Genomic DNA, 72,089 nt, shown 5'->3' on the forward strand with positions numbered 1-72,089 from the left:
TCACTTATTTCAGGGTGACACAGACAAATGAGGTGAGTATGATTCAATTGGGAACCACAATCTAGGCTGTCTAAGGCAAACCAATGGGTCAGAAAGAAGAGGGCAGAGGGACAACGCTTTCCTCCCCTTCCTGGGCAGCATCCGAATATACCAGATACTTCACAAGGTGGCCTCTGTCTTTGGAAAGACCTGGGAAATGGCCCCTGGGGACAGGGTGGGAAGCTGCAGAGGATTTCTGTGCATTTTTCCATCTTTGGGGAATGAGTTGGCAGTTTCTATACCTTCAGAATTTGCGGGGGAAGGGAGCAAAGATGGCCATTTCTCTTGCAGTTATGCTTCAACGCTGGGAATAGGTTTGACCTCTTGGTGGAGGTCACACTTTTACTTAGAAACCAGATAAATTCTGGGGGGAAATCAGCCTCCAGGGTGTCAGCTCAAATCCAGGCCCAGAAGGTGACGCTGTCAGTTGATGCGGAAGCAGCAGTTTTCAAACGTGGGTGCACAGGAGTCTCCTGCAGCTTTTATTAAAATTGCAGTTTCCCGAATCTCACCTGGTAACATTTTGGTTTATGAGGTTGCACGTGTAGTGCCTAGAAATCTGCATTTTAACTAGTACCAGGTGATTCTGTTGCACATGCTCTTCACATCACACTTTTACAGAACTCCAGCTCAGTCTTTCCCAGAAGCCACTTCATAAATTTTTTCAACTAGTAAAAGTGCTTAAGGATTTATGAGTATGTCCTCAAAGCATGGACTTCAGCACTGCTTCGACAGACAGGCTTATTATTGTGAATTTAAGACAATAGAATTATAAATTATTCATCCATGGTTGAAAAAAGGAACTTGACTCAACATCTGGGAGTTGAATGCAGCGTGGTTCAGATCACTTATGCTATTTCTATAAAAATAAAATTGTTTCAATCGAGGCGCCTGTACGACTTCTTTTTCCCTTACCTTGCAGGTTGCTCTGCTCTCTGAGTGCCTGCAGAGGGGCTGTTATATAGGGGGAGACTGGCAATCGACGTTCCCATCGGCTTCTTCATTGTTCCTACTTTCCCTGTCCAGGGGCCCCAGATCATGGATTCCCAAATGCTGAAATGCAAGCAATCCCCTGGGGAACCTGTTAAAAAAACCTGCAGATTCCTGAAAAGTACCACCAAAAATTCTAGTTCATGAGGTGTAGGATGAAGCCTGAGAATCTGCTTTTTTTTTTTTGAGGCGGAGTCTCGCTCTGTTGCCCGGACTGGAGTGCAGTGGCCAGATCTCAGCTCACTGCAAGCTCCGCCTCCCGGGTTTATGCCATTCTCCTGCCTCAGCCTCCCGAGTAGCTGGGACTACAGGCGCACGCCACCACGCCCGGCTAGTTTTTGTATTTTTAGTAGAGACGGGGTTTCACCGTGTTAGCCAGGATGGTCTCGATCTCCTGACCTCGTGATCCGCCCATCTCGGCCTCCCAAAGTGCTGGGATTACAGGCTTGAGCCACCGCGCCTGGCCGAGAATCTGCATTTTAATCAGCATCCCTGGTAGGCACTGTTTTACACATCTCTAAGGGCCCTCTTGGGGCACCTAGTAACTAATCTAGGCACTCTAGGCAGAGTATCTGGGGCCTACAAGCTTTTCTGGGGCTGACAGAAGTATTTGAGACCTGAAAAATTGTGTTGCCTCCAAACTAGGAATAGACAACTGCAAAATCAAAACCATCTACAAAATATAACATGCCAGTTCTATCCATTATTAAATTTAGTATTCATAAAGCTTTCCTCACATTTGAAAACAATTTGTAGGCTAGATTCTTTTTGCACTTCACGAAAGTTTCTGAATATGTATGATAATCATTAGAAAACCATAATCAATTGTACCCACATTTCAAAGACAAAGTTATAAAGCTGTGCTTCAAGATATTTTTACAGTGAATACTTATTTATATTCACATGTACATTTGTATCTATTATGGGATGTAACTATGATTTAATATGTTTGATGCCACGTTGGGGTAGGTGTTTGGGCCTTATGAAATGAAGGTGTTTGGGACTTATGAGGGATTTAAAATGCCCCTCAGGGAACGTTTAAGATTTTCTTGGTCCTTGGTCAATGAGTTCATAGTACTCCATTTACCTGTGAAGTAGAGAGTGTTGTAACTCCTATTTTATAGAGGAGGAAGCTGAGTAGTTTATTGATTTCCCCAAGAAACAGCAGCCAGTAAATAACAGAGTCAGAATTCAAACTCAGTTCTTAGTACTTGAAATGTGTTATATCCTGTACTTCTGTGTCAGGAACCGTACCAACAAAGACCACATGACCCATACCTTGGGTGGGCCAGCTCTTTGTAATAGCCATGGATCACTCATATTAGTATGAGGAAATTTGAAGATTTTTGATCAGAGTGGAAATACTTTTCATATTTTGGGTCAAAAAGCAACATATTGACAACAATCATCATGTGAAGATAAAGCCAGCTAGCAAAGAGTGGGCTTCTGGGTCTGGGAAGACAGTACAGCTATTTTAGCTGAAGATATGGAGGGCAGGGAGTGGACTAGTGCTTGATCTATCTCTAGATCTGCTTCTCCAGCACATTAAAATCCCAGCGATAGTGAGGGGTTATTCCAATAAAGCCTAAGCAAGATATTAATAGTATATGGGCCTTGACACAAAGGCAGACCCGTGCTCAGAGGATACAGGGGTCTGAAAACACAAAAGACCCATCAGGCTGTGTCTGGAGAGCTTTGTTCTTCTGAGCAGACCACAGACTTTACCTGAGAGCCTGGGCTCTTCATGTTCACCCCACGGTGACCTGCCTGCAGCTACTGCTCATGTATGTTCTACTACCACTCCCTCGGGGACGTGAAAACTTTTAAAAAGGGGCTGAGGGAAGAGCTATTGATCAAGTTATTTTTCTCTACCTATGAACAACAAGAAATACATATCCATTGCAGAAAAGTGAGGAAACACAGGTTAGCCAAAGGGGAAAAAAAAATCTCTGAAATTCCCCCACCCAGAATATATGCTATTCATTTCTTCACATGGATGATTCTGATATTTTTTTTTCTAAGTAAAATATCTTAAATGCTCCCTGAGAGGTCATCCTGGCCAGTCCCCTGCCTGGATGCCAGTCCCCTGTACATCCAGTACATTTTCCACTGATTGTTCCCTTACCAGTGCCAGTTTGTGAGATGTGCCAGGTCACACTTCAGGAATAATAAAGAATGAGAACACATCTTACTCCCAAACATACGATGTTAGTGCTGAGATTTTTCTTAAACTTGGTCCAGCAGTGAAGTCTCTGAATTCATTGTACTCTTTGGAACACCATGAAATATACCATTTTGTGATATATTAAGCCTAGTAAGTCAGGTATCTTAAAGTCGTAAAGTGTACCCATGGCTTAAGAAATTTTATGGGAAAAATATCATTAATTGAGAAAAGACCGTACATTAACTTAATCTTACATAACCTGGAAGACTGTCATTTGGTTTTAGTAGAGAAATACCACTACATATACTCATGAAATATTGGTGCCCCATGGGTCCTTAGTTTGAGAAACTCTGATTCCTGGGATCATCTCTGGCAATTTACTTCTTCTTTCTGGGCTCCAGTGTTCTCATCTGTGTCAGGGTGCAGCCTTGATTAAGACTCAGGTCCCTGACTCCCAGTGCAGCACAGCAATGCAGGTGTCAGGTTCCTGAGAGGATCACCAGTCCTTCTCCATTACCCCTTCTCATATGAAAACTCCTATTTCAATCACTTATGTCTTAGCAAAGTCATTTTTATTTTCCTCTAGGATTATAGGATGAACCCTTCCTTGCATAGAACCATATACACAAACAAACACCCAGACTAGTTTTGTGATGTTTTTCTCTTTAAAGCTGAAGGTTCATGACACTTGCATACTTACATGACTCTCTCTTCCTCCTTCCTCCTCTCTCTCCTTTCCTCCCTTTCTCCCTGACTCTCCCCTCCCTCTCATTGTGGGTGGTACATCTTTTGATTAAATGTAGTCTTTTGTTTTTGGAAACTGTCTTCCTTTTGTGATTTTTTTCTCTTGAGTTTTCTTTTTGAATTTTATTTCAGATTCAGGGCATACATGTGCAGGTTTGTTACATGGATATTTTGTGTAATGATGAGGTTTGGGCTTCTAGTGAACCCATTATCCAAATAGTGAACACTGTACCTAATAGATAGTTTTTCAACCCTCATTCCTCTCCCATTCTTCCCTCTTTTGTAGTTCCCAGTATCGATTATTTCCATCTCTATGTCCATGTGTACCCATTGTTTAGCTTTCACTTACAAATGAGAATACACAGTGTTTGATTTTCTGTCTCTGAGTTATTTCAGTTAGAATAATGGTCTCCAGTTCCATGCATGTTGCTGCAAATGACATGATTTCATTAATTTTAGGGTTGCATAGTATTTTATGATACAGTACTTATATATATAATGTGCTATATATATATATCACATTTTCTTTATCCAGTCAACCACTGATAAACATTTGAGTTGATTCCATGACTTTGCTATTGCAAGTAGTGCTGTGATGAACATGAGTGCAGGTGTCTTATGATAAAATGGTTTCTTTTCCTTTGGTTAGATACCTAGTTAGTGGGATTCCTGAGTTTAATTGTAGTTCTAATTTTAGTTCTTTGAGAAATCTCCAAACTGTTTCCTATAGGGGTTGAACATTTACATTGCTGCCAACAGTATATATGCGTTCCCTTTTCTCCACATCCTCACCAACATCTGTTACTTTTTGACTTTTTAATAAAGTTATTCTGACTTGTTTTAGATGGCATCTCATTGTGATTTTAATTTGCATTTCTCTTATGGTTAGCAATATTGCGCACTTTTTCATATGCTTGCTGGCTGTGTGTATGGTTTCTTTTGAGAAGTGTTTATTCAAGTCCGTTTCCCACGTTTTAGTGGGATTATTTTTTTTTCTTGTTGATTTAAGTTCCTTATAGACTTTGGATATTAGTACTTTGTTAGATGCATAGTTTGCAAATATTTCCTCCCATTCCTCAGGTTGTCTGTTTACTCTGTTGTTTCTTTTCCTGTGCGGAAGAAGCTCTTTGGTTTAATTACCATTTGTTGATTTTTGTTTCTATTGTATTTGCTTTTAAGGTCTTAGTCATAAATTCTTTGCCCAGATCAATGTCCAGAAAAGTTTGTCTTAGGTTTTCCTCTATGATTTTTATAGTTTTGGGTCTTACATTTAAGTCTGTAATCTATCTTGAGTTAATTTTTATATGTGGTGATTGATAGGAGTCCAATTTCTTTCTTCTGCATGTGGCTAGCCAGTTTCCCCAGCACCATGTATTGAAAATAGAAACTCCTTTCCCCATTGTCTGTTTGTTGACTTTATTGAATATCAATTAGTTGTAGATACGTGTCTTTATTTCTGGGTTCTCTATTCTGTTTCACTGAGCTATGTGTCTTTTTTTTCTGTATTGATACCATGTTGTTTTGGTTACTATAGTTAAGACTTCTTTTTGGTTTCTACCTCTGTGGGATGAAGACTTATTTATGCCCATTAAATTCCTTGGATTTGGTCCCATATCTCTTCAGATGGGCAATAAACTTTTCATAAACTGTTCAAGGAGTCTTTTCATTCCAACTTCTTCATCTTTGTTGCTGACTGCACATTTGGCAGTAAACACTGTTAGAAGTTTTCAAACATGGTTGCAAATCTTGTGACACCTTTCTGATTGAGAGTCTGTGTCCCTTCTCAAATCTGGGCACGCCTGCTTAGACAATAGAATACACTGTAAGTGAAGCTGTGGTACTTCTGAGGCTAGGTCATAACAGGTTTTAGTTGCTGGGAATACTTGTTCTTGGAGTTTTGAGCTGCCATGGAAAAGGTCCAGCATCCTTGAAACTGTCATGCTGGAGAGGTCACAAGTGGGTTTTCTGTCCCAGTCAAGCCTGCCTTCCATTATTCCAGACTGAGAGCCAATCATTTGAGTGAGAAAGCTCTCTTGGAATTGGATTCTCCAAACCAGCTGTTCTAGCCTTCAGCTTCCTGAGTCATGTGAGTTATCCCAGCTAAGGGCTCAGACGCTGGAGCAAAGAAAATCCAGCCCTGCTGTGCCATTTCCCCATTCCTGACCCACAGTATCCATGAGCATAAAAAACTAGTGTTGTTTGACACCACTAAGTTTTAGGGTGGTTTGTTATGCAACAATTATTGTAACTTAATATGATACCTGGAATTGGAATGTTACCATTACAAAACCTGAAACAAATAGCTCTGGCTTTGGGACTAGATAGTAGGTGGACACAGAAAGCAGTCTTGAGGAGGCTGCTGTGACAGCTTGAAGAGATATGAGGGCAGTGTTGTCAGAAGCTAGAGAAAAGGGGAGTTCTGTTTTGTAGTGGTGAGACATTGGTTAATACTGTGACCTGCTGGGAAATCAAGAATATATTTAATGGAATGAATGATATAACTAAAAATTTCATACACAGTGTGAAATAAGGCATGGCGCTGAAAGGGCCACTTGGCATCTCCATTATGCCCCTGATCAAATGTGAGTAAAGAAACACACATTAAAGAATGTACTGTTTGATTTTTTTTTTTTTTTTTTTTTTTTTTTTTTTTTTTTTTTTTTTTTTTTTTCTGAGACAGAGTTTTCCTCTTGTTGCCCAGGCTGGAGTGCAATGGCGTGATCTCAGCTCACTGCAACCTTCACCTCCCAGGTTCAAGAGATTCTCCTGCTTTAGTCTCCCAGTAGCTGGGATTACTGGTGTGCAGCACCATGTCCAGCAATTTTTTTTGTTGTTGTATTTTTAGTAGAGATGGGATTTCACCATGTTGGTTGAAACTCCTGACCTCAGGTGATCCACCCGCCTCAGCCTCCCAAAATGTTGGAATTACAGGCATGAGCCACCATGCCCGGCCCTGTTTGACTTTTTGAATGGAATTTGGAGCAAACATAAAGATCTCTAGACAGTCATTTACCCATTAAAATATTCTCAAACTAACAAAGAGCCTCAGGGGAAAAATTAAATCGAGCATTGTCAGGAAAAAGTGGTCTCAAGGTAGAGATGAAGGCAGGGATGTGACTGTAACCCTGGCCTCCCTACCCTTTTCTTTGGTAAAACCTCAGAATGGTTTAAGATGATGCCTCATAGACACTTTCAAATAGACAAAAACTAAGAATCCTAAGAATGTGCCTCACAAACCCTAAGAATCTTAATGGTTTTGTCCCATAGTGACCTCATGGGGAGCCCAGGGAAGAGGAAGAGAGGGTTTATATTGAAGAGATTTGTGGGTGTAGCTTCTGTCTGAAGGAATAGGTTTTAAATTGATCATAAGAGGCCCACAGAGTTCTTAAAGAAACTGTAACAGATTGAACAGAATGGGAAGGAGACAGTACAAAATGAAAAGAGTCTTTGAAATCTCCCCACCTCCCCCAGGAGGCAGGTGGAGAAACTACTCAGCTACAGACAGGGGTGCCTTAGTGAAAAGGATGACTCAGAGGGCAGAGCCCAGAGCTCTCTAGAAAATCACTCCCAGAGGGCAAAGATAAGCCTTAAAGAAGAGACTGGCTTGTCCCAGCTGGATTTCAGAACAGCCACAATCCATGACTGCTGCGTGTCTCTGGTTTCCCCAAATTTGAATGAGAATGTCTATATTCATTAACTTAAGCCTGTTCCACCAGTCTAATTTGTGTGTGTGTGTTGCAAGGTGGTGCAGAAAAATAATGTTTTTTTGTTAACAGGTTTTCAAATCAGGAGAAACTGTAGACCGGGTGCTGAACTTGAAGAGCTTCATTTTGCACCTTGCCCTGATTTAGAAGATGATATTCAGAACCTTGTGCCTGAGCCTGATGCTGTAATGGAATGAAACTCTCAGAGAGTCTTGGAAGGGGGCTGAGTGGGAAGGATGTAAATGATTTGTGGCCACAGCAAGGCTGCAGTTGTTTTTAAATGGCCACAAGTTCTTTCACTTTTATCCCTTTCTCTGAATCTGGGTGGACTATGACAGCTTTGACAAATAGAGTACAGCAGAAGTTGTGGCTTCTGAGGTCAGGTCTTAAGTGTCCATGCAGTTTCCTCCTTGTGCTGCTGGGAACACTTGCTCTTGGAGCCATCAGCTTTCACATAAACTTCCAATTACCCTGAGATATCTGACCATGCTGTTAAGGCCACATACGTGTGCTCTGATAACAGTTCAGCTAAGTGAGTCCTTCCACCATGCCAGCCCAGGTTTCAGATGTGTAAATGAAAAAGCCATCATGGAGGGGGATCCTCCTGCTCCAGTTGGTCTAGTCCTGACTGTTCCAGACTCCTCTAGCCAGATGAGTCATCCCGCTCAAATGTTATGGAGCAAGAAGAGCTTTTTTCTCTGTTCCCTTTCTGAATTCCCAACTCACAGAATCTGTGAGAGTCATATAATTATTATTGTCTGCCACTAAACTTTGGTGTGATTTATTATGCAGCAATAGAGAACTGGAACAATGCTGTATCATTTAATTTCTTGCTCCTTATTTCTGAAACATATCAGAGGCGTAAGAGCCCAAGTGTTTTACTTGAAGACGAGATCTGACCACAGAAATTTCTTGGAGGAAGTTAGAGCAGAGTCCTTTGCTTGGCTCATGGATGGATAAAGAGATGTGCCCATCCAGAGGGATTGCAAAGTACCAAAGGAGAGGAGAGAGTCTCTATATTGTGGGCAAAGACCAGTGATATGGTTTGGTTTTGTGCCCCCACCCAAATCTCATCTCCATTTGTAATCCCCACATGTTGAGTGAAGGACCTGGTGGGAGGTGACTGGATCATGAGGGTGGTTTCCCTCGATGCTGTTCTCGTGATAGTGAGTGAGTTTTCATGAGATCTGATGGTTTAACAGTGTGGCATTTTCACCCCACCCTCTGCCACCATGTAAGACATGCCTTGGTTCCTTAGCCCTCCCCAGCTGTGCAGAACTGAGTCAATTAAACCTGTTTTATAAATTACTCAGTCTCAGGTAGTTCTTTATAGCAGTGTGAAAATGGACTAATACTAGCATTGAACCAGGAAAGGCTTAGTGCTACCTTCAACTCCAGATTCAGTGTGATGCTGAGAAGGAGGAGAATGGGTTTTTGGGTGAATGGTGGGCTTAGCAGAGAAATCCTTTAATGTAGGAGTGAGAGGGACAGTTCATGGCAGGTAACCTGGCACTAAGATTTTGTTGGGGCATAAGCAGTGTGGGCAAAGGTTTTGATCCTGAACAGAAAAGAGATGATAAGGACAATAAACCAAAACCTTCCTTATCAGGAACCTGGGACATTTGTTCCTGAACTGGTGGATCCATCACTTTTTATATCTTTAGTTTTTTTCGCAGTGACTTAAATGTCTTTCTTAAGTATAATGACTTCCAGTGTCACTGTTGAAAGTCTACTATTCTCAGATATGAAAGCGTCCTCTTCTGAATTTCTTGGAACACTAAATGGGCATCTCAATATTTTAGGCTTGATGGTATGCAGCCATTCCTGCAGGAGAGCTGGATGTGCTAGGCTTTCCTTGATTGCTGAATGTTCTAGAAATCTTGTGAAACAAATGTATTCTCTCTGAATTTCAGAGTAGGGATTTGTTCTTCAGTTGTTTGATGGGATAGTTTTTCTTTGAACAGACGTTTGATTAGACAAAGGGCATGGGTAAGTTGGTTCTATTACGTTGACTTGGCCAATATTTAATTGAGAAGCTTTTATTCTATGTTAGGCATTGTGCCAGACTCTGCCTTAAAAAAAGAAGTGGTTTGAATCCTAGTTTAACCATTACATCATAGAAATTTTAAAATATTTCTTTAAGCTTTGCTTGCTCATTTGTTTGTAATACCCTTTTATAGATTTGGTGTAAAGATCACTTGAAATCAAAGGAGAATAAATGGCGTGAGATTCATGAAATGCTTTCACATTTCTTAACTCATCAGGGTCAGGGTGATATCTTATTCAGTCATTTATTAATTCAATAAACCTTTATTGCAGCCTACCTTGTACCTAGCACAGAGTAGCTCAGTTGACATTTGCTAAATGAATGAATGAATACAAGAGTAATAATTACTATTATTTACCTGTAAGATTTTACTCCATAGCTTGCAGTCCTAATGGGGTGATATGTTTTGACTCTGTGTCCCTAACCAAATCTTATCTTGTAGCTCCCATAATTCACACGTGTTGTGGGAGGGACCTGGTGGGAGATGATTGAATCATGGGGGTGTGTCTTTCTTGTGCTGTTCTCGTGGTAGTGAATGGTCTCCAATGGTCTTAAAAATGGGAATTTCTCTGCAAAAGCACTCTCTGTTTGCCTGCTGCCATCCAGTTAAGACGTAACTTGCTCTTCTTTGCCTTCCACCATGATTGTGAGGCTTCCCCAGCCAGGTGGAACTGTAAGTCCAATTAAACCACTTTCCTTTGTAAATTGCCTAGTCTCAGGTATGTCTTTGTCAGCAGTGTGAAAACAAAGTAATACGTGGGGTTATCCAATTTCTCAGTTATATCCCTGTTGAGGGTTTTCCAGCTGGAATAGGGGCCAGTTTGAGATTTCCCTGATGTTGCAGTGCTGAGGTGAGTGAAATGATTGGGCACCGTGATGCCTTCATGTATTGTCAGGGTTCTTCAGAGAGATGGAACCAATAGGATATATCTATCTATATCTAGATATAGATACATAGACATATAGAAGTAGATATATAGATATATAGGTGTGTGTGCATACACACCTATATATACATGTATACATACCTGTATACACACCTGTATGCATACCTGTATGCATACCTGTATACATGTGTAATTGCATATACACATATGTATACACGTGTGCATGCACACATGTATGCATGCATGTATACACACATGCACACATGCATGGTTACACACAGGTATGTGCGCACATGCATACATGTATGTATACATGTATGTATATGTACACACAGACATAGATGTAGCTGTATGAGGGGATTTATTAGGGGAGTTGGCTCATGTGATTATGGAGGCTGAGGAGTCTCATGATGGTCTGTCTGCGAGTCGAGGACCCTGAAATACTGATAGCATGGCTCAGTACAAGTCCGAAGGCCTAAGAACCAAGAAAGCCAATGGTATAACTCTCAGTCTAAGGCCAGAGTCCCTGGGAACCCAGTAATGGGGCAGGGGCACTGATGTACGAATAGAAAGGGGACATATATCGGGGAAGGAAAAGAGAAGGTGGGAGTTTTGCTCAAGGGAGTGTGTGATTCAGGTAATCTCGAAGTTGGCTGATGCCCTGGGTCCCTCAGCGATCTGGGTAAACATTGACCCCAAGGTAGCTGAAACCATTCCTTTGGATTTTTGAGAGACTGATATGGTTGGAGTTGTGTCCCCATCCAAATCTCATCTTGAATTGTAATTGCCATAATCCCCATGTGTCAAAGGAGAGACCAGGTGGAGGTAATTGAATCATGAGGGCGGTTTCTCCCATGCTGTTCTCATAATAGTGATTATGTTCTCATGAGATCTGATGGTTTTATAAGGAGCTTATCCTTCCTGCTGCCTTGTGAAGAATGTGCCTTGCTTCCCTTTTGCTTTCTGCCATGTGTAAGTTTCCTGAGGTGTTCCCTGCAATGCTGAACTGTGAGTCAATTAAACCTCTTTCCATTATAAATTACACAGTCTTGGGCAGTTCTTTATAGCAGTGTGAAGACGGACTAATACAGAGCCCCATGCCTTGCTTCTGCAGGCTTCCCTCTGCTGTGCAGCCTCTGTTGCCAAACATACAGACTCATCTTGGTGCCTGCAAATTCCCATTTTTACCACGTACCCCTGGTGGAGGTGCTGGCTTCTGACCTGTTCTGAGCATTCTAGAGCATCACAGGTAGAACATCTCACAGTGTCATGTACCAAGGCCCTGCCACTCCCTGGTTGCGTCCGCCTCTGCATCACTGCTCGATACCCCTTCCAAAGCCCACACTCTGACCAAGTTAACTTCCCTGCTGCTCCCACCTCTGCATGAGGGAGTTAGGCCTCTAACTGAAATTCCTCTCTTGTAGAAAATAGCCTCACAGTCTGCCTTCCCCTAGCTCCCCTTGTGAATCTGGAAAATGTAATCATCTCCAGAACTGGGATTAGTCAAATCAAGAGGGAGATTTGGTGTCATTGAGTACAGCTCTACGCTAGTAATAGCAACTTCTATCTTTCCTTTTTAATCCCTGGAGCATGGTGGGCCCCAGGAAAGCCACTGTACTCCACCCCCAGGCTTCATTGAGCACCTTCTCTGGACCAAGCTCCAGGGACACAGAAGTTAGGACAAAGACACATGTCTCAAGTGAGTTAATATTGCAGACCCCAGAGCGCCATTTCCAGGGGTCCCTGCAAGCCTGAGAAGCTTGCCCCAGAATCTTCTGCCACCTCCTCCCCATGTGGTTGCCCCCTCTTTGCTGGGCAGACATGGCTAAAGAAATCTCCAGCTGGGGCCAGGAGGGCCTCATAGTCATCAAAGGCCTCAAGTTTAGACATTGTTGTTATTGCCACCCTTTCACCCTTTCATGCAGTCCCTGAGCACCTCTGACAAGATTGAAAAAAAATCATCCTACGATATTAAACTGTATCTCTTTATCAGATGACAGTTTGTGAAATTTAAGCATTTAAAATATGTTGTGATTGTATAACAATGATACAGCTTTTCTTCATTTTTCAACATTCTGGGGGCCACAAACAAAACAAAACAAAAAATAGACATGGATTAGTCCTCTCGTCTCTGAAAGACCCTGGTAAGTGGCAGCCTCTGTGTGTTCAGAGGCTTAAGAAGAGCCTAAGAAGGTTTCAGGGCAAGTAATTTGCTTTAAGTTAATCTGCTCAGTGATTGTGCCTACAGCAGCCACAATAGCAAAGGCAGACCTAGTGTATCTGAAATGAAGTTTGTAAGGGCTCATAGGGGTATCAAAAAGGCTGAAACTGCGGGCAAGTAGTGCTTTGATATTATTTTTGGCTATCACCATGGCGGCCCCTTTAGGGACTGCTGGAAATGAAAATCAAGCTGGGAGAATGTGGGGGAGAAGTGGTCAGTTCCTGTTGCCTGGGTCTGGCTTGAGAACAGAGACATGACTGCCCTTTAATGGCCCTTCCACCCAGGCTGTCGTGTTCTTGTAGTCTTGACCAATGGTCCCCTTGTTGTTGTAATTTCTGCTTTAAGAGGCCACTCTGCAACCTTGTTTTTTTGTTCCCTTTCCAAGTTTTGCAAGCTGTACCAACCCACCAGTGCAAAATCATTTACACACTTTGCCTTCTATCTGCAAATAAAAAAAATGCCTGACGGGAAAAGTAGGATGGTAAATGATCTGGTCCTCTCAGTGTGACCAAAAGAGGAATTCATAAAACCCTAAAAGTTTGCATGTTGACAGAGCCAGAGGTGAAACATACCACCAAGCAGAGGCAGCTACATGTTAGTTACCCCATTACTAACGCTCTCCCGTCAGAGAAGTACATCCTACCAACAGTACATCACTTTTAGTGATACCAGGAAGAAACATTGATTTTAAAAAATCATGTCCAAGTTTTTCTAAAGGGAAGAGTGTACAAATGTCTACTGAAATTGCCCTTTCTTCCAATATGTGCTGGCCACTGCTCAAATGGACATGTGCCTTCCCGTTGGAGTTGGCAAAGATGATGCCTCTGCCCCACTCTGCTAGGGGTTCCCTTGGGGCAGTGGCTGCATCTATTTCTTTATATCCACAGTGCCTAGCACAGTTCCTGGAGTTTGGTAAGCACTCGCTTCCATGTTTGTGGATTGGATGAGTGACTAGAAGGAAGACATGAATGCACGCTGTTTAGGGCAAAAGAAAGCATGACCTGCTCCTCATTTCTCCAAAGCTGTCTCCTCATTTTTCCAATGAGGTCATTTAAGTCAAACATTCAGCAGATGCTGCTTGATCAAGTTTTTTGTGGTTGTTGAACAGATGTAGAGCTGTAGTCAATGGCGTCAGTCAGCTTTCCTGGGAGATAATGCAGAACAATGAGCATGTGTGTTTCCTTTGAAGTGTATAACCAATGGCTTCATTAGTCATGGACGTTTGAAGCCTTACCCGGAACAGTCTTGAAAGTTAATTTGTTTCTGCAGAACATTTGAGAGTTTACTACATGTCAAGTGCTCTTCTAAGCATTCTGGCCAGAAATGCTTATTTCATCCTTGTGTTTGTATGAGGTAGAATCTAATGTTATTCTCAGTGGTACCAATGAGGCTAAGTAAGATATTTGTACCAGCTGACAGGTTTTGTAAAAGGCACAGCTGGGATTTGAACCAACTTATGGTGTCTCAAAACCTCAGGCTGTGCTGGAAAGAGCTATTATGCCACGAAATATACTATGACATTCCCATCAAAGATGGCAAGTGAGTGGAATAGAGAGAGGCTTGTCAGTGTGTGGTCCTGGGGGTTCTGAGGTTCTGGGAGGGCTTTGTTCATTCATTGAACTTAGTAAGTAAAGTGCAAATAACGGTGAGCCTTCTGGGATAGACCACATTGTTTGAAAAAGGGGAATTCTAGGGTGAAGCAGACAAAGTGAAAGTTTAAGAGGACTCATCAAATGAAAAAATCAGATCCCAGGAAGAACACTAGATAATATTAAGGTCTGGAAGGGATGCCTGAGATCATCTAGTTTAGTGGTTCCTAGACATTTTGGTTTCATAGGCCAAAGAAATATTTGGGCTGAGTGAGTTGACAACTTTTTGTTTGGTAGGTAAGTATATTTTTACAAAGCAACCTTTGACAAGTACCAGCATTTCTTTTTCTTTTTTGTTTTGTTTTTTTTGTTTGTTTGTTTGTTTGTTTTTTATTATACTTTAAGTTTTAGGGTACATGTGCATAACGTGCAGGTTTGTTACATATGTATACTTGTGCCATGTTGGTGTGCTGCACCCATCAACTCGTCAGCACCCATCAATTCATCATTTATACCATGTATAACTCCCCATTGCAATCCCTCCCCGCTCTCCCCTCCCCATGATAGGCCCTAGTGTGTGATGTTCCCCTTCCCGAGTCCAAGTGATCTCATTGTTCAGTTCCCACCTATGAGTGAGAACATGCGGTGTTTGGTTTTCTCTTCTTGTGACAGTTTGCTAAGAATGATGGTTTCCAGCTGCATCCATGTCCCTACAAAGGACGCAAACTCATCCTTTTTTATGGCTGCATAGTATTCCATGGTGTATATGTGCCACATTTTCTTAATCCAGTCTGTCACAGATGGACATTTGGGTTGATTCCAAGTCTTTGCTATTGTGAATAGTGCTGCAACAAACATACGTGTGCATGTGTCTTTGTAGTAGAATAATTTATAATCCTTTGGGTATATACCCAGTAGTGGGATGGCTGGGTCATATGGTACATCTAGTTCTAGATCCTTGAGGAATTGCCATACTGTTTTCCATAATGGTTGAACTAGTTTACAATCCCACCAACAGTGTAAAAGTGTTCCTATTTCTCCACATCCTCTCCAACAACTGTTGTTTCCTGATTTTTTAATGATTGCCATTCTAACTGGTGTGAGATGGTATCTCATTGTGGTTTTGATTTGCATTTCTCTGATGGCAAGTGATGATGAGCATTTTTTCATGTGTCTGTTGGCTGTATGAATGTCTTCTTTTGAGAAATGTCTGTTCATATCCTTTGCCCACTTTTTGATGGGGTTGTTTGTTTTTTTCTTGTGTATTTGTTTGAGTTCTTTGTAGATTCTGGATATTAGCTCTTTGTCAGATGAGTAGATTGCAAAAATTTTCTCCCATTCTGTAGGTGGCCTGTTCACTCTGATGGTAGTTTCTTTTGCTGTGCAGAAGCTCTTTAGTTTAATTAGATCCCATTTGTCAATTTTGGCTTTTGCTGCTGTTGCTTTTGGTGTTTTAGACATGAAGTCCTTGCCCATGCCTATGTCCTGAATGGTACTACCTAGATTTTCTTCTAGGGTTTTTATGGTATTAGGTCTAACATTTAAGTCTCTAATCCATCTTGAATTAATCTTCGTATAAGGAGTAAGGAAAGGATCCAGTTTCAGCTTTCTACTTATGGCTAGCCAGTTTTCCCAGCACCATTTATTAAATAGGGAATCCTTTCCCCATTTCTTGTTTCTCTCAGGTTTGTCAAAGATCAGATGGCTGTAGATGTGTGGTATTATTTCTGAGGACTCTGTTCTGTTCCATTGGTCTATATCTCTGTTTTGGTACCAGTACCATGCTGTTTTGGTTACTGTAGCCTTGTAGTATAGTTTGAAGTCAGGTAGCGTGAGGCCTCCAGCTTTGTCCTTTTGACTTAGGATTGTCTTGGCAATGCGGGCTCTTTTTTGGTTCCATATGAACTTTAAAGCAGTTTTTTCCAATTCTGTGAAGAAACTCATTGGTAGCTTGATGGGGATGGCATTGAATCTATAAATTACCTTGGGCAGTATGGCCATTTTCACGATATTGATTCTTCCTGTCCATGAGCATGGTATGTTTTTCCATCTGTTTGTGTCCTCTTTGATTTCACTGAGCAGTGGTTTGTAGTTCTCCTTGAAGAGGTCCTTTACATCCCTTGTAAGTTGGATTCCTAGGTATTTTATTCTCTTTGAAGCAATTGTGAATGGAAGTTCATTCCTGATTTGGCTCTCTGCTTGTCTGTTACTGGTGTATAAGAATGCTTGTGATTTTTGCACATTAATTTTGTATCCTGAGACTTTGCTGAAGTTGCTTATCAGCTTAAGGAGATTTTGGGCTGAGACGATGGGGTTTTCTAAATATACAATCATGTCATCTGCAAACAGGGACAATTTGACTTCTTCTTTTCCTAACTGAGTACCCTTGATTTCTTTCTCTTGCCTGATTGCCCTAGCCAGAACTTCCAAGACTATGTTGAATAGGAGTGGTGAGAGAGGGCATCCCTGTCTTGTACCAGTTTTCAAAGGGAATTTTTCCAGTTTTTGCCCATTCAGTATGATATTAGCTGTGGGTTTGTCATAAATAGCTCTTATTATTTTGAGGTATGTTGCATCAATACCGAATTTATTGAGCGTTTTTAGCATGAAGGGCTGTTGAATTTTGTCAAAAGCCTTTTCTGCATCTATTGAGATAATCATGTGGTTCTTGACTTTGGTTCTGTTTATATGCTGGATTATGTTTATTGATTTGCGAATGTTGAACCAGCCTTGCATCCCAGGGATGAAGCCCACTTGATCATGGTGGATAAGCTTTTGGATGTGCTGCTGAATCCGGTTTGCCAGTATTTTATTGAGGATTTTTGCATCGATGTTCATCAGGGATATTGGTCTAAAATTCTCCTTTTTTGTTGTGTCTCTGCCAGGCTTTGGTATCAGGATGATGTTGGCCTCATAAAATGAGTTAGGGAGGATTCCCTCTTTTTCTATTGATTGGAATAGTTTCAGAAGGAATAGTACCAGCTTCTCCTTGTACCTCTGGTAGAATTCGGCTGTGAATCCATCTGGTCCTGGACTTTTTTTGGTGGGTAGGCTATTAATTGTTGCCTCAATTTCAGAGCCTGCTATTGGTCTATTCAGGGATTCAACTTCTTCCTGGTTTAGTCTTGGGAGAGTGTAAGTGTCCAGGAAATTATCCATTTCTTCTAGATTTTCTAGCTGATTTGCATAGAGGTGTTTATAGTATTCTCTGACGGTAGTTTGTATTTCTGTGGGGTCGGTGGTGATATCCCCTTTATCATTTTTTATTGCATCTATTTGATTCCTCTCTCTTTTCTTCTTTATTAGTCTTGCTAGCGGTCTGTCAATTTTGTTGATCTTTTCAAAAAACCAACTCCTGGATTCATGGATTTTTTGGAGGGTTTTTTGTGTCTCTATCTCCTTCAGTTCTGCTCTGATCTTAGTTATTTCTTGCCTTCTGCTAGCTTTTGAATGTGTTTGCTCTTGCCTCTCTAGTTCTTTTAATTGTGATGTTAGAGTGTCAATTTTAGATCTTTCCTGCTTTCTCTTGTGGGCATTTAGTGCTATAAATTTCCCTCTACACACTGCTTTAAATGTGTCCCAGAGATTCTGGTATGTTGTATCTTTGTTCTCATTGGTTTCAAAGAACATCTTTATTTCTGCCTTCATTTCGTTATGTACTCAGTAGTCATTCAGGAGCAGGTTGTTCAGTTTGCATGTAGTTGAGCGGTTTTGATTGTGTTTCTTAGTCCTGAGTTCTAGTTTGATTGCACTGTGGTCTGAGAGACAGTTCGTTATAATTTCTGTTCTTTTACATTTGCTGAGGAGTGCTTTACTTCCAATTATGTGGTCAATTTTGGAATAAGTGCGATGTGGTGCTGCGAAGAATGTATATTCTGTTGATTTGGGGTGGAGAGTTCTATAGATGTCTATTAGGTCCGCTTGGTGCAGAGATGAGTTCAATTCCTGGATATCCTTGTTAACTTTGTCTCGTTGATCTGTCTAATGTTGACAGTGGAGTGTTGAAGTCTCCCATTATTATTGTATGGGAGTCTAAGTCTCTTTGTAAATCTCTAAGGACTTGCTTTATGAATCTGGGTGCTCCTGTATTGGGTGCATATATATTTAGGATAGTTAGCTCTTCCTGTTGAATTGATCCCTTTACCATTATGTAATGGCCTTCTTTGTCTCTTTTGATCTTTGATGGTTTAAAGTCTGTTTTATCAGAGACTAGGATTGCAACCCCTGCTTTTTTTTGTTCTCCATTTGCTTGGTAGATCTTCCTCCATCCCTTTATTTTGAGCCTATGTATGTCTCTGCATGTGAGATGGGTCTCCTGAATACAGCAGACTGATGGGTCTTGACTCTTTATCCAGTTTGCCAGTCTGTGTCTTTTAATTGGAGCATTTAGTCCATTAACATTTAAGGTTAATATTGTTATGTGTGAACTTGATCCTGCCATTATGATATTAACTGGTTATTTTGCTCGTTAGTTGATGCAGTTTCTTCCTAGCCTTGATGGTCTTTACATTTTGGCATGTTTTTGCAATGGCTGGTACCTGTTGTTCCTTTCCATGTTTAGGGCTTTCTTCAGGGTCTCTTGTAAGGCAGGCCTGGTGGTGACAAAATCTCTAAGCATTTGCTTATCTGTAAAGGATTTTATTTCTCCTTTACTTATGAAACTTAGTTTGGCTGGATATGAAATTCTGGGTTTAAAATTCTTTTCTTTAAGAACGTTGAATATTGGCCCCCACTCTCTTCTGGCTTGGAGAGTTTCTGCCGAGAGATCTGCTGTTAGTCTGATGGGCTTCCCTTTGTGGGTAACCCGACCTTTCTCTCTGGCTGCCCTTAAGATTTTTTCCTTCATTTCAACTTTGGTGAATCTGGCAATGATGTGTCTTGGAGTTGCTCTTCTGGAGGAGTATCTTTGTGGCGTTCTCTGTATTTCCTGAATTTGAATGTTGGCCTGCCCTACTAGGTTGGGGAAGTTCTCCTGGATGATATCCTGAAGAGTGTTTTCCAACTTGGTTCCATTTTCCCCCTCACTTTCAGGCACCCCAATCAGACGTAGATTTGGTCTTTTTACGTAATCCCATACTTCTTGTAGGCTTTGTTCATTTCTTTTTCTTCTTTTTTCTTTTGGTTTCTCTTCTCGCTTCATTTCATTCATTTGATCCTCAATCGCTGATACTCTTTCTTCCAGTTGATCGAGTTGGTTACTGAAGCTTGTGCATTTGTCACGTATTTCTCGTGTCATGGTTTTCATCTCTGTCATTTCGTTTATGACCTTCTCTGCATTAATTAGTCTAGCTGTCAATTCTTCCACTCTTTTTTCAAGATTTTTAGTTTCTTTGCGCTGGGTACGTAATTCCTCCTTTAGCTCTGATAAGTTTGATGGACTGAAGCCTTCTTCTCTCATCTCGTCAAAGTCATTCTCTGACCAGCTTTGATCCGTTGCTGGCGATGGGCTGCGCTCCTTTGCAGGGGGAGATGCGCTCTTATTTTTTGAATTTCCAGCTTTTCTGCCCTGCTTTTTCCCCATCTTTGTGGTTTTATCTGTCTCTGGTCTTTGATGATGGTGACGTACTGATGGGGTTTTGGTATAGGTGTCCTTCCTGTTTGATAGTTTTCCTTCTGACAGTCAGGACCCTCAGCTATAGGCCTGTTGGAGATTGCTTGAGGTCCACTCCAGACCCTGTTTGCCTGGGTATCAGCAGCAGAGGTTGCAGAAGATAGAATATTGCTGAACAGCAAGTGTACCTGTCTGATTCTTACTTTGGAAGCTTCCTCTCAGGGGTGTACTCCACCCTGTGAGGTGTGGGGTGTCAGACTGCCCCTAGTGGGGGATGTCTCCCAGTTTGGCTACTCAGGGGTCAGTGACCCACTTGAGCAGGCAGTCTGTCCTTTCTCAGATCTCAGCCTCCGTGCTGGGAGATCCACTGCTCTCTTCAAAGCTGTCAGACAGTGTCGTTCGCGTCTTCTCAGGCCTCTCCTGCTTCCCCTGTTGTTTTTTTAGCTGAGCCCTGTCCCCAGAGGTGGAGTCTATAGAGACAGGCAGGTTTCCTTGAGCTGCTGTGAGCTCCACCCAGTTCGAGCTTCCCAGCGGCTTTGTTTACCTATTTAAGCCTCAGCAATGGTGGGCGCCCCTCCCCCAGCCTCGCTGCTGCCTCGTGGTTAGATCGCCGCAGACTGCTGTGTTAACAATGAGGGAGGCTCCGTGGGCATGGGACCCTCCCGGCCAGGTGAGGGATATATTCTTCTGGTGTGCCCGTTTGCTTAAAGCGCAGTATTGGGGTGGGAGTTACCCGATTTTCCAGGTGTTGTGTGTCTCAGTTCCCCTGGCTAGGAAAAGGGATTCCCTTCCCCCTTGCGCTTTCCAGGTGAGGCGATGCCTCGCCCTGCTTCAGCTCTCGCTGGTCAGGCTGCGGCAGCTGACCAGCACCGATTGTCCGGCACTCCCTAGTGAGATGACCCCAGTACCTCAGTTGAAAATGCAGAAATCACCGGTCTTCTGTGTCGCTCGTGCTGGGAGTTGAAGACTGGAGCTGTTCCTATTCGGCCATCTTGCTCCGCCCCCAAGTACCAGCATTTCTTAAATAGAAATATACTTTAACAATAAAAAAAAAATGGAAAGGGGTAGAGATTCAGAATAAAACAGTCTCTATTTAGAAAAGACAGTTGGAAACTTTACGTTGGCATTTAAAAAGAAATGATACTCAGTATCTCCTCAGTTCTAAGGTGCTCTGTTATAAAGCATATCATCAATTCAAATGACAGTCACCTTAAATCTAGATAGTTGAAGATGCATCTTGATTTTAAAAACATTAAAGTATGTTTTGGCTTTTCTGTATTTGAAAAAAAAATGACATATTTTCTTAATACTTGGAAATTATATGACATGTATTTTCTTGATGTAGGTGTGCTGTGTATGGGGGAGCAGGTGGTGGGTGTTCTGTGTTCATTGATGTCCTGGGAAAGTGGATCTTGAATGCCAACTTATTTAGGTACCTTGTTGAAATCCAGATTCACATAGGAATAGTTTGGAATGTTCTGAGTGATGCGCAGCAGCCACAAGTCTCCCTCCAGTCCGTCTGTCCTTCCCTTGCAGGTGTGTAGAGGGGGTCTCTATGCAGGACTTCTGGACTGTGGGAAAGGTCTGTGGAGGTGGGGACTGTGTTGCTCACAATCCCGCTGGCCAGCACGGCATAATCAGAAATTGATCTTAGATACCATTGCCCAGGGACTTACTTTATTTTAATTGATTAATTAGTGTCTTAATATCCAGAATGGGTAATGGGAGCCACAAATTCAATCTAATCCCCTTTTATCAATACAGAAGCCGAGGCTAGAGAGCCTCGCTGAGGCCTGTGGTGACCCAGGGCATGCTTGGTTGGTCATCTTGGTTCTTTTTAATCATCTCACGCAGTCACTGTACTGAAAATATTTGTATTTCAGGTCCAGGAGTCAACTTTCTGTGGGTGCAGTTTTTTGTTTCCCAGGTGATGGGTACTGCTATACTTTCCACACATACACATCCATAACTGAAGACAGACCCAAATATTCCTGGGAACCAGGCAGGCAGAGAACAGGAGGTGACCAGGTCACACATGTCTATCGAAGCCATCACCTTCTTCTGAGCTCTGGCCTATTGCTGCCAAGAGGAAAACGGGGCCCCTGTGTTCTCAGAACTTCCAATCATTTAAGGGAAGTAGTAAGTCCAGATTTGAAATGAAATTTCTCACTTTTTAGATTTTGGCAATTCAGAAAAATAAAAACACACACACAAAAAACAAAAGCGTTGTGCAAACCAAACTAAACCTGTCTGATTTGATGCCTTAATTTGACGTTTCCTTCCAGTGTGCACCCTCTGTTCTAAAGAATCATTGAGAGCTGTGGTCTTGACCTTCTGAAGTTTGGCTTGTAGAAGGCTTTGGAGGAGTAAATTGCATTTAGCCATACGGCAGAAGATTCTCATGCCATTATTTAAGAACAGTTTACAATGATGAGAAAATAGGTAAGGCATGATTAGTGGATAAAGCAGGATACAGCATTTTTGATATGCCAGTCCCCAGCCGTACAAAACTGTGCCTCAGAGACCTATGACAAGTGGTCAAAAGTTATTATGTAACTCTTTTCCTCCTTCTTCATACTCTAAACTTTCCAAGTTGCCCATAATAAATATGTGTTCCTTTTTAAACAAGAAAGAAAATAAATAAAAACGTTAATTTATAGTTATGCCACTCTTAGGAACGTATCCTAAGATGACTGAATAAATATACAAAGGATTTTATGCACAAAGTTACTCTGGTGATTTTATTTACAATAGCGAAAAATTGGTAGCATGTCCAATAATTGGGCAATATTTGAGTAATATATGGAATAATTATACAATGGTATATTTTGCAATCATTGTTTCTGATATTATTAAGTAATCAAATAGAGTAATGATTATAATATAAAGTGAAAAAATAGGACATAAAATTGCATAAGCACTTGGATTAAAATTGAGCTTAAAACACCTCATGCATAGGAAAAAGGCTAAAGAAAAATGCCAGAATATATGATAATAAGGTTTGTGACTGGCTGTTAGGTTCATGGGTAACATTTTATTTTTGGATTTTTACTTTCTTTGGTCTTTTCCAGATTTTCTTTAGTAAGTGTAATTCTTCCAAAAAAAAAAAAAAAGGGTGCTGCCATTAACTCACCTTAGATATACACTAATATGCTAAATACACAAAAAGTTATCTGTCTGATACAGTTACAGATGTTTTTTCTAATATGATTATATACTTTATTCTCTAGAAATATACTTCAAATCATTACCTTTATGCCTCGACTGCCAGGAAGCTCGGAGTTCAATTTATTGTTTGATCAAAGTAATTATATTTACCATGGGTTTTGATTAATTTGTGTTTCTTCTCTCTTCTGATTTTAAAAGTTATATATAATGATCTAAATATTATTTTTTCTATTTATATGATGCTATTATTTTATTACAAACTACTTCAAATTCTCTTGCAAAGTGGGTTGTCAATTTTAATAAAGAATAAGTCTACAATCTTTTTTCCCCATGATTTTACAGCAGTGAGGGAAGTGTTAAACTGTTAAATCTCTATATAAATACGTATAAATATGTGTATCTGTCTGTATATATCTGTATATATATACATATGTAAGAATTCTTGAATACCTATGAATCTTTGATAATCCAAATGTGTTGACTACTTTTCTTTTTCTACTTTAAAAACATTTTTTAATAGCTTGGGCCCTTAGAAATCATAGACGGTATTAATGAGAGACTTCAACTCTTCAGTATTTAAAATAAGCTTTACAGAAATAGTCTAAAGTCAGTGGATAAATATTCAAACTAAAATTTTTCTTTGCTTTTGACTGAAATCATATCAACTTAGTGTGGTAATAACACTTTTTTTTTTTTTTTTTTGGGACGGAGTCTTGCTCTGTCGCCCAGGTTGAAGGGCAGTGGCGCAATCTCAGCTCACCGCAAGCTCCGCCTCCCAGGTTTACACTATTCTCCTGCTACAGCCTCCCAAGTAGCTGGGACTACAGGTGCCCGCCACCTCGCCCAGCTAGTTTTTTTGTATTTTTTTAGTAGAGACAGGGTTTCACCATGTTAGCCAGGATGGTCTCAATCTCCTGACCTCGTGATCCACCCGTCTTGGCCTCCCAAAGTGCTGGGATTACAGGCTTGAGCCACCGCGCTTGGCCAGCAACACTTTCATCTTACACTGAGTAGATCGTTTACTTTGAATTCAGAAATGATTTTTATGCATGAAATCCCAGAAAATAAATTATTAATTTATAATTACATTATATTCTGAAATTGAAACTCTCAAAGCCTAATGTTTAGGGAGGGAAAAAATGGAAGGGTCTTGTTGCAGCGAAGAGATTGGGCATGTGGGTGTGTGCTCTGCCTCTGGTCATCATGGGGGTAGCTGGTGATATCACAGAATATGTTCCTCCTTAGTGGCTCTTACTGAAGCTGCTTCGATTATCAGTCTAAATTGAAATCACTTTATTTTAAATGCTGCATCAGTTTTGTCCCTTAATCTAATGGAACTCCCCATTTTTGAGATTTATTATTCTGCCTTCCTGCTGTTTTCTTACTCCTCAGTGTTGCCAATGGTGTTGGAGCTATTATTAATACATTAGGCCGATGGATCCCATTCATTAGCATGAGGGCCCAGGGCTGGAGGAGAGCATGATGCTGGCCATGTGCATCAGCCATTGGCTAAGAGACTGCATCAGCTGCCACTCTTCTTCCTGAGGAGCAGCTGTCATTGGACTGAACAACGGCCTCCTCATCCCAGGACTCTCTTTAGGGGGAAGAGCACTGGACATAGATTTGGATAGGTTCAATTTGAGCCCTGGCTTGGCATATAATGACTCTGTGACCTTGGGAAAGACTTGCAACCTCTCAGCCCCAGTTTCCTTATTAGTAAAAGCAGAACAATATTTGATCTTGTAACATCATTGGACCATTGTGAAAATTCAACCAAAATATATACCAACTGTAAAGTGCTGTAGAATGATAGTAGGCATTTATTTGTCCTCCCAGACCCACCCTCCTTGCTTTAGGAATAGCATCACCCTTCTTCTGGGGCAATTGCCTTGCCTTATTCCTCATTTTCACCTGGGCTCAATGGGACCTGACATCTTAGAAGACAATCTTACCCTTTTGGGCACAGTAATTGGTCTAAATTAAATTTTACCTGCATCTGTTTTTACATCTATGCTGTGTGAAAAACCACCCCACAACTTAGTGACTTAAAACAGTAATGATGTTATTTTCATGATTCTTTGGTCACTGGGTGGTTCTTGTGATGCTTTCAGATATGTTCCCTTATGTCGCTGCAGTCAACTGATGGCTTGAGTGGGGCTGGAGCGTCTGGGATGGCCTCACTGACATATTTAGAGCCTTGGTATTGGTCTGGGCCTCTCTTTCCATGTAAGTTCACCCTGGGCTCCTGTCACACAGTGGAAGCACACCATCATAGCAAAAATGGAAGCGCAAGGCCTCTTAGGCTGAGGGGGTTAGATGTCAAAAAACATGACTTCTATTATATTTTAGTTAAAATAAAACACAAGGTCAGCTCAGATTTAAGACAAAGAGGAATATAGTTCACCTCTTGATGGAGGGAGCAGCAAAATCACATTTCAAAAGGTCACATGTATGGACACAGAAGGAATTACTACATTAATATTCACAAATAATCTGCCATATTACTAATGCTGGGAAGCTTTTGGGCGAAGATCCATTAGCAGCCCTTGTTCCAGCCTTGTGGAAGGAGTTGGTGTGCAGTAGAAGATAATGCAACTGACTTCTGGAGAGAATCAGGGACAAGTGCTAGAGAGCTCTGAATCAGCTTTTAAAGCAGCTCTGTGCCTGCTCTTATTGCAGTTTGAATTATGCCAGCAAGTTATCCTGCCCCTTCTCCCATAATCTAGCTTAAGTTTGATTTCTGTCACATGCTCTCCAGGAGTAAGCTCAATATATGCTTATTACTTTTCCCTTTGTTTGACTTTCCTGGAGAATGGACGACAGGATTGGGAGTAGAGATCTATGAGTTTTAAATTAATTATGTAGACTGGCACAGCAGCCCTGTCTTTCTCCATCTCATCCTCAGCCAGCTCAAAACTGAATAGGCTGGCAACTTTCTTGCTATCATTATTCACTCTTATTCTGAGGGTAAAAATGACTATGAGCTCCCAGTATGCAGCATCTTGTGAAAGATCAGAACTTGAATGACAGCATCAGAAGAACATGAGAGTATGCACGTGCAAGTTCCTTCATTTCTTCTCAAGAATGATTTTAAAGTTTGCACCGGGAGAAACTCCTGAAACATCTGTCAGCAGTTTGGTAGAATCTACAGTCTTGTTACCATCTTAGATTAATTTATTATAGCAATGAATACATCAGACTTGATCTCCAAGGGCTCTCTGTAAATCAGTTCTAAACCCTCATTCTCTGGGATCATCTTTTTGGGATAAATGGGATCAAGAGAGGTTGTTAGTCTTTTGAGACTGTAGACTTTAAAATCTCGAAATTCAGTGCTTCAGAAATAAAAAGCAAACTCTAAAATCTTTAATAATCAAAAGAGGAGATGATAATCATTTTCTGCATTTAGCCACTCAGGCTGTCACCCATGCCTTTTATCTTTAGATTTCTCTAGTTTTATGTAGAACGTCATTATGCAATTATCTTAGAAAACTTCTTCCCAAGAATTTGACTTTTTCAGTATTCTGTCATTTAATTCTCTAATTGCATTACTTTCCCAAAGCATTTCTTTAGTCCAACTCACAAACAATAAATATTTCTAAGGGTAGGTCCTACACGCACCCTTGGAATGTGCTCCTTTCGTTGGAAGAAAAGAGAGAATTTGGCCTGGATTAAGGTCACCAAAGATCCAGTGTAGTGGAGATGAGGCTGATGCTGAGGCCACCTCTTGGGTTGGCCTTTGGGAAGCCCTTTTCGGGGCCCTTCTCTTAGGAAGACAGAGGAAAATGGTCACGTAGGATGTTTTATATTCCCATTTATGAGCCTTTTCTTGTAAACACTTCTTTTCTATGCTACTTCCTGCTGGATTAGTAGAGACAAAAGGTGGTTGGGGAAGACATGTAGTGGCTAAGTTTAATCTCTGAAATCAGACAGACTCAAGTTTGAATTCTAATCTTGTCTTTTACTGTTCATACAACAATGAGCAAGTTGCTTAGCTTCTCGGATCCAATTTCTTCATCTGTAAAGTGGGGATAATACCTCCTAGGCTTGTTGTAAGAATTAAATGACAAAATATTAAGTATCCAGCACTGTGCCTGGAACATAGTAAGTGTTCAGTAAATGTTATCTTTTATTATTACAGTATTTGTGTAACTTAACTAACTGCAATTTAATTTATCTAAGGGAGTTGGAATGCTGTTGTCCTAGTCAATGTGGGCTGCTATAACAAAGTACCATAGACTGGGCAGCTTAAAAACAACAGAACTTTATTTCTTACAGCTCTGGAGACTGGAAGTTGAATCAGGATACCAGCATACTCAGGTCCTGGTGAGGGCCCTCTTCTGGGTTGTAGAATGAGGACTCCTTGGATCCTCACATGGTGGGAAGCAGGTAAGAGAGTTCTCTGGGGTCGTTTTTGTAAGTATGATCCGATTACCTTCCAAAGGCCCCTATCCCAGTACCATCACATTGAAGGTTTGGATTTCAACATTTGAATTTTTGGGCATGTAAATGCTTCATGCATTGCAGCAGTCATGGGGCAGAAGAATCACCTTGGATTTTAAGTGTAATTCCTAAATCTTAAGGCAGCCTCTCCTTTCCCAGAGTGGGCTGCAGTGTGACTTTCAGAAGCAATGTATTTGCAGGGCCTTCACATGGAGAAGCTGAAGACAATTGCCCTAATGTTGAGATTTAATCCTGGAGAAAAGTACGTCTAAATATCTTAAAGAGTAAATGGCACTTGAGAAAGGCCCAACCATTTTTTACTTTAAATCAAAATAGACAGGGATATTTATGGGTTCCTGATTAGGTATCTGGAGTCACCTGAATTGGTCTTCATGCTGGCTAAACATCTAGATTCTTAAGATGACTATTTAAGAGCAAATAAAACTTCTGTCTTCTGAAGTAAGTGTCTAAAAGGTTTTTATGGGAAGTATAACAGTGCTTCTGGAGTTTGCAGCTAACTTTGAGAATGTCTCTGGAAAGGAAATACCATGTTCTGTGGAGCCCAGTTGGACCCAACATTATCACATGCCCAAGAGCTGGGTTAGCATATTATCCCAGTTTTCCTGGAATAGTTCTAACCAACATCATTGTCCCAACATCACTATTAATAGTACTTCATTTTACTCAAAAGCATCCTGGTTTAGGTGACAAATTATATGGTCACCCTGTCTAAAACCTCATGTTCTATCTTTATTTTAAAAATTTAAAATATTTAGGGATGGGCATGGTGGCTCACACCTGTAATCCCAGCACTTTGGGAGGGTGGGCAGATCACTTGAGGCCAGGAGTTTGAGATCAGCCTGGCCAACATAGTGAAACCAGATTTCTACTAAAAATACAAAACATTAGCCGGGCGTGGGGGTGCTCACGTGTAATCCTAGCTATTCAGGAGGCTGAAGTAAGAGAATCTCTTGAACCTGGGAGGCGGAGGTTGTAGTGAGCTGAGATTGCACCACTGCACTCCAGCCTGGGCAACAGAGCGAGACTTTGTCTCAAAAAAATAAAATATTTATTTGTAATAGACCAAATTATTATTATCACAATAACATTCTCAGCCCTTAGTGATAGAAAAATGTTCCTCTGTTTCAATGAAGTGGAGTTTGTCCTTTGATGAGACACTGCAGACAATGAGAAATATGTAAGTCATTGGGTTTCCCTTTTTGCTGTGGCTGCCAGGAAGCTCAAGGCTAATTTGGAGCTCAATTACAGGATCATCCATAGCTTCAGATTTCTAAAGCAAATTATTCCCTTACTTGCCATTGTTACTTGGTTTGTGTTTCAATTTTTATTGTGAGATCATTTTTCTAGGGATGATTTCAAATTATTTTTAAAAATAAGTAGAATATAAAAATGGAAAAGGTTGTGAATATTTTAGTTTTAGTATCTAAAGCCAATGAACTGACCAAACACAAGGTATTTCTTGTGGATATCTAGAGATCCCTCTTCTTCATGGTCACACTTGATAATGATGTGATGGTTAATTCTGGTGCTGTGGTAGGCTACATCATTTGGCCCTAATGCCTTATGTCTCCCTCTATTCATGACTTTTGCCAGATAACTTTGTAGTGCCCACCACTGGGTGTGGGACGATTGTCTTGGCTCAGTTATTCTTGGACTGGTTGATTGTTTCTCTGGGCATTGACAAAACTGAATAGTAAAAGCTACAACCTTGGAAATCTTGACTGTGTTTAGCTGTGAGGAAGGGATTTCTCCTCTTTCAGAGAACCACAACAGCCTGTCTGGAATGTCTACCACAGCAAAGGATCTTAGCAGCAGTGGGCAAGTACTGGACTGCATAGGTCTGGTTTCCAACAAGGACTTCTTGTGGCAACAAGAAGCCATGAAAAATAGTGGCTCAAATAGATTTCAGTGGTCGACATTTAGATAAAGACTCTACGAAGATCATCTTAGTGTATAAAGAAGAGCTGGTACCATTCCTACTGAAACTATTTCAAAAAATTCAGAAAAAGGGAATCTTCCCTATTCATTCTATGAGGACAGCATCATCCTTATAGCAAAACCTGGCAGAGACACAGCAAAAAAGAAAACTACAGGGCAATATCCTTGATGAACATAGATGCAAAAATCCTAACAAAATACTAGCAAAATGAATCTAACAGCACATCAAAAAACTAATCCACCATGATCAAGTAAGCTATATGCCTGGTGTTCAAGGTTGGTTCAATGTATGCAGATTGATAAATATGATTCACCACATAAATAGAACTTAAGGACCACATGATCATCTCAATAGATGCAGAAAAGGCTTTTGATAAAATTCAACACCCCTTCATGTTAAAACCTGCAACAAGGTAGGCACTGAAGGAACATACCTCAAAGTAATTAAGAGCCATATGTCAAAAATCCACAGCTGACATCATATTGAATGGGCAAAAGCTAGAGAACCCCTTGAGAAACAGAACAAGACAAAGATGCCCTCTCTTACCACTCTTATTTAACATACTACTGGCAGTCCTAGCCAGAGCAATCAGGCAAGACAAAGAAATGAAAGGCATCCAAATAGGAAGAGAAGAAGTCAAGCTATCTGCTTGCAGATGATATGATTCTATACATAGGAAACCCTGTGGTCTCTGCCCAAAAGCTCCTAGATCTGATAAACAACTTTAGCAAAGTTTCAGGAACAAAATCAGTGTACAAAAATCAGTAGCATTTCTATACACCAACAACATCCACATTGAAAGACAAATCAAGAATGTAATCCCATTCACAATAGCCACAAATTGAATAAAATACCTAGGAATGCAACTAACCAAGGAGATGAAAGACTTCTACAATAAGAATTGCAAAATGATGCTGCTCAAAAAAATCAGAGATGACAAAAACAAATAGTAAAACATTTCATGCTCAGGGATAGAAGAATCAATATTAGTTAAAATGGCCATACTGCCCAAAGCAATTTATAGATTAAATGCTATTCCTATCAAACTACAAATGACATTCTTCACATAATTAGAAAAAAAAGATTATAAAATTCATATGAAACCAGAAAAAGAGCTCGAATAGCCAAGGTAATCCTAAGCAAAAAGAACAAAACTGGAGGCATTACATTACTAGACTTCAAACTATACTGCAGGGCTACAGTAACCACAACAGCATGGCACTTATACAAAAACAGGCACATAGACTAATGGATCAGAATAGAGAGCCCAGAAATAATGCTGTACACTTACAACCATCTGACTTTCAACAAAATTGACAAAAATAAGCAATGGGGAGAGGACTCCTTATTCAATAAATGGTGCTGGGATAACTAGTTAACTATGTATGCAGAAAATAGTAACTGGACTACTTCCTTGCACTACATACAAAAATCAAGTCAAGATGAATTAAAACCTTAAATGTAAAACCTAAAACTATAAAAACCCTGGAAGATAACTTAGAAAATACCATTCTGAGCATATAGGGCTATGCAAAGATTTCATGATGAAGACTTCAAAAGCAATTGCAATAAAAACCAAAAATTGACAAATGGGAGTTAATTAAACTAAGGAGTGTCTACACAGCAAAATAAACTATCAACAGAGTAAACAGACAACTTACAGAATGGGAGAAAATGTTTGCAGGCTATGCATCCGACAAAGGTCTAGTATCCAGAATTTATGAGAAACCTAAACAAATTTACAAGCAAAAACAACCCCATTAAAAAGTGGGCAGAGGACATGAACAGATACTTTTCAAAAGAAAACATATACATGACTAACAAGCATATAAAAAAGTATTCAATATTGCCAATTATTATATAAATGCAGATTGAAACCACAATGAGTTACCATCTCACACCAGTCAGGATGGCTGTTTATTTTTTTCTTTCACCTTTTTGTTTTTTAACTTTTACTTTAGATTCAGGGGTACACACGCAGCGTTGTTATATAGGTAAACTCATGTCATGGGGGTTTGTTGTACAGATTATTTCATCACCCAGGTACTAAACCTAATACCCAGTAGTTATTTTTTCTGCCCCTCTCCCTCCTCCCACCCTTCATCCTCAAGTAGGCCTCAGTGTCTGTTATTCCCTTCTTTGTGTTAATGAGTTCTCATCATTTAGCTTCCATTTGTAAGTGAGAACATGCAGTATTTGGTTTTCTGTTCCTGTGTTAATTTCCTAAGGATAATGGCCTCCAGCTCGATCCATGTTCCTGCCAAAGACATGATCTTGTTGTTTTTTTATGGCTGCATAGTATTCTATGGTGCGTATGTACCACATTTTCTTTATCCAATGTGTCATTGATGAGCATGTAGGTTAATTCTATGCCTTTGCTATTGTGAATAGTGCTGCAATGAACATTTGTGTGCATGTGTCTTTATAGCAGAGCAATTTATATTCCTCTGTAAAATTATAGCATCCGTAATTTTTGGACTTTAATAATAGCTATCATTTTAATAACCATTCTATTATTAAAAAGTCAAAAAATGACAGATGCTGGCGAGGCTGTGAACTAAAGGGACTTCTTATACACTACTGGTGGGAGTGTAAATTCATTCAGCCATTGTGGAAAGCAGTTAGGTGATTTCTCAAAGAACTTAGAACTACCATTAACCAAACAATCCCATTACTGGGTGTATACCCAGAGGAGTATAAATCATCCTGCCATAAAGACATGTCACTGCAGTACTGTTCACAATAACAAAGACATGGAATCAATCTAAATACCATCAACAATAGATTGGATAAAGAAAATGTTTTGTAGTATGTATATACCATGGAATACTATATAGCCATAAAAAGAATGAGATCATGCCCTTTGCAGCAACATGGATGGATCTGGAGGCCGTTATCCTTAGCAAACTAACACAGGAACAGAAAACCAAATACTGCATGTTCTCACTTAGGAGTGGAAGCTAAACTCTGAGTATGCATGGACACCGAGAGGGGTACAATAGACACCCGGGCCTACGTGAGGGTGGACAGTGGAAGGAGGGTGAGGATTGAAAAGCTACTTATCAGGTACTATGCTTATTACCTGAGTGATGAAATAATCTTTACACCAAACCCCCACGAGATGCAATTTACCTATATAACAAACCTGCACATGTACCCCTGAGCCTAAAACAAAGGTTAAAAACAAACAATTTGAGAACTACAAAAAAAAGGAAGATCATCTTTGGGTTGTGTGAACGCCAAGGGGGTACATCTTAATGGAAGAAGACATGCACATCTTATCTCCTATTAATAAGACAGGTAGGGGACCAAAGTATTAATTGTAAAAATGAGAGCCACGTGATACCTGCCTGCTTGTGGAGCAGTTCAGTTGTCACTTTCAATATGTAGGAGATGGAGAAGGATATGGAGGGAATGTGCCTCTCCATTTATGATATGGACTGGAGACTAGATGGGGTCCATAAGGAGGTGTTTTAGGAAAGGGGTGACCTCTGACTTCTTATTTAGGGTCCTAAGTGGAGAATGAATGTAATCCAGACCCAGGTGACATTTATGAAGGTGCCCAGCCTGCTGTGCTGAGTTGCACAGTGAGTTGCAGTGGCTGGAGCTGCCTAATGAGGCATGAGATGGACGGTAATGCAATCCGGGAGACAGTAAAAAATTAGTCACGCAGATGGCTTTGAAAGGTGAGCTGCAGCCATACAAACTCACAGCCTGAATTTCTGGCCAGAAGTGTTGTGTATTCTTTAAAAAAGAAAAAAAGAAAAAAAACAGTTATCCCCTAGAAGGCATTTCAGATTCTTGCTTCTTGTTCCACTTGCCAGAAAATAGAGATACAGAGGAAAAATTCCCTGGGAGGAAAATATAATTTGAGGGGTGATCGTTGTTTATTTGCTTCATTTAAGATTCAGCAAAACCAGGACTAATCCAGCTCTTCCCTGTCCTCCAGCAAATTTGCTTTCCTCCTATTGCTGCATCAATTTCCCCTTGTTTTCCTTCTGAAGTAGAGAAAGCAGTAACTTCGCTTTCGTTTTTTTGCTGTCTTACACTTTGCGCCAACATCAATCATGCGCTCAACGGAACATTTATTTTACCAGTTTTCTCTGAGCTGAGCATCTTCTTTTTCTTTTCTTTTTTTAGTTTAATGGCATCTCAAAGCCATTTTGAATTTATCTACTCCGACATAAACTGAACGCTGGAAAAGCTGCTCTTTGGTAATCTGTTAAGAACAGCAGATATCTATGCCCAGTATCTAGTTTCTTAAAGAAACATTTCTCTATAATTTGAACGTCTGATGTCAATTCCAGGCCCCTTGGAAAGCATCCCTAGCTATAATAATCATTAATGGAGAAAAATTGGCATGCAAATACAATACTGAAGCACCATGAAACCAAATGTATCCCTAGGGTTGCACTTACTGATCAACAACAACCGTAACAACAAACATAGCTTTTGTGCAATATCAGTTTCCTTGAGCAAGGGAGGAGGCTGTGTGTAGTAGTTAATTTCTCTCTTGCTCTACTATTTACTAAATGAGTGACCTTGGACAAATTCCTTAGCCTTTCTTGTGCCTCAAGTATAATGAAGGAGCCGCTAACGATGGTTCACATTTATTGCGCTCTTTACTGAGTGTCAGGCTGTGTTTCAAGCTCTTTATCTTTAACTCACTATTTCTCCCAACAACACCTGAATTATGTGTAATTGCACCCATCCCCATTTTACCAAAGGAAAAACTAAGGGACAAAAAAAGCTAACCAACTTGTCTAGTGACACAGTGCTGGAAAGTAGTAGAACCAGGGTCTCAGGTCAGGAGGTCTGACTCTGGGGCTGTGCTCTTTATCTCCACACTGGACTGCTTTGATGATCATTATAATAATATATACCTCATTGGATTGTTGAGAGGAGTTAAAGAGACTGGTTCACTAAAGTACACAGCACTATGTCCAGCATTTGGCACAAGCTTATTAAATGTTCACCAGTATTGTTAAGGCTAAATCACTCAAACTCCTAAAAAATGACCGGTTGCCCAAATTTAAACTTGAGCTTTTGAACTTGAGGTTAGTTCAAATGCCTCTGGTTATGTTGCTATCCTTTAGAAAAATAATTTTGGAACAAAACCAGAATTACCTGATGTAATCCCAACATCATGGCAACTGGTATGAACGAGAGTAGGATGACTATCAAGGTTAGTTCATGAGCAATGGTCAGCTTCTGGACCACTTTGTGACTTTCAGGAAGTGGACTTCTATTCCCAATATTTGAACTCATGCCCACCCCTCCTTTGCCCTGTTTGTCTTGATAGTCCTTTCTACTCTATTCGTGGTGTCTACTTCACATTGGTGGAGTGCTGGAAATCATACCTTTTTTCATTTTGTCCTCTGGTGTTCTTTTTGCAAGGAAGCACTGCAGCCCCAGCAGAGAGGTAATTTGATTCGTTTTTATTAACAAAGTCAAGTCATATGCAAACGAATTTGTTCAAGAGCTGTTTAATTAGAAAAGGGTTTTTTTCCTTCCATTAGGTGATTCCCTGATGGAGGAAGATCTCAAAAATGTACCACACTTCTATTAAATGTCCCAAATGTTAGATTTAGGAGTGTCTCCATTTTGGAATGAAAATTGCAATTTGGGTTTGGCATAATTCCACACAAGTGACACTTTCTGAATGAGATGGAAGATTAGAGCTGAAGGGACTTTTGAGGTCAGTTGTTCTAACTTCCTTAATATGGCAGGCATGAAAACTGAGGCACATGTCTTCTGAGAAGATTCCTCACCAATGTTGGTCTCTGGCCTTGTTAGTCTTAAGGAAGTGACCTAAAGGTTTATTAATATGATACACTTTGCCATCTTCATTTTTTCTCTCTCTCTTCCTCTGTTTCTCTCTCTCTCTCTCTCTCTCTCTCTCTCTCTCTCTCTCTCTCTCTCTCTCTCTCTGTGTGTGTGTGTGTGTGTGTGTGTGTGTGTGTTTGCAGGTATTTCAGGCTATTGGTACTTGATGAACAGGATGAATTTATTATTAACATGTCTTAAAAGTATTGTTATTACAGAAACTCTATGTAGGCAACAATGATTGCCTTACGTGCCTAGCATTCCTGGGTTCCATTTCTCCTGACTACTGGTCCTCTCATCCCCCCGCCACCCATAATTCTCCCATTTTATCTGCATAATTCCCACAGGAGTTGTCATTTTCTTAGCTGGTTGCATCCTTCCATGCATAGCTTATTGATCTTGTGGTGGACACGTGACCCAAGTTAGTCCTGTAAATTATTTCCTTGGGACTTTTGGTGTTAAGACTAGAAAGAACAATAAAGTAGGGTCTCTTGAAGTTGAACTACATGTAAAACATTTGGATGCCATTGGTTTCACGGATTCTATCAGGTGCAGAAAGTTGATCTGAAGGAAACAGAAACTGAGATATACAGAGGGAAGCAAAAAGCAGAGATGGTCATGAGGATGTAGGATTCTAACTCTGGAATGTCTTAGGTCCTAGCTGCATTCTTGTTCTTCTGTCATGTAGCTCACTGCCTGTGGATTCCTTGAGGCAACCAATCCTCTCCTTTTGGCTTGATTTAATTTAACAACACTGTGAACAAAATATTACTAAAACTCCCAGAGAAGCAAGGGTGAGTGTCATTTTATCCAGTGTGCACCAGCTAGGCCAGATGCTGTAATAGAAGTATTGAGGGGACAGGAAAAAAACTCGTAGAAGAAGTAGCCTTTGAATGATGTAGAACAGGCATTTAGCTAGCTCAGCATAGAAGGTATCCTAATGCTTACCCAAGAAAGAGGATTAGAGCCCCACTGCACCCCACTAGTATAGGATAGAGGGCATTCAAAGGCATCTCCAGAGGAATGTGATGTCTCTGGATGTGCAGGCACAGTTCCTTACAGTAAATCCTTATTTCTCATAAAATTCCAAAGAAAATCCTTTGTGTGTTGCTCAGGAGTGTTGTCCATAGTGGATGGGTCCCATATTGTTGCTGTCATTCTCTGACTTTCCACATTAGGCCAACCACATAAGCATACATTATACCAAAATGTTGTGCCTGAACAAGGCTAGTGGATGTTTGGAAAAGTGCTACTATGTAAAGACTGATTTTAAGTTTAATTCCCAAACCCAACTTGCTCATTTCTAGATCTTCAATACCTACATAATCAGCATAGGTCACAAATCTCAGAAAGATTCTGAGAACCATAGAATTTAAGACTTTTTTCTTCCTAAAGCAACTTCAGTCCAACTCTTCTACTGAATTTCCCTCTATACCAAAGCTGACAGAGGGGAGATTTATTCATTCATCTGGTTTCTGCCCCTTCCTGAGGATATGCAGGAATCTGGGAGACTTAGTGCTTTTGGTTGAGGGTGGATCCCCTAATCTGGATCCATCGGGCTCACTTTTGATTTCCTTATTGTCCCAGCTTGCCTAACTCCCTAAGGCCCCACAACTTGTAATTTCTAGACCAAATCAAGGGTTCAGGAAGTCTTGTAAAGCTGAGATTCTAGGATCTTAGAACCAACCTCCTTAGACCACAGGACCTTTCCCCCTCTGAAGTCTTACCAGTTCCACCAGGAAGCAGCAGGAGGGATTCTGCTGCTCCTGGGATCCTTGTTCTTGTCCCACTTTCCAGTCTAGGGAAAGCATTTTTCTCTCTCCCTTTCTGTTGGTCTTCTTCCTCCCCTCTCTGCCCATGCCCTCACTTTTCTTCAACGGATTTAGGCTTTTACAAAAGATATGAACATCTGACTTTATGTATATTACACTTTTTCCCCAGGAAAGACATTTTCCAGAAATACTGGAAGAGGACTTGATGACTGACTTGAAATGTAAAGTGAACTGGGATAGGAAATATGAGAAGAGCAAACAATAACTCATATCTTAAATAATCTATCCAATGATATGTGTTTATCAAATAATTAAAGGTATGAGAGACAGAGCACTTCAGCCCTAAATGAAAAACTATTGAGTGTTAAGGTTTTTTTTCTGGCATGCTGTTAAGTTACTTGTGGATCAGTTTGATGTTTACAAGGTTGGCTTTTAAGTTTTCTTAAGGTATGTCCTGAGGGGTCTTTTGGGTTAATGTAGCCCCACTACTAAGGTGTGATAAAGAGTGTCTAGTCTATAATATAATAGTTACAGACTCAATGATTTCTCTCTAAATTTGAGAATAAGAGAAGCGTCAACTCTTACCACATCTGTTCAGTATTTTACTGGAGCTCTTGACTAGCACAGTAAGTCAAGAAAAAAAATAAAGTGTCATCTATTGGAAAGGAAGAAGTGAAACTGCTTTAATCCCCACAGTTGTCTGTGTAGAAAATGCGAAGGTATTTACAAACAATAAAACAAAAATACTAGAACTAATAAGTGAGTTTAGCAAGGTCACAGAAAGTAATAGAGAGAAAAAATCAATTATATTTCTTTCTTCTAACAGTGAAAAACTGGACATTGAAATTTTAAAAATAGCAGCATTTGTAATATCCAAACCATAAAATATCTGGGAAAAATTTAATAAAATATGCATAAGAGCTGTTTGCTAATAACTACAAAGTGTTACTGACTGAAATTAAAGAATACCTAAACAAATATGGAGATTCATCATGTTCATATGCCAGAAGTCTCAACATTTTTAAGGTGTAATCTCTACTAAATTAGTGTATAGACTCAACACAATTATAATAAAAATGTCAGCAGGATTTTTATCTGTGTAGAAATTAACAAAATGATTCAAAAACTAAATAGCAACTCAAAGAACTTAGAATAGATAAAATAATTTTGGAAAAGAACAAAGCTATAGGATACACACTACCAGATTTTAAGACTTACCAAAAGTTACAGTAATTAAATCAATGTCAAATTGACAAATAAATATATAGCACAACGGACCAGAAGAAAATCAGATGATTAACCCCCATACATAGATAGCTGATGGGTTTGTGCCAAAGGTGCTGAAGTATATTCAAAAGAGGAAGAGCAGGTTTTCAACAAATAATTGAAATAGTTGAAAAAATTGGATATGCATATGGAAAAATCAGTATCAACCTTTCTCTCACACTATACACAACATTTAACACAAAGTATATTATAAACCTAACAGTTAAAAGCTAAAAATCATAAAACTTCAAGAAGAAAATATGTGGCTTTGGGTCAGGTAAAGATTTCTTAGATATGATATAAAAAGTAAAAACTGTAAAATAATTGCTAAATTTTATTTCAACAAAACTAAAAACTGATGGGTTTTGAGGGAATGGTTTAAAATATGCAGTGCTCCCCCTAGGAGTCAAAATGACAGTGAGAGAAACCTGGAGCAGTCCCAGAGCCTGAGCCACTGATAGGAGAGGAGAGGGCGATGGCAGTAGCAGTAGGAGGATGGCTGGGGATGCAGGTGCTGGTGTGGACAGTGGTGCTTCTGGTGGCAGCAGTGGGGGCAGTAGCCGTGGGGGTGATGGTAGTGGTCCTAATAGTGGCAGCAGCAGCAGCAGTGAAAGGAGCCTCCAGGAAATGGATGAAAAAACACTGGACCCAAGGTTGAAGGTTTGTAAAGACCTCTGTGATTACACTCTGAAGAAACCACAGATGGAATGCCTGATTGACTGAAGAAAATGGATGTGAGTGCATCTAACTATCCTCATTCATGTTCCCTGAGAATAGGATGAAATTCACAGTTCCACGAGACTTTTATAGAAACATCATCCTATTCTCAGCAAGGTTATGGTTGTGAATCACAATTGTATAGCCTCGCCCAAGACCATGAGAAACCATGACAGGAGAAAAAAAAAAAGCAAAGAATTTCTGGCCTTGCCACCCTCAAAAAAAAAGTTTATTAAATGCCAAAAATCTAATTGATCTGCTGATCAAGAAGAACTGATCAGCCAAGAACTGTTGCAAGAATTGTTTTCTGTTTGGGATGTTACAGATGTCAATGCATTGGTAGAGGAGTATGGGAGAACTTCAGCCTTAAAGGAGTTTTCTCTATAAGCCAATTTGGCTAGACCAGAAGCCCAGACATTGAAGAATGATATGGCTGATCTTTATGAGCAGCTGTATGTACTGATATAGACTTGATATTTCATGAAATTTGTTTTACTGTTCATTGCGCCATTTTGGTAGCAAGGTTTCCATTTTTAAAAACACTGCTTTTTTCCTCATCTAAGTGTGGGGCAAAAATAATAATGGATGTCAATACAGTTTGTATTAATATGCCCATGTTTTCTGCTTTATTACCAGAAGAGATTAGGGGCCCATTTTTAACCTCCTTAAAGAAGAAAAAGTGCTAGGCAAGAAATTGCCTTTCCCAGACAAACACTAAGGGAATTCATCACCACTAGATCTGTCCTTCAAGAAATGCTCAAAGGAGTTCTAAACATGGAAATGGGAGGACAATATTAATCATCATAAGAGGACGCATAAGTTCAAAGCTCATGGATCCTATAAAGCAATTTTACAATCGAAACTCTAAGGCAACTAGCTAAAACACTATGACAGGAACAAAACATCACATATCCATATTAACCTGGAATGTAAATGGCCTAAATGCTCCACTTAAAAGATACAGAATGGCAAATGGGATTAAACAGTCTCTTACTGCCTACAAGAGACCTATCTAGTGGCTAAAGACAGCTATAGAGTCAAAGTAAAGGAGTAGAAAAAAGATACATCACACAAATGGAAAACAAAAATGAGCAGGAATAGCCATCTTCATTATCAGATAAGACAAACTTCAAACTAACAATGGTTAAAAAAAGCACGGAAGGGCATTATATGATGATTAAAGGTTCAATACAACAAGAAAATTGGATTGTTGTATATATACCCAACACTGGAGCACCCAGATTCATAAAACAAGTACTACTAGACCTATGAAAACAGATGATAGCAATACAGTAGTAGTGGGGCACTTCAACTCTTCACTAACATCACTAGACAGATAACTGAGGCAGAAAATCAACAAAGAAACTCTGGAGTTAAACTGGGCAGTCTAAATGGACCAATAGATATTTATAGAACATTTCATCCAACCACTACAGGATTCTACAACTAAGAATCCTTGACCATAAAGCAAGTCTCAATAAATTCAAAAAAAAATTAAAATGATATGAAGTATCTTCTTGGACAACAGTGGAATAAAATTATAAATTAATACCAGGAAGAAATCTCAAAACTACACAAGTACATGGAAACTAAACAATTTGCTCCTGAAAGGCCTTTAGTTAAACGACAAAATTAAGGACAAAAAAAAACCCCAACCATTTGATACAAATAAAAATAGCAATACAACATACCAAAGTTTCTGGAATTTAGCAAAAGTAGTGCTCAGAGGAAAGTTTATAGCATTAAATGTCCACATCATAAAGATTGAAATATCTCAAATTAACTACCTAATGTTTTTCCTCAAGAAACTAGAAAAATAAGAACAAATCCAAAAGTAGCAGAAGAAAAGGGATAAAAATCAGAGAATAATGAGATTGAGACAAAAAAATACAAAGGATCAATGAAACAAAAAGTTTGCTCTTTGAAAGGATAAACAAAAGTGACAGACCACAAGCTAGTTTAACCAAGAAAAAAAGAGAAAAGATTCTAAATAAGTACAACCATAAATGATAAACATGACATTACAACTGATACCACAGAAATGCAAAAGATCATTAGAGACTATGAACATCTCTAACCACACAAATTAGAAAACCTAGAGGAAATGGATAAATTCCTGCAAACATACAACTGCCCAAGATTGAACCAGGAAAAAACAGAAATCCTGAATAAGCCAATAATGATTAATGAAGTCAAATCAGTAATAAAACATCATCAACAGTAACAGCAAAAGCCCAGGACTAGATGGATTCACAGATGAATTTTATCAGACATACAAAGAAGAGTTGATGCCAATGTTACTGAAACCATTCCAGAAAATTAGAAGGATGGATTCCTTCCTAACTCATTCTATGAAACCAGTATCAGCTTAGTACCAAAATCAGGGAAGGACATAACAACAACAACAACAACAACAACAACAAAACTAAGGCCAATGTCCTTGATAAACATACCTGCAAAAATTCTCAACAGAATACTAGCAAACTGAATGCAACAGCACATCAAAAAGATCACAATCAAGTGGGTTTTACTCCAGGCTTGCAAGGATGGTTCAACATATGCAAATTAATAAACATGATTCACTGCATAAACAGAACTAGAAACAAAAATCATATGATCATCCCAATAAATTCAGAAGACATTCAGTAAAGTCCAACATCTCTTTATAATAAAAAAATCCTTGACGGGGCGTGGTGGCTCACACCTGTAATCCCAGCACTTCGGAAGGCTGAGGCGGGTGGATCGTGAGGTCAGGAGATTGAGACCATCCTGGCTAACACGGTGTAACACTGTCTCTACTAAGAATACAAAAATTAGCCAGGTGTGGTAGCATACACCTGTAATCCCGTCTACTCGGGAGGCTGAGGTAGGAGAATGGTGTGAACTCGGGAGGCGGAGCTTGCAGTGAGCCGAGGTCGTGCCACTATCCTCCAGCCTGGGTGACAGTGCAAGACTCTGTCTCAAAAAAAAAAAAAAAAAAAAAAAAAAAAATTCCTCAACAAACTAGGCATTAAAGGAACATACTTCAGAGTAATAAACCCACAGCCAGCATCATACTCACGGGGAAAAGTTGAAAGCATTCTCCTTAAGAATTCAAACAAGATAAGGATGTCCTCTTTGACCCTTCTATTCAACATGGTACTGAAAATCTTAGCCAGAGCAATCAGTCAAAAGAAAGAAATAAAAGGCATCCAAATTGGAAAAGAGGAAGTCAAATGATCTCTGTTTGCTGATGATATAATTGTATACCTAGACAACCCTAAAGACTTCCAAAAGATTCCCAAATTTAATAAGCAACTTGAGTAAAGTTGCAGGATATAAAATCAACATACAAAAGTCAATAGCATTTCTATACATCAATAACATTCAAAATGAGAACCAAATTAAGAACTCAATTTCATTTATGACAGCCATAAAAAAATGTAAAAACCTATGAATACATTTAACCAAGTAGGTAAAAGATCTCTACAAAGAAAACTACAAAACACTGATGAAATAAATGGTAGATGCCATCTAAAAATGGAAAAACATCCCATACTCATGGATTGGAAGAATTAATATTGTTAAAATGACCATAATGTCCAAAGCAATCTACAGATTCACTGTAATACCTATCAAATTACCAGCATTGTTTTTCACAGAATTAGAAAAAATAATCCTATGGGTCATATGGAACCAAAAAAGAACCTGAATAGAGAAAGCAGTCCTAAGCAATAAGAACAAAGCTGGAAGCATCACATTGCCTGACTTCAAATTATACTACAAGCTTATAGTAACTAAAATATGGTATTGGTACAACAATTGACACATATATCAATGGAACAGAATAGATAACCTAGAAATAAAGCTACGTACCTACAACCAACTGATCTTTTACCCAGCATTTCTTTATGTGTTTGTTGGCTGCTTGTGTGTCATCTTTTGAGAAATACCTGTTCATATCCTTTGCCCAGGTTTTAATGGGGTTGTTTGGTTTTAGCTTGAAAATTTAAGTTTCTTACAGATTTTGGATATTAAACCCTTATCAGATGCATAGTTTGCAAATATTTTGTTTCCAAAATAAGATATGGAGAAAGGGTAAAATAAAAATAGGAAAAAGGACACCCTATTCAATAACTGGTGCCGGGAAAATTGGCTAGCCAAACACAAAAAAATGAAACTGGATTCCTATCTCTTACTATATATGAAAATTAAGATGGATAAAAGACTTACATGTATGACTTGAAACTATAAAAATCCTAAGCCTAGGAAAACCTCTTCTGGATATTGGCCTAGGCAAAGAATTTATGATGAAGACCCCAAAAGCAAATAAAACAAAACAAAAATATACAAATAGGACTTAATTAAATTTCAAAGCTTCTGCACAGCAGAAGAAACCACAGAACAGACAGAATGGGAGAAAATATTTGCAAACTATGCATCTGACAAGCGTCTAATATGCAGAACCTATAAGAAACTTAAATTTTCAAGCAAAATGCAAACAACACCATTAAACACTGGGCAAAGGATATGAACAGGTATTTCTCAAAAGACACACAAGCAGCTGACAAACACATAAAGAAATGCCCAACATCACTAATCATTAGAAAAAATGCAAATTATAGCCACAATGAGATATCTTACACCAGTCAGAATGGTTATTGTCAAAAAAGAACAGATGTTGGTGTGGATGTGGAGAAAAGAGAATGCTGATACACTATTAGTGGAAATGTAAATTAGTTTAACCTCTATGGAAAACAGCATGGAGATTTCTCAGTGAACTAAAAATAGAACTACCATTCTACCCGGCAATCCTACCAGGTGTCTACCCAAAGAAAAAGAAATCATTGTATCAAAAAGACACCTGCACTTATATGTTCACCCCAACACTACTCACAATAGTACAGTCATATAACCAACTTAAGTGTCCATCAAGAGTTGACTGGATAAAGAAAAGGTGGAGGCCAGGTGCGGTGGTTCACACCTGTAATCTCAACACTTTGGAAGGCTGAGGCGAGAGGATCACTTGAGGTCAGGAGTTCGAGACCAGTTTGGCCAACATGGTGACTGTGAAGCTTCAAAGGACAGGCTGACTCTCTTGTTAGGGGCTAATGCAGCTGGTGACTTGAAGTTAAAGCCATTGTTCATTTACCATTTCAAAAATCCTAGGGCTCTTGAACATTATGTTAAATCTTCCCTGACTGTGCTCTGTAAATGGAACAACAAAGTCTGGATGACAGCACATCTGTTTATAGCATGGTTTACTGAATATTTTAAGTCCTACTCAGAAAAAAAAGATTCCTCCCAAAATATTACTTCTTATTGACAATGTGCCTGGTCACCCAAGAGCTCTGATGAAGACGTACAAGGAGACGAATGTTGTTTTCATGCCTGTTAACACAACATCCATTCTGCAGTCTGTGGATCAAGGAGTAATTTTGACTTTCAAGTCTTATTGAAAAAACACATTTTGTAAGGCTATAGCTGCCACAGATAGTCCTTTGATGGATCTGGGCAAAGAAAATTGAAAACCTTCTGAAAAGGATTCTCTATCCTAGATGTCGTTAAAAACATTCATGATTTATGGGAGGAGGTCAAAAGGTTAATGTTAATAGAAGTTTGGAAGAATTTGATTCCAGCCCTAATGGATGACTCCAAGGGGTTTAAGACTTCAGTAGAGAAAGTAACTGTAGATGTGGTGGAAATAGAGGGAGATATAGAATTAGAAGTGAAGCCTGAAATTGTGACTGAATTGCTACAATCTCATGACAAAACTTGAACAGATGAGGGGCTGCTTTTTAAGAATGAGCAAAGAAAGCAGTTTCTTGAAAGGGAGTCTACTTCTGGTGAAGATACTGTGGATATTGAAATGACAGCAAAAGGCATAGAATATAACATAAACTTACTTGATAAAGCAGTGGCAGGATTTAAGAGGAGTGACTTCAATTTCAAATGAAGTTCTGTGGGTCAAATGTTATCATACAGGATCACTTGCTACAGAGAAATCTTTCATGAAAGGAAGAGTCGATCAGTGTTTCAGATTTTATTTTTGTCTTAGTTTAAGGATTTTCCACAGCTATAGCAACCTTGGCAATGACCACCCCAATCAGTCTGCAGTCATCAACACTGAGGCAAGATGCTCCACTGGAAAAACATTATGACTAAATGAAGGCTCAGATAATCTTTAGACTTTTTTTTAACATTTAAATTATTTTTAAAATTAATGTATATACATCTTGATTTAGACATAATGCTATTGAACATTTACTAGACTACAGTATAGTACAAATGTTACTTTTATATGTACTGGGGAACCAAAAAGCTTGTGTGATTTGCTTTATTGCAATCTTCACTTTATTGCAGTGGTCTGGAACAAAACTTACACTATCATTGAGGTATGCCTACATCTACTCAGACTCTCTTGCAGCTAGAGATTGCCATCTGACACAGATCTTACCAATGAGACATAAGCTAAAATATGCTAAAGATTTCTGGTCAAGTTATACCTCTCCTAATGTAGATGCCACTTATTCTTTCTTTATGTCCCCCTTTTTTTTGTGAATAAAAGAACATGAACCTAAGACTATAGGTAGGCAAGCATCTTACATCCACAGTGGAGCAAGAATAAGGAAAAATCCCCACATGGAAGCACCCAGAGGGTTCCTAGAGCACTGAGAACATTGCAGTCTCTGTCTCACCCTACACAGCTTATCTCTAGACTCCTTATTTATTGAAAAATAGAGACCTTTGTTTGGTTAAGCCACATAGTTGTGTTTCTGTGGCAAGGAACTAAATGCTGCAGGTTAAAGCAGTTTAGGAGAGAGAAAATGGTATCCCGGGGTAGGATGGCCACTGTGGAGATGAGGAGAAGCAAAGAAGTTACAGAGCTATTTAGGAGACAAAATTCACACCTTCACAGGAGACCTCTGCTTTGCTCCTTCCCTTATAGAAACTTCTGGAAGGCTAGTTTAGGGCCTGCTTCACTCTCCCCACCTTAATTGATTTTTCACAAGGCTTTATTTCCCAAACTTCTACATCTGCTACACTTCATTTTCTTTTTCAATTCCCAATCCCTAATTCCCTCTTTTCCTAAATATCTCCAACAGGGATATTTACATATTTCCACTGGGGACAGATTTCTAAATACCTCCAGAGCAGATAAATATATGGGGTCAAAAAGACTGGTTTGCATCATTTTTTAAATGTTACTCACATAGTAGGTGAATAATTTTGGAGAAATATCTTAACCACCAATATATTAGCTTCTCATCTGTAAACTGGGATTTAGAATATTTACCTTATATAATTTGAATGAGATAATAACATTTTTCCTGATACCAAGGCCACACCCCAGATTGGTAAGGTCAGAGTCTTTGAAGGTGGGATCCAGGCATCAGTATTTTAACAGCTCCCAGGTAATTCAAAAGTGCAACTGGAATTAAGACCCACTGGTCCATAGAGGGTTTGGTTCATGGCATACCTTGTGTTAAGTGCTTTATACATATCAGTATTACTCATTTGGACTAGCAGTTCACATGGCCTGAATCCAAAATCCTCCTAAAATATTCATAAGTGAAACTACATGTGCTCAGATTTCCTTTGCCTGCACAGACACTACCAGATTGCCACTCTTCTTTTGAATTTAACTGTCACCTGAAATGTTTCCTTGGTTTTCCCCTTCTTCCCTTGGTGTGGAGATCTGTTAGGACAGTTTTCAAGGAGAAATCCTTTTCCTGCCATTTCTCATGCGCTGGTTGAAATGCAAACCTCAAAGCAAAAAAGAGAGAGTGGTTTGATCCAGTGAATTGATGGAGATTTAGAAAATGGCTGCTGGAGTCCTTGGGAGTCATCTTGGCATCCCTCTAACCTTCTCTGCCTCTTCCAGAGCCTCTGGAGAACTTCCACCGTTGTTCCCACCATTACATGAGCTTCCTGGGGACTTCTCTCATTTAAAGCCAAAACCCAAGAGGCACTGCATACAGCAGCAAACCAACAGTGGCATCTGCTAACCACAGACTTGCTCTTTGGGGCTTCCACTTGACCTCTGGCTTGGCCATCATGTTCCTAGAGCAAATGTTTTCTTAGCTGCAGGCTCAGGGACTGACCTTTCCCATATCACAGGACATCTTCATCAAAGTGATGAGACTGGGGACTTGAATGTTTAAATTGGTGGAAATGAGAATGCGAGGGTGGAGGAGATGCTTTCTTGTTTCCTTATGATGACAGGTCCTCTGGTTTGTTTTATTTGCTTTGTTAAGAGAAACACTTCTAAGTTACCTTATGGTGCTTGGCCTTTTTACGTGACCTTCCCAGATCATTCTTGGCAGTAGTCCTCTTGCATGAAGAAGCACTTGTGTGTGGATGGTCACAAATGTGGTCTGAGGACCATTAGCGTCAGAATTACTGGCATGGGCAGGAAGCTTGTTAAAAATGCAGATTCTTAGGGTAGACCCCAGGCATACAGATGCAGAACTTCTGTGTGTAGGTCAGAGGAGGCCCAGGAGTTTCCATTTTTAATCATCACCCTGAGTGATTCTGAAGTGCAATACAGCTTTGGAACCACTGGTTTTAAACTCTATTCTGACCTTGGTGAGGAATTTTAGCTCTTGGGTTAATATTGTCTTTCATCATTTCCTCTTTGGAGAAAAGTATTCCAGGCATGAGGCAAGAAGTAGATAAAGTTCTTGAGGGCTTGTATCTCACACTGCCCCCAGCTCATCACCAACCCATGAAAGATGCTTGATGGATACTCTCCTGTGTTGACGATAGTTGCAACCCATCTTATGCATGCTTAGTGCCAGTTTCCACTTGGAAGTCTAGTGTTTGTAAAGTCCTTGGCTGAGGCCAGGTCAAGGGACTGGCACAATCTAATGATGCCAAGAACAAAGTTTCCTTTGAAAAGGAGATTTTTAAAAAACAGATTAAGGGCAACAGGCCTATTGGGCTGCAGCCAAGGTCTAGCTTAGCCTTATTTTAGCTGAAATGGTTGAATTATTTCTCATAATTTTTGATACATTTTAAACAGTGAATAAGGGCCTCTTTTTTTTCCCCTCTTTTTCTCTGCTGACTTTGAATTCAAATTACTGCAAATAAAAATAGCTTCAGTTGTCCTGAGATGGAAAAAGAAATCTATTTGCTCAGAAGGTTTTCTTGGTATTTGTTGTTGACCATGATAAGTCACAGCTTATAGTCAAGGCAAAGTTCTAGTTCTGGGCTTGTCAGCTGGATGAATAAGGGGCTAATGGTAGCAGAAGACTGTCATATGTGGCTTGGTGCACTGCTGCCTGATTCATTCACCAGATTCTGCTCCGTGACTGCCCAGGGTGGGTGGGACAAAAGGCCTTGTTTTTTTTTTTTTTTTTTTTTTTTCTTTGAGGCGGAGTCTCGCTCTGTCGCCCGGACTGGAGTGCAGTGGCCAGATCTCAGCTCACTGCAAGCTCCGCCTCCCCGGACTACAGGCGCCCGCCACCTCGCCCGGCTAGTTTTTGTATTTTTAGTAGAGACAGGGTTTCACCGTGTTAGCCAGGATGGTCTCGATCTCCTGACCTTGTGATCCGCCCGTCTCGGCCTCCCAAAGTGCTGGGATTACAGGCTTGAGCCACCGCGCCTGGCCTAAAAGGCCTTGTTTTACCCAAATCTTTGACTGATTTTGAATATCGCCTCTTCTTGCCAGCTGTAACCTCTGCAGTTGGGTCCCTTGAAGGTTGAGCCCTGACCTCTCCCAGAAGTCATTCATCCCTTTGAGCCTCTGTTGTGCAAGACGAAGCCCATCTGAAAAGATTTCCATACAGTTTTTTTGAGTATGGCTTCTTTCACCTGGCATGATGCATCTGAGATTCATCCATGCTGTTGTGTGTGTCAGTACTGCCTTCCTTCTTACTGCTGAGTAGGCTTCCATGGTAAGGTTATAATGTAGTGTACTTTTTCACCAATTCAAGCTATTTGGATTTTTTTCTTTCTTTCTTTTTTCTTTGACAGAGTCTCAGTCTCACCCAGGCTGGAGTGCAGTGGTGCAATCTCAGCTCACTGCAACCTCTACCTCCTGGGTTCAGGAGACTCTCCTGCCTCAGCCTCCCAAGTAGCTGGGATTATAAGCACACACCACCACACCTGGCTAATCTTTTTTTTTTTTTTTTTTTTTTTTTGTATTTTTAGTAGAGACAGGGTTTCACCATGTTGGCCAGGCTGGTCTTGAACTCCTGACCTCAAGTGCTCTGCCTGTGTCAGCCTCTCAATGTGCTGGGATTACAGGCATAAGCCATAGTTCCCAGCCTTTTTTGGTTTCTGTTGCTAAATATTTGTCATAAATTTTTTGTGAGCTGCATTTTCATTTGAGAGTAGGATTCCTGAGGAGCATTTGTGAGGATGTTCTTGATTGAGTGCTTCTTCCATTAACTTAATTGGAAAGAGAGTAGGGCTCCAGCAGGACCAGTTGGAGAGTTTGATATGTGTCTCTGTGATTAGGGGAACACAGTGGTGTTTAGTGGAAGTAATTGGCCCATATATGCATAAGAAAAGATATGGTAAGGTCCTTTGATAGTGTTTCTTAGAATGCTATTGCCCTCTTTCTGTGTGCAAAGCAAATTCTGGTTCAAATGGGAAGTGTAGGTTCTCAGGGTTGTCAGTGCCTCTGCTTACTTTGTTGTAGGTGCAGCAAACTTCCCTTGTGCTTGTTTTTAGTCTTGCTAAATGACTGTGCAGTCCACTGGAATCTGTGCTCATGAGGTCTGTGTGCATTGAGATGCTATATGTACATGGGACAGTAGGAAGGGTGGATGAGGGCATAGCACATGTCTCCTCTGCTCACTCTTATGCTCCTTGGTCCCCCTTAATGGAAGAAACAGCATTTCCAACTCTGGGGATTGCCAATGCTGAGATAGAACTTTCTGGCTCCCATGGCTGCCATGTTTTAGAGGAAATAAATCAGGTTTGGGTACATACTCACAATCTTTTTTTCTTCCATGTGTCTTTTACAATTTCATTATAGACTTGACTAGAAGTTATAAAGTAGAACATCCTCTTGGTTTCTTGGAACAGCATTGAAATTTCTGGCATAAATATGGTGCAGAAAACCCAAGATCTGAGCTCAGACACTGCTCGTACATTGTGTGGTTTCAGGCAAATCACTTCACTCTGAGGCTCAGTTTTCTTCTCCTTAGTATAGAAATTAAATGGTATTTACTCACAGGGCAATTATGAGGATTCTGACAAGGTGAATGAACCTGGCACAGAGGAAACATGATGATTGTTAAAACCCTGGAGAAGCCTGCATGACACACTCCTGCCATCTGCTCCTTTTTCTTGCTGGGGTTTTTCCCTCTCCTTCCCTGCCTGTCCTCCCCAGTGGGCCTTGTGGGCCTGCTACTTAGTAGTCCCTCAGGGCCCCATCCTCTACAGGTGTCATCTGCTCAGAAGGCTGGAGGTGAGTGTGTGTGTTCTTGACAGAGCAGGCGCAAAACACTTCATCTACAATTTAAAAAATCTTTAGATCAGAGAAATGTTGGTTGACGTTATTGGGTGAGCTGAAGACCCACTCCCAACCCATGTCCCCTTTGGCTGTGCCATTGCTGCCACTCTAGGTACCAGGGGACCTGCTTCTGCTTTATCTCTGCACCAGCTTGTTTCATATCTCGTGCAAGTCATATGACCCCTTTGAACTTCAATTTCCATATGTGTAAAATGTGAATAAATAGTACTTATTCTATCAGTTGGAATTTGGAAGCTACAATATACTATATCAACATACAACATGATGATTACTATTATCGAACACTGTATGACTGTAATGTTTCATTTTTTTCAAAATGACACCTCCTTCATCCTTTTAAAAATAGATTAGAGAAAATAAATCCAAGGGATTGAATTTCTAATTGTGAAATTTCTAGTGCTTCAGCACGAGGATAATCTAGCTACTTGAGAGTGGGGAGAACTTGATTTCCTAAAAGGGTATAATTTAGACAGTTGAGTATTTTGCTTATGTCTCAGGCTGTCTCTGAATCACACTCCTGGAGGCTCACTTCAGGCCTGTGGGCGGCTTAGAAATTTGTTTTAGAAATAAGGTTTATGTGTCGATTGCACTTCCTCTGTGGCTCTCGCATTGTCTATTTCTGACAATATTTGCATGAAACCAGATATTTGATTTTGAGAACATCTGTTCTCACAATTCATTTCCCACCTGAATCAACGCTCTTCCGCCTGGGCTGAAAGAGCTGCTTCACTCAGCAGTATTGGTGCTGCAGGGCAGAGAGAGGGGAGTGGCATGGTAGGACAAGAGGTTTTGTGAATACAAACAATTTTGCTGGGGCATCGAGCCTTAGAGGAAGGCTGACAAGTGTGGAAGCCTTGGGAAATAAGTGTTGTTTGGCCAAAACTTTAAAATAGGCTCTTATTCTTTTGAATATCCGGACTTAAGATGATTTAGCTGTTTTGATTAAAAAATCTTTCTGAAATGTGGCATTCTTCCTGGCTCCCTAAATTAGAGTGTATGGAATTTATTGAGTGCCTTTTGTATGCCAGGCTTTGTTTTTCTTTTCTGCCTTCTGAAAAGGAAGCTTGGGAACAGAGAGGCTGATACCTAAACTTGAACACTTGTACTGCATTATGCTGTTTGTGATGCTTTTGGAGTTTGTCAAGGGCAAATAGCTTTATCCTAATACTAAACGTCCTGTCCCAAAGTCCGTAGCTACAGGGAGCTGGCTATGGAGGAGTGGCTGAAAAAGAGGCACTGCGGCAACCGCTGGGCCATACACAGGCTGGGGCACTCCTCACAGGGCTCCATAGCCTGGACAGAAGTCCTCACAGCAATAGGAAATCACTCAAGGGTTTTAAGCAGCAGTGTGACACGATCAGATATACATTCTGAAGGATCACTTGGACTGCAAGTAAAGAAGGTGTTGGGGAGATACAGAGGTGGCTACTGCTTCTCTGACCTAGACAGGGGGATGTGAGAACCTCCTTGTGACCTTGTGTCTGCCCTGTCCGCCTTTCATGATTATTGTCTGCCCTTTTGCTCCTGGTGGCTGACTATGTGTGTGCCTGTCCAGGCCCTGCTGAGACCTTTCAGTCAGATACTGGTGTTCTGCTTTTCCATGGAAACTTCCTTTTACCTTTATGAGGCACTTTCCCATCTTGCTTTGAGTCAGGGTCAGTAGTTGACATTCCCATATTCCCAGTGGATTATTGTTTCCTCAAGGGGAAGAGGTCAGTCTGACTCATCTTTTTCTTTCCCATAGAAGTCAGCTCAAGTATGTGGCAATATTAATTAGATTGTGAATGGTTCTATAGATGTTGAATGGCATTTTAAAACACAGGAGTCAATGGGTAGATTTGGGGTGTGTAATTAGTTCGTTTTCACTGCTATAAAGAACTACCTGAGATTGAGTAATTTATAAAGAAAAGGGGTTTAATTGAGTCACAGTTCCACATGGCTGGAGAGGCCTCAGAAAACTTGCAATCATGGAGGAGGGTGAAGGGGAAACAAGGCACATCTTACATGGTGGCGGGAGTGAGAGAGTGAGGGGGAACTGCCAAACACTTTTCAACCATCGGATGTTGCGAGAACTCACTATCATGAGAACAGCACGGAGGAAATTGTCCCCATGATCCAATCACCACCCATCAATTCCCTTCCTTGGCATGTGGGGATTACAATTCAAGATAAGGTTTGAGTGGGGACACAGAACCAAGCCATATCAGGGTGAAATGAATAAATGTATGAATATATGATAAATGAATGGGTAAATTTAATGAGAACCTTTTTGTAAATTAGTTATCAATAAGATATTATAACCCAGATAGAATTGTGTGTAAATTGAGGGTAAATTGCCTAGATGTAACTTCCTCATACTCCAGCATATTGGATTGGTAATACCATTTTGTGGCTGCCTAGAAGTCTTGGTTTACCTCCTGCCTTTTAGCTATGTTCTTGGTTAATGAAACTGTTAGATAACTGAATGCTTCTATTTTGGGGGTAGACTGGTAAGATATTGAAGGATACCTGTTAGTAAGTTACTGCTAGGACTGTTCTTATATGCAGAATTAAAGCAGCCATCTGCGTGACATAACATGAGGGAACTCTGGAGGGAACTCTACCTTCTCTGCAAAACAAGGCCTCCACCTTTTTACTACTGCATTCTTTAGGGAGATCTCTGATTTTAAAGGCATGGCATAATTTTTTCCCGGAAGAAGTCACACTGCACCTCAAATGTGTTTCCCACCGAGGTACAAATGACTGATGGAAAATTATTTCTTGACAGAATTGAAGGCCCAGTGGAGGGGGGAGTTTTGGGGGACCCAGTCCCCAATATTTCAACATAGGTTCTATTTTCCCTAAGTGTCAGCTGTTCTGAGAAATAAACAGAAAGAGTACAAAGAGAGGAATTTTACAGTTGGGCCTCTGAGGGTGACATTGCACATTGGTAGGACCATGATGCCCCTGAGCTGCAAAATCAGCAAGTTTTTATTAGGGATTTTAAAAGGGGAGTGGGTGTACGAACAGGGAGTAAGTCACAAAGACCACATGCTTCAAAGGGCAATAAAGAACACAAGGCGAAGGCAAAATTAGAATTACTGATGAGGGTCTATGTCCCGCTGTGCACACATTGTCTTGATAAACATCTTAATAGGAAACAGGGTTCAAGAGCAGAGAACTGGTCTGGCCAAAATTTACCACGCTGGAATTTCCCAATCCTAGTAAGCCTGAGGGTACTGCAGGAGACCAGGGCATACTTCAGTCCTTATCTCAACTGCATAAGACAGATACTCCCAGAGTGGCCGTTTATAGACCTCCCCCTAGGAATGCATTCCTTCCCCAGGGTATTCCTTGCTGGGAAAAGAATTCAGCAATATCCCTCTTACTTGCACGTTCATTTATAGACTTTCTGCAAGAAGAAAAATATGGCTGTATTCTGCCCAACCCCATAGGCAGTCAGACCTTATGATTATCTTCCTTTGTTCCCTGAAAATCAGTTATTCTGTTCTTTTTCAAGGCGCATTAATTTGATATTGTTCAAACACACATGTTTTACAATCAATTTGTACAATAATGGTCCTGAGGTGGCGTACATTTTCAGTTTACAAAGACAGTGGGATTAAGAGATTAAAGACAGGCATAAGAAATTATAAGAGTATTATTAGGAAAATGATAAATGTCCATGAAATCCTCACAATTTATGTTCAGAGACTGCAGTAAAGACAGGAGTAAGAAATTATAAAAGTAGTAATTTTGGAAACTGATAAATGTCCATGAAATCTTCACAATTTATGTTCTGCTGCTGCGGTTCCAGCCAGTCCCTCCGTTCGGGGTCCCTGACTTCCCACAACAGGGGAACATACAGAGAAGAAGGAGATTAGGGAGTGCAGAGGATGACTCCTCAAATGGATCATCCTGCATGACTTCCCAATTTGAGTAGTTTCAATTAGGATTGTCTAGGTCAGGGATCAGGAAATATTTTCTGTAAAGGGCAAAGTAGTGAATATTTTTGGGCTGTGTTAACCATGTGGTCTCTATCACAACTACTCAACACTGCCCTTGTCATGTGAAAGAAGCCATGGACAATACATAAATGAATGTAGGTAGCTGTGTTCCAATACAGATTTAGTTATTAATACAAAAGCAGGCTATGGGATGGATTTGGCCTGATAGCAGTAGTTTGTTCACCCTGGTCTAAGTTCTTCATTAAAAAAAACCTAAGAAACAAACCTCATCTCTCACAGATTAACCGCCAAAAGTGTTATTTATGGCTGTACTAAATGTCTACTTTAGGTCAAAAGAATGACTCTTCTCTCGTGGCCACTCAGGGCCTCAGGCTGACAGGGGCTCTATGTCAACAGTGCTTCCATAATCACCTTGCAGAGAGAAGAGAGGTGGTTACATTGCACATTGGCTCTTAAATTCCCACTTGGAAGTGACATATGCCACTTTCATTCACTTTTCATGGGCAACGCAAGTCACAGGGTCACATAGAATTTCAAGGCGGGTGGTGCAGGGAAGGGTAGTCTTACTGTGTGCACAGAGGAAAATCCAATATTCTAGGGTAGTTGAATTGTATTAATTACCACCACAGATGAGAACCCCCAAATTCACAGGAACATTCATATTCTCTTCTTGCTCCAACTGAGGGGGCAATTGTTTCTTCCCGTCCTTTATTCAGCATCCTTAGGTCAGCTTATCTTCCCCAGGCCTGGCAAGAGTCAGCATTTCCACAACATTCCTACTGCTTTCTGAATGCTTAGATATTCAGGATAATATCTGACCCTACTCAGGTATTATCCAAGCCAGAGCTTGCCCAGCATTCTCGATTCCCAGAGCCCATTAGAATTAGAGAATAAGTTTACCCCACTGTTGAATACACTAACCTTTTAAAAATTTTCACTTCCGGCCGGGCGCGGTGGCTCAAGCCTGTAATCCCAGCACTTTGGGAGGCCGAGATGGGCGGATCACGAGGTCAGGAGATCGAGACCATCCTGGCGAACACGGTGAAACCCCGTCTCTACTAAAAAATACAAAAAAAAAAACTAGCCGGGTGAGGTGGCGGGCGCCTGTAGTCCCAGCTACTCGGGAGGCTGAGGCAGGAGAATGGCGTAAACCCGGGAGGCGGAGCTTGCAGTGAGCTGAGATCCGGCCACTGCACTCCAGCCTGGGCGACAGAGCGAGACTCCGTCTCAAAAAAAAAAAAAAAAAATTTTCACTTCCCAGTTTCTTAAATGGTGCCTCGCAACTCAAGTTTCAGACTCTTAGGAAGGACTAGGTAGAGGGGTGTTTTGGCTTTGGTGGCCTTTCAGTATGTCTCCAGTGAAAAGTCTGAGATCGATCTATATGTGTATCTATGTATATGCATACTATATCTATATCTACATAGTAATGTTTGGGCAATGCCTTTTATCATCAGGCACGAGACTCCCTCTCCTTGTTTGTTTTTTTACTGTGTCCCATACTTTACTGCACACTTCCGCCAAGCAATGCTCTGAAATACACAATGCCCTACATATCTTCATGTTACTGCCCCTGATGTTCCTTCTGCCTAGAAAGCCACCCTCTCCTGGTGAACTCATGCTCACCAGACCTAGCTTAGCTGTGTTAATAATGTTTCAGATTTTGGGTGGGTGGTGATTTATTTGTGCTTATTGTATTATTAAATTAATAACACTGATAAAAGAAGGCTATTATCAACCAATGATGGTAGCATGTTATGAATTAAGCATTATGATTAATTCTTAGAACTTGAGGTCAAATAAAAAATACATGAATAAAATCCTACAGAACTGGGATTGGCAAACTGTTGCCTGAGGGCCAAGTTACACACACAGAGCCCGAGAGAGAGAGAAAGAGAAGAAGAAGGAATTAGGTCACATGATTATGGAGGTCCCATGATCTGCCACCTACAAACCTAGAGACCCAGGAAGGCTGGTGGGGATACAGTTCCAGTCTGAATTCAGAGGCCTGAGAACTGGGAGAACTGTTGGTGTAAGTCTTAGTCCAAAAGCAGGGTAAGACTGATGTCCCAGCTCAGCAGTCATGCAGAGAGAGTGGTCTTCCTTCCTCCTTCTTTTTCTTCTATTCAGGCCCTCAATGGGACTGGATGATACCTACCATGTTGTGGAGGGCGATGTGATCTACCTGGTCTACCTATATCAATGCTAATCTTGTCTAGAAACACCCTCACAGACACACCCAGAAACAGTGTTTAAATATCTGGGCACCCTGTGATTCAGTCAAACTGACACATGAAATTAATCATCAGATACCTAAGGTAAGGGGCCTAAAGTTCATGAGGAGAAGGGAGGAGGAGAACTCCCAGGTTAAACAACAAAGGTCATTGCAGCAAGCACACAGATCCATCTCTCCCAATAACACTCCCTCTCATCTTCCCCACTCTCATCCTGTCTTTCGGTGATGTTTGAGGAGGGGATAGAAATTTAGTAGGATACTGAGGAAATTTAGCTGAGAGAGCAACTTTCAATGTTTTGTGAGTGAAGCTTGAAACAGTATACCCATGGGCTCTCACAGTTAAGCCAAATATTACTTCTTAAATCATTTGCTAACTCTATCATAAGTAATCCCAGAACCCCAGAATGATTGCAATCACTTGGAAGACAGGACATACATAGCAGATAACTCCAAAGTTAAAAAGATGCCAGAAGTAGGTAAGATTTTTACAATCCTCTTTCCTTTACCTGTAAATGCATTTTTACTAGTATGGGAAATTACCCTCAAATGCTGAAGCTTGAATTGAAATAAGTCCAATGATTTGCACATAACACATCAAGAGAGGAAAGGACGGGCCTTGATCTTGCCAGTTCTTGTTTTTTACAGTGATGCAGTGGTCCTCCCAGAGGAGATACCCCTGTCTTTGCAGCTAAACAGAATTATGCTCCTATAGCTTGATTTACTCTCTCACACAGAAAGCCTTCCCCTGATGGCCTCCAGAACAATAATCCACAACCTTCTAACAGAGATGACAGTGAAAGGTTTTATTAAATAAAATCCTGTACCCAAGAATGAGTGTAAGGATGTGGGTTAAAGGATGAAAGAGGAGAGGTAGTGATTTAACTGCAAAGCTTGAGTTTAATATAGAGATGAGTTTTCTTCCTCCATAAGAGTATAACCCCGTGTACAGTTATCTGTCTTCATTTCCAGCACAGAACCTGCTACACACTTTTAAGTTGCCATCAGGGACAGGAACTAAAGTGGAACATGAATCAGAAACTAGAATGAATATACTCATTTGCTAAATCCCACAGCAAATACAAATATTAACTTTCTAATTGAATTGAACAATTGTTTCAAACCAGTGAACCAGCTCAAACTGGATCTGAACCTACGTGTTTTCTAAAACTACTAAATGGAGAAAAAGCTACTAAAAGGAAAAAGAGAGGAAACTGAAGAAGTCTCGGAGACATCTACCCCAAAGAAATAAAAATGTATGTTCACACAAAGACCTCCAGGCAAATGTTCACAGCAGCGTTATTCGGAATAGCCAAGAACTAGAACAAAAAAAAAACACTCATATTCATCAATTGCTGAAGGGGTAAACAAAATGCAGTATTTTAATAAAGTGCAATATTCTTTAATAATAGAAACAAAATGTTGATATATGCTACAACAGGTATGAACTTCAAAGACATTTTGTTGAAGTCCTGTTTTGTTATCTTAAGAGATCTTTGCCTACTCCAAGGTGATAAGGTCTTTCCTCCTATAATTTTTCTACAAGTTCTATACACTTTTTTCCTACTAGGCCTGTTCTAGAATTAATATTTATTCATGACATGGACAGGGAGTAAGGTTAAAGGTGTTTATTTCCCATATGGATACCTATTCACTATAAAACACCAACTTTTCTCCCATTGCACTGCAGTTATTTCTGTGAAGCAAGTGACTATGTATGTATGGTCTGTTTCTGGACAGTCTATTCTGACTCATGGGTTCATTTGTCTATCTTGCACTAATAGCACATTGATATAATAGCATTTTAAGAAATCTTGTAATTAGGTAGTGTCCTTCAAATTTTTTCTTTAAAATTATTTAGCTTATTTTAGATTCTATGCATTTTTCTGTAAACTTTATAACAAGCTTGTCAGTTTTCTCAAAATCTTGAGATTTTGATTGGAATTAAATCTATAGATGTATGTGGGAATAACTGACATTTCATTAATATTGACTGTTACAATTCATGAGAATAGTATATTTCTCTATTTGTCTTTAATTTTTCTTAGCAATGTTTTTTTTTGTTTTGAGTGTAGAGAATTATATATGTTTCTTTAATTTATTCTGAGACATTTGACATTTTAAAATGCTACTGGAAAGGATGTTTTTAAAAATTTTATTTCCCCAATTTTTCTTGTTAACATATACTAACACAGTTTATTTTTGTATAGTGACCTCAGTCCTGCAACATTGGTAATTTTCTTATTAATTCTAATGCTGTGTTTTACAGATTCGTTGGAGCTTTTACATACCCAATCATGTCTTTTGCACAAAGTGACATTTATACTTATTTCTTCCCATATTTTCATTCCTTTCATGACTTTTTGTTTGCTTTATTTACTAGTTAGGACTTCTAACACAATCATAAAGGATGTAAATAGAGTAGGCCAGATCCTTATCTTGCTTCTGACATCAAGGGGAATGTTTTACATACTTAATCCTTAAATATGATGAGGTGGACTATTTAAACTTTAATTGAGGTAAAAACTACACCTATCTGAAGTGTACAATTCAATGAGTTTGACCGTTATGTACACTGATAAAACCATCACTACAATCAAGATAATGACCATTTCTACCATCTCCAAAAGATTTGGTGGTAGGCAGAGTTCTAAGAATGATCCCTAGTGGAGCTTATCTGTGTATAATCCCCTCTTTGTTGAGTATAAATGGAACCTGCAACATTATGAAATGCTACTCCCATGACTTTATGATATTATGCTGTACAACAAAAGGATGATTGTTCAGCTTGACCTGACCTAAACCACATAAGCCCTTTAAAAAATAATAATAATAATAAATAAATAAAACAGCATTTTATAGGTTTGGGAGCATCAGAAGAAATCAGAGAAATTTAAAGCATCTGAAGGACACAACATACCTTTGTTGAAGATGGAGGAGACCATGTGAAAAGGACCGGCAGGTGAAGTTCCTGATGAAGCTTGGAGAGATTCCTGGCTGATGGCCAGGAAGGAAATGGAAACCTTAGTTCTACAAATAAAAGTCAGTCTCAACAACTGAATGAGCTGGAAGCAGATTCTTTCCCAGGACTTCCAGATAAAAGCCCAACTAAGCCAAAACGTTGATTTCGACCTCAAAAAAGCCTAAACAACTCAATGGGAAGTTTAACCTTCAGAACTGTGAGATACTAAAAGCCGCTGTATTTTGTGGTAATTTCTAATGTAGCATAAAAAACTGATACACATTTGATACCTGGATGTGAGTGTTGCCATAACAAATAAGTGAAATGTGTGAGTGACTTTGGAGTTGGGAAGATGTTGGAAGAATTTTGAGGAGCATGACAAAAGCCTAGATCACCTTGAAAAGGCTTAGTAGCAATACAGACTTTGAGAATGTTGAGGGTGTGGAAGGAAGTAAGGAGCATGCTGGAAGCTGGAGGAAGTGATATGCTACTCTACAGTGGCAGAGAGCTTAGCAATTGTCTCCAACACTTAAATAGAAAGCAAACTTACACATTATGAGCTCGGATATTTAGCTGAGAAGATTTTCCAGCAAAATGTCGAAGGTGCAGCCTAGTTTCTTCTTGCTGCTTCTAATAAAATGTGAGAGGAGAGAGATAAATTGCGTGAAAAACTGTTATGTTAAACAAAAAGAAACAAGAATCCAATAATGGAGAAATTGTTCGCAGGTCCAGATGTCACAAGGGGCTGCATTTTAGAAATGGATGCTGAAAGCATGGCATAGAAAATAGGCTGAGGACACCAACTTGTTACACCAACTTTCGCTGGAACCTCAGAAAGATCCAAAGACCAGAGTATTCAGCTGCACAAAAGCCCTTCCAGGAGATTAAGGGTATCTTCTAAAGCAAATAATAAGGCATCTAGGAAGCTTAAGAGCGTTGTTCCTCAAGTATCTCAGGATGGGCTAGAGATAGAGAAGAGCTCTTACCTGTGGATAACAGTTTTAGCCATGCCTATGGAATTTCATCCTGCTTGTGAACCTAGAAATGTGATAAGATGTCACTCCTGGGATTGTGTTATGTTATATGGCCCAATTGACCTTAAAATAGAGAGATTATCCAAATGTCTCGAATTTAATCACATAAACCTTTAAAACCAAACAAAATAAAATAAAAATAAAAAAGTTTGTTTTGGCCAGGTGCGGTGGCTCACGCCTGTAATCCCAGCACTTTGGGAGTCCCAGGCAGGTGGATCACAAGGTCAGGAGATTGAGACCATCCTAGCTAACACGGTGAAACCCCGTCTCTACTGGAAATACAAAAAATTAGCTGGGCGTGGTGGCGGGTGCCTGTAGTCCCAGCTACTCTGGAGGCTGAGGCAGGAGAATGGCATGAACCTGGGAGGCGGAGCTTACAGTGAGCCAAGATTGCGCCACTGCACTCCAACCTGGGCGACAGAGTGAGACTAGTCTCAAAAAAAAAAAAAAAAAAAAAAAAAAAAAAAAAAAAAAAAAAAAAAAAAAAAAAATTCGTTTCTGGTTTGTGGCAGAAGAAGAGGTCAGAAGTCAAAAATATTAAATATTTGAAGCTTGAGAAGAACTTGATGTGGTTTTACTTCTTTGAAGAAATGAGGGCTGTCCTCAGGATATAAGAGTGGTTCCTGCCTGACAGCAACAGTCACCAAAAAATAAGAACTTCATTTTTATAGTCACACAAAAGAACCCTACCTGGGTTCTCCCGTCAACCCGAATGAGCTTGGAGGCAGGTACTTACCCTGGACCTCCAGATAAGAGCCCTGCCTGGCCGATACTTAAAATTTTGGTCTGGTGAAACCTGGAACAGACAACACAATCAAATCCATCTGAACTTCAGACCTATAGAATCGTGAGATAAAAATTTGCCGCTAATTTTGTGCTATTTATCGTATAGCAGTAGGAAATTATTCCCTTAAATGTTAGCCCTTCTAGGGGATGTGTAGTGGTATCACATTGTGATTTTATTTTTAACTTCTCTAATAATTAATGATGTCAGGTATCTCTTCAGAGGTTTGTTCTCTATTTGTGTATCTTACTTGGTGAAGTGTATGTTCAAATTATTTGCTGACTTTAAATACCTTGTTTTCTTATTTCATAAGAGTTCTCTTTATGTTCTGGATAGAAGTCTTCTCTCAGGCTTATGTATTGTGAATATTTTCTGCCAGTTGTGGTTGTGCCTTCTTAATGTTGTTTGTGAAGAGAAAAAATTTAAAACTTTAATATAATTCAATTTATCAATTTTACTTTTACGGTTTATGGTTTTTGTGTCTTAGAAATATTTTCCTGTCCCTCAAGGTTGCAAATATTTTCTTGTTTCCTTTTAGGTACTTTATAGTTTAAGAATTTACTTTTTACTGCATATGGTGTGAGGTGAGGAGTAATACTCACTTTTTCTTATATGGCTATCTAGTTGTTCTAGCATCATTTGTTATAAAAACCTTTCACCCCTGAATTTAATTACCTCGGTACTTCCGATAAAACTTAATTGCCTCAGTACTTTTTTGACCCATAGGTTGATCAGAAGCATATTGTTTAATTTTCAACTATTTGTAGCTTTTTCTGGTATTTTCTTGTTATTAATTTCTAGTTTATTTTGTAACATGGAGAACATTAGCAAACACCCAGAACACTTTGTATAATTTAGGTATTCTGAATGAATTCTGTTTTGTTTTATGGTTCGCATCATTGTCTGTTTTTGTGAATATTTCTTGTAGACTTGAAAACAATGCGTATTCTGTTTCAGCTGGTAAAGAGTTTTACAGTTGTAAATTAGTTTAGACTGGTTGGTAGCGTTGTTCATGTTTTCTATGTGTTTACTGATTTTTTTCCTCTTCTTGACCTATCAATTACTGAGAGAGGAGGGTTGAAGTCTCCAAGTACAATCGTGGATTTGTATATTTCTCTTATTTATATCAGTTTTTGTTTCATGCATTTCAAAGCTCTATTAGGCACATACACTTTTAGAGTTGTATCTTCTTGAAGAATTGAATCCTTCATTATTGTGATGTGCCCTTTATCTCTAGTAGTAATCTTTGTTGTGAATTCTGCTTTTCTCATATTAATTTGCTGCTCTGAATGCTTTCCTATTGAGGTTAGCCCAAGGAAATTCCAGACATCTATGAACTTTATTTTCAAAACTAACTTCATCTGTAAATTATTATTTTTGTGTTGATATTTAAACAAATCAAAACAAATTCAAAAGATTTGGACAGAGAGGACATAGGACATACTTACGTTTAATCACTTTAGGCAAAAACATTAATCTATAATAAGCATGTAAATGAGATTAATAGACAAGTTTTTGGCACTTATACAACAAAAATCTTCTTTCTTTCTTTCAGAACATAGAGAACAGTCTGCTAACACATTTCTTGAGATATTTCATTTTGCCAGTAAATTAGTCAAGTTTCTAAATATATATATTTTCTGTGATGTGTGTTTTGCTAGAATTCAGTACCCTACAAAGACCTGGTATATCACATTGGACAGCAATGAGCTACGATAAGCTCAACAATGTGGCAATTGCTCTATCCCTATAGATGACTAGTTATAAGCTTGATTTAGAAGCTAATTTGCTTGTGTCTTTTAATTCTCCTTTACTATGGGTGATGAAGATGAAACTGGCTGAGATCAGAGCTTGGGTGAAAACAGATGTACTCACTAATGGTTAGTGTTTTTGGCTGCAATGGGTGGTCCTGCAGTCAATATCAAATTGCCTTACGACTTCCATTTTCCAAGCATCAAATCTTTAAGAGCTAGTAGTGGTTCTTAGCTGTCTTCTACTGTATCAGGCAGTGGGAGAAACTGTAAAAGATTGGTTGAAGCACCTCTCCAGGTTCTCTCTTCTAATTATTCCCTTTCTTCAGACCCTATCTCTATTCTCAGGGATGATTCTCCTGACTACCTTAGTAAACTACCACCAATCTCAAACAATCTCTGATTTTATTGGAGATTTATTATTCAGCACTCAATTAGGTATGACCTTTTGCATTCTAGTTTTGATCCCTGGCTTATTCTTCCAAATATAACAAAAACTAGTTAATTACTGAGATCAAGTCTCTAGAAATAGACATTTCTGATGAATGAGTAAATGAATCAAAATTTGAGCTGTTGAGCTGGGGAAAATTTTTGTGCAGGTGCTATATGTGAAAAGTTGTCTGCAATATTTGGTTTAGCTATTTTGGTAGTAATAAATAGAATTTATTAAATTTTTAAATTATTTACTGTGCTACAAAGGCAATAATTTAACTCTAGAATATATTCCAGAAAAATCAGGGCATAAGGTTTTTTTGATATATTTTTCCCATATTTGTCATAGAATAAAGCATTTGTTAATGCTAATATATTTTGGTTTTCCAGTTTTTACTACAGTTGATCTTTGAGTTAGGGGACATGGTCGCTGCTGATTCAGTTATCATTGAACCTCCTTATTGAAGAATGACATTACCAAGATAGCACCAAGTCTCAGAATCTGAAAACTTAATACAATGATTTCTAATTCAGCTAATCATCAAAATCACCTGCAGAACTTTACAAAAATTTAAATCATCATGGCCAGAGATTCTATCCAACAAGTTTTGAAGCAAACCCGGAAACTGAATTTTGAAATGTTCCCAGATCATTCTGTTGATCAGCCAAGTTTGGGAATCTCCAGCTGAAATGCCGAGGACTTAGTCCATCTGCAGGCTCATCTCATGACTACAGCCTAGCCAAGGTAAGCAGGGCAGTTGCATTTGCTGGGCAATGTGTCCCTTATGTGAAGAGAAGCAGTGTGGAGATGTGGAGAAACCTATTGGAGAGGAATCATTGCTTTCTTGGTGTTTGCACAGCTAAGGATACAGAATTTGCTTGTGTTAAAAATTTTACCTGCATGGTAGATTCTATAAGACAGCAGCACTAGGCTTCATCTCATGTTCCAAGGCTGTGCAGCTCTTGATACAAGAGTAAAAAAGAATTCCAATAAAAATTTCTAATAAAAAAGGCAACAGAGCAAAAAACATTTTAAAACAGACTTTTATGTCAGTATATAAGAAGATGAATAAGAGCTCATTTGAATGTGTTATCCGGGACAGTTAAGAAAAAGAGTAAGCGTTATTCTTTTTAAAAGGACATTTTCTGTGACCCTTGGCCAATTATCTCGGTTAATTCAGGCTTCCATCCTTGAAATGTTTGGTGGTCCTCATCTTCTTTAGCCCTAGACACTGGTACGTTGAAAGAGAACTAGAAGTTCTAGTTGGTTCCATTCTCATTGGGTGAACTGTGCCTAAACAATTCTTCCTGCTTTGTTTCAAGTTTCCACAATCGACTGAAGCACCCTTCTGGGCTGCAGAAGAGACGTAATCTGATGTGCCAATCAGATGAAGAGTTTTAGGAGTGTTGGTGTCTGACTATTGTGAAACTGACAAATAATAATCATTTGAGCTGGGCCCGGAGAGATAGATGGACATTACTTTGAAGGACAGACATGCTGGGTTGTTATAAGGTATTTTTTTGTAGCATTGGTTTATGCTTCAAATGACATCATAGAGTATGTGAGTAATTTTAAACTGTGTTCAACAGCATTCTTCAATGAATCTTATGAAACACAAGCCCTACATGCTGCTTTCAGCTAAAATGATCATGAGGTCCCATTTCAAGGGGCTGCAAGTGCATTACCCCTAGGTAATCTCCCCCACTAACTTGTAAACAGCAAGTTGTACACAGCATTCTTATTCCAGAATTTAACACAGTGCCTTAGGGAAGCAGCTCAATGAACCACTCCAGTGGTTCTCAACCAGATGTGATTGATTTTACTCCCCAGGGGACATTTGGCAATGTCTGGAGTCATTTCTGGTTGTCACATCTGGGGAGTGAGAAAATGGGAGTGTGTTACTGACATATAGTAGGCAGAGGCAGGGATGTTCATACACATATTACAATGCACAGATGGCCCCTCACGACAAATAATTATCCAGAATTTCAATAGTGCTAAGATTGAGAAGCACTGCACTAGATTAAGTATATAGTTAATCCCAATCTACTCCTTTGGATGCCCATAAATTATTAAGTTGTCTATTTCCATGGGCCGTTTGTCTCCAACAATCAGAATTCACTGTGTAATTCTATCAAAAGTTGGAAAGAAATGTGATGGAAAGAGAGGGTGGGCAGAGTAGGGAACTGAGAAAGAAGGTAGTGTATTTTAAAGTTGAAGTAACAGCGTTTTTCAATTGTTCATGGTTTTTAATGATCTATACCTTGTTTACCTCCAATAGTATGGATAAATGAGAGTGATTCCCATGGTAAATTGAATCTAATGTTATTCATCATACAAAGTGAGTTTACTGGAGACCTAGAAGAAGAAAGCTTTATAGTTGCCAAAAATGCGGTTATTAGTTTTTAATGTAATGTTTACATGATCTGAGCTTGGTGTCATAATTGGTGTCTTATCTGATCATTATTAATTGATAAGTTTCTGAATGCTTTCTAGGGGCTAGGTCCTGTGCTTAGCATTTACATGCAATACCGCCCTGAAGCCTCCTAATTACTCACTGAAGGTGTAGAGTAAACTAAGGCTCAGAGAGGTTTGGTGTTTTGCAATTATTCACCAAGTTAACCTCCACCACTTCTCAGAACGAGTGAGTAAGTGGAAGAAGTGGAAAGAGAGTTTAGGTCCTGACCTCCTCGTTCTCCCTAAAGAATATCTTTAAAATAAAATAAAATAAGTTCTCAAGAGGAATTTATTGAGAGTTAATCACATAACATTAATTACAATTTTAAACAGAAAGTTTAAAGATGTTAAAGACCAAGATTTTAAAACGTTACAGTCCAGAATAATTTTCTCTCCCTGGCCCCCATCCCCCACCATAAACTCTGGTGAGCGCTTTATAGTGGAGAACATATAGGAGGTCATGAGGTCATTTCGGAACATCAAGGCTACACTTGCTCCTGGGATTTCTGGCTCTGAAACTTGTGCACCTGTTTTCTCACCTGTAAAGAGGAGTGCTTTACCATCTGCTTTGCCTCCCTCATTTAGGTTAGATGCAGATCAAATGAGATAATGTCCATAAATGTCCTTTGTAAGCTTCAGTGTATTGCACATACTTGTCAGAATGGTTTATTTCCATTAAATGCCTGTGGTGCATACTCTTACAAAATGGATGTGCTGGTTTCCATGCTGCAGCTAGGGATACATCAGGGACTCAAATCCGCCCCAACAAACGGCCATCTAGAAAAGGCCCCATGGGGACAGTAGTGCTGGAGAAACCCAGGGACAGAGTTGCTGGGCTCTAGTAGTGTCTCAGGGCCTGAGCTTCCCTTTGAAAAGACCATATTATGACAGAGGCATCTGAGCACCTGGGGCAGCCCTTCAGAAATTTTGCTCTTTGAACTCTGGGCATTTTTAAGATTATTCTTTGGTAAAGTTTATCAACTCCTATGAATATGTCAGATTTCTCACTGCACTGGTTCTTTGAAGACAACATTTTTGAAACAATTAGGAGAGAAAGGAGTACCTGAGAAATCCTGATAAGCTTTGGAACTCTGCTCCCATACACTTTGTTGATTTATAAAAATGGTGAATGCCCATTAAAAAAGATTCAAATAATGCAGACAAGTTAAAAAAAAAAAAAAAGCTATAAATATCCTCAAATCCCACCACCCAGAAATTACCACTGAGCATCATTACAGACATAGCCTACTGATTCTATGTGGAGATAGTGGGGTGAGCAAGAGAGAAAACATAAAAGAAAGAAGGGTAGGGAGATGGATGGATGGGGTCAGAGAAGTGAAGAGACCTCCTCTATGTGACATAGGTGGCGCTTGTCCTGGTCACAGTGGGGTCTAATCCAATGTGAAGGACCACTCATTTAAAAAAAGCAAAATCATGAATGATTGAGATATAAAATGAACATGTGTGAAAGATTTTATTTAATTCACCCATTAATGAGAGAACTGATATGTTGTTAACAATCAGAAAATCCAAAGAACATACACATTTAAAGATCAGAAAAGTGAGAGAGGAAGAGATACGTCATTCTACTGGGAAAAATTCAATTGCATATGTATAGTAAGAAATTATTTTGCATTGCTCTCATTTATCTATAATGTACAGTTTTAAAATTTCTCAAAGGCAACGGAAGACTAGAATCAGATAATCCTGAAGGGTATGAGCAAAACACTGCATAATTTTCCTTTGGAGACACTCAATAATATGTTTTGCTTACTCCAAATTTTCTTACACCCACATGTTCCTGCTGCAAGCCCAGGGCCCTTTTCTCACATCACACGGTGGTGTTCTGAGGCTTCTGTTGCTTACCCTTGCCAGGAAAAAGTTACTGAGCACTGCAGGTACAACCTCAAGAGTCAGAAAGGATGAAAAGATTTCTTTGTGTGCTTTTTTCTTCTTTATTTTTAAAAAAATCATATGATCTAAGAAGTGAAAAAATTTCCAAAATACGTCAGGGAAAAGTTGTAATTTCTACTGTACTCCCCTTTTCCTCCCATGTCTCCTGCCTCCAGGGGAAATCAGTATGGTTTAAGATATGTCCATCTATACCTTCTACATGTTCAACAATCACACATAAATATTTAAGCACATATACAGGGATTTTAGTTGTGAGAGTTTACATAAGTGGGAGTATGCCATATATGTCTATATCTTTGCTTTTTTATTATTTAAAATAATGCACGGAGGCTATCTCAGGTGCACAGATACCGATTGAATGTATGCAATGGTATGCCATGACATGGATACCCCTTCCCAGTCTCAGTCCTGGGGATTCATTTTCATTAAGTAAGGAGCAAATGCAAATAGTTGTGGAATAGGAGAGTAATTGTCCTTCTCGCAGTAGCCATGGTGGGAAGGGGAGGAGGAGGACAAGTTTTGCCATCTGAATTGGATTGTGGGAGTGGCACAGTTAAGCATCTTTGTCCAGGTAGAACACACACCAGCACCCTCCAATCATTATGGTGTTTCAGAATCCATCAGGCTGTGAATAGGGAGCATTGCTCATTAGTTTTAAAGAAAACAACTCTTTCCTTGGTAATAAAAACCAAACAATTTTCAAAGAAAGTTATATATTTACTAGTGGGAAAAGGAGTTTCCCTACCTGGTCTTCCAAGGAATACTGAAAATCTACCATAGCAGTCTTAGGAGGACATCAAAGGAATACTTGCGGCATACAGCAAGTTAAACATTCATATTCTATTGAAAGCCTCCCCTGCATCATTAAAAATAAAAACTGGAAGTTGTTTGGGGTGTGTTGAAAATTAGTTATTAGAAAGGAACTTTCTCTTACTAATAGAAACTTAACACTATCTGGAGCCAAGAAAAAATGTTAGGTGGTAGAATGGGAAAGAAGAGGAGTATAAGAAAACCATTCCTGAAAGATAATGCTATGAAATTCGCTCCTTTTGTATTATTTTTTTTCTAAGCTGAAGGGAGGCAAATGCTTAAACCATTGTGATCTTGTTAACCTGGGGAGGGTGCAAAACCAGAACTGCTGAGAGGAGGGAAGCAGCCAGCAAGAGGGGCCTTAAGCCAAAGGGCTCCTGAATTACTCATTTCTACTCATCCAAGGCCCCAGAGCCCTAAGTTTTAAAGAATGTGCTACTTTACACTCTCGTGGTACATTTCTGTTCTACTGGCCTTTTGTTTTAATCTGTCAATCAACACGTTTTATTGATCATATACTAAGTGCCAAGAGCTATGGAGGTTACGGCTTCCAGATACAGTAAACTCCTTAAGGGCAGAAACCATCTCGTCATAGACAAATGGCATAAAAGTAGAAATAATATACAAGGCAACATAAAAGTCATTTTTAATAGTGAGCAAAGGCTTTCCACTTCTTGAAAATTTTGCACGTTTTCAGCGAGGAAAATTTTGAGAGGTATAGAAAAGGTGTTTTGCATATAGCAGAAGGTGTTTTGCATATAGCAGAAGCTTAATACATGTGTGAGGTATAGAGGGAGAGACCCTTATGAAGCTGGGCTCTTCAAAAAGGTCATGGTGAAGCAGTATGGTGTTCTGGTGCCATAGTAGTAAAAATAGTAAAGATGGTGGCAGTGGTAATTATCATAAGAGCAGCTCACAGTTATTCATCTCATCATTTCACTTAATTCTCACAAGCACCCAATGAATTGGATATTTTTATTATTTCCATTTTACAGAAGAGAAAACAGAGGCCCAGGCCATTCAGGGAGCAAGTGAGAATGTAGCAGAATGATCAGAAACCACAGACTTTAGACCACAGAAACACACCTATAGTTGAAAAAGTGGAGTCAATTACTTCTTGCCACATGGGGGAACACACATCATGTGAAACTGCAAGGTTTCTCAGTAACAGGATGTTAGAAAGAACCTATAATAAGATTTAGGATTTGTATGGGTAATTTTGGGAGTGTCCAAGGAATTGGATATTCTCTCTGAATTCTGCAATTCTATGATAAACTATCTTAATAAATCTTATCTATAGGGAGGGCAGACTAGAGTGAGAATAAAGTTGTAACTGGCAAAGAACTAGCAGCGACTCGTTTAGCCAAGGGAAAACGTGGTATTTGTATTTTGTGTTGTGAAGTGACCCTGTCTGAGTGGATGTTTTGTGAGATTGTGACAAGCGGGAGAACAGTATGATTTTACTGTCAGCAACAGCTATATGTGTACTATCACAGAGGCTCAGCTATGAGTTCCCTGACGTAAAGGCCTGCCTTTTTTCCCTTCTAACTTTTGAGTGGTTTGTGCCATTGACTTAATTGGCTTAGCCCATTGCACAAACATCTGTACAGTAGACCTGTCATGAAGATTAGATGTCATGCAGACAAAGGACCTAGCATACAGGGTGCTCTCCATCACTGGGCTATTCCTGGAGGAAGACCAGAGATTGTGGGAGGACAGACAGATTTTCCATCACCCACATGAAGGAGAGGGCATCTAGATGGAGAACAGCAGAAGCAGAGGCAGGAATATGGAGAATGTCTTATACCCAGAAATTCCCACTAATTGGCTAGACTCACGTTTCAACTTTTAGAGGTTGAGAGCTATGTTTGTAAGCTCTTTTATTTTCTTAAAGGCAAAGACATCCTATGTAATTTCACAGCAAATGTTCTCTTTGTCTCTTTATTTTTCTTGGCACATCAAGTACAGTGTTAGCCCCTGGAGACTAATTGCTTTTCAAGAAAAGGTGTTTTTCATTTTTTTTTTCTTTCCATCCTCTACATTGGCAAAATAAAGCTGAGCTCAACATCTAATCTTTTCCTTTGATATGGTTATAGACAACATTTATATCTCAGGATTGTAGAAAGCCCTGATTTAGCAAAAATCTTTGCTGCATAATTAATTTTTTCCAGCACATCAGGTGATGGTTGGAACTCAGCTATCATCTCAAGCAAATAATTTATTTTTATATCTGAAGATAGAAGAAGAAATAGCTGTTCAATTTTTAAGTGGATTTTATACGTTTTAAGTGAGTAAATCCAATAAATAACTGTTATATGATTTGTTTGGGGGCATTTTTAGTTAACAGTGAGCTCATGGTAGTAAATATTCTTAGGTAGCTGGGGATGGGTCTCCTTCCATTCTTTGAAAGTGGGCACATTTCAGGAGAGTGACTGTTATTGTGTTTGGGAACACAGAACATTTTGCCATTTTAAGAGTAATTACTGTTCTTATGAATAATATCATTAAAGGAAATATAGTGTTTAGCAACATCAGCAATATAAGAACTGCAAAAAATGCAGTATGCTCCTGGATGACAAATACTTCCCTTCCAAAGATAAGGCAAACATCTCTAAACGTGAAAATACCTAAACCCTGGAAAAGAAAACCTTAGAAAAATCTCACTGCTCCTTTAGCACTGATTTTCCACGTCGTAAAGTGACATCTAGACCAGTCCAAACAAGTGAAAAAGGAAGTGAGGAGTGTTTCTGGAGGTTTTAGCTTCTCTTATACCATGGAATTCAGGAATTGTTTAATATGATTTGTGCCACTTCAGGTAAACTAATTTTGTGAAGAAACTTGCCCAAGGTCAGATTCATTATCCATGAAACTGAGATAACAGATTTGTAATCATGTTCTCGTCATCAGGGGAATCTGAGATTTGGGATCTATTTGTCTCTAAAAAAGTTTTATTAATATTTGGTTGCAGCCAGCACCTAATCCTCAAGGATTCACACACATTTTATCCTGTATGAGCTCAGTGATTTATATTATGGCTGTGGAAATTAAAATCTAAAGAGATAACCAGATTAGCCAGGATTGACCACATAATATCTGTGTAGGATGCTGAAATTTATCCCTTCTAGCTTGCCATTTTTCTCTAGTTACATATGATGCTTATTAATGTTTAATTATGTTACACATTTTAAGTTAGTTTTCCTATGATTTATACTTAG

The sequence above is a fragment of the Rhinopithecus roxellana genome, chromosome 11, assembly GCF_007565055.1.
Source record: "Rhinopithecus roxellana isolate Shanxi Qingling chromosome 11, ASM756505v1, whole genome shotgun sequence".
Lineage (NCBI taxonomy): Eukaryota > Metazoa > Chordata > Mammalia > Primates > Cercopithecidae > Rhinopithecus > Rhinopithecus roxellana.